Below are 72,089 nucleotides of genomic sequence, written 5' to 3'. Positions count from 1 at the left end.
GCCGCACAATCAGTGGCTGACGGTAGCTAGGTTGCTCAAGCCATGCCTACCCACGGTCCTGGACTAGGTCGCTCAGGTCATGCTTGCCCATGGTCTATTGATCCTCTCCTCGTACATCCTTACTTCCATCTAGAGTCCTCACTTTGACAGAGCGGGGCCTGGCCTGAGTTGAGCTACTCGGCTTCATAGTCAGAACGAGTTATCTAGCTAGCTAAGTGATAGGTATGCGTTCAATCTTGTCAAAAGTGCCAACAATGGTATGATCCTTAATCGACACAGATGGGGATAGATCCACACCCAAGGCCTCCATGTCTTGTTGCTTCTCTATCGACATCCCATCCGGTCTCCATTTACATTACCCCATGGTTCTTTTCCACGATAGCAAATATAGCCAACTGTGTTTCGGTATCCACCTATATCTCACAGGTGATAGGAAATCACCTGACTTCTACCAGTCTAAGCATTGCTAAGCATACATTCGATCTTGGACCTACATAGGGTTCAAGGTATATTTCTGGACAAGGTAGTTCTATGCATCAAGTGTTTCCAATCAACTCTTATAACCTAATGCATCAAACATAAAGAACTCAAGTGATATTTGTAAATACATAGGAGGCTTAGAATGCTCCGAGGCTTGCCTAGGATCCAACACTAGGTTAGTGTTTGTTAGAGGACACTCGCTTGGTGAGTATCTCCCATCTCGACACTTGCTTAGTCCTTCCATCTTTAGGATAGGTCCACCACACACCGTCTTCGGGGTTGGCTCCAATATCACGTCCTTCACGTGGTTCATCTAGCGTACCTAGATGGGATGCAAGATGCAAGTGCATGAATATGAAGAATGGTAATATGAGATGCTTCACATAATAGCATTCAAGGCAAACATAAGATCATGCAAGACATAGGCACCTAGAGTTATTTAACTAAACATCACACAAACTATTATAGAGGGATAGAAAGCACATTAGGCATGGCACACAAGTGAACTTAAGTTCAGATATTGCACACATGCATCGATCAAGAACTAACCAACATGTTTAGCCAAAACAAGAGCAAGCTAAAGCAATCACCTAGCACCTGTATAGAAATCTAGGCAGCAACACAGTAGTCACTTGTTTTATCCATAACTAGAGATCCAGATATCCAAAGAAGGTGATCCTAGACTTTATGGAAAGCTTATTAAATTATCTAAAACATTTTTATTGTCATCACAAGGCGATTCCACAATTAACAAGGCCAATCAATCACAATTGAGCACCTCTAACCAGACTGGGACAGATTCTGCCATGCAACTTCACAAACTTATAACTGGAGGTTTAGACCACCAAAAGGTGTGATCTTTAACAATTTGGAAATCTCATGAAAAGAACTACACTTATTCTATTAACTCCAAGACATGATTCAAAGCTTAGTTAGGTCAAACAACACAATTATTCAGATCTATACAGAGAGCATGCAAAAATCTAACAATGAACTTGTAAAATCTATAGCTCCTAAATTATCAGGCCTATGGTCATGAACATTTATCAAAAGCTAGATTATGAAATTAGCTACAACTTTTGTATTCACTACAACCACAGAAAACATCATTTACACCACGAAAATAATTGCACAAGCAAAACTGCACATGCAGCCCAAACAGCAGTGGTACAGAAAACTGATAGAAACTTCAGAGAAGCATAACTGGAGTTCTAGACCTCCAACAAATAAGAATCATAACTTTTTGAAAATCTTATAGAGTTACCTACAACTTTCTTATTATCATCTTAAGATGATTCTACAGCTAACAAGGTCAATTAATCCAATGAATACATCTCTATCTAAAACATGGACAGAATCTGACATGTCACTTTAAACAGCTATAACTAGAGTTCTACATGTCCAATAAATGTGGCTCTAGACTTTTTAGAAATCTTAGAAAATTATAAACAACTTTTTTATAAACACCTAAAGCTAATTCCACTATTAAAAAGGCCCCATAATACCAACAAGACAACCCTATCTGGGTTTGGGCAGAAACAACCACAGAAATATAAGCAACTATAACTAAAAATCTACTTAACTAAAATTTATGCTATTTAGCTTTTTGGAAATCTTAAGAAAAGTACTACAACTCATGTATTGTCATAAAGTCATGATTCATAACTTAACTAAGTCAATTAATTCAAACATGCAGACCTATTTAGAATAGGAGCAAAGCAACACAGGGCATTTGTTATTTTTATAACTCTTAAACCATCAAATCTAAACTCCTAAAATTTTTACCAGACATCAAACATAACCTTAGTAGCACTCCATAAACATTTCACATTTATTTGAGTACCACAACTGTAGTTATGAAAAAGACAAGACATAACTAGTATTAAAAACCTAACTTCATAAATTGATTTTTATAGCAAAAACTTTAAACTAAAGCATGCCATATTATAGATCTAGTGCATAGATAATCTCACAAGTATTCCAAAAAGTCCTAGTTTGCTATTTTTGGATTTGTCTACAATTTGTTATGATTTTTCAAAGTTTTAGTCATAAAAGAAAAGCAAACTTGCACCGAGGGTCCTAGACTTTCCTTTAATACCGATTCATCAAACCAGTCCTTCTAGGCACTATTCATATGAGTCTATAGTTCATAGTTAGACACTTCCCTTTTGTCGAATTGCTATGCGTGGTCCTTGACGTGATTTCAACAGGGAAGGTCATCGGGAGCTCGCTGTTCCGACCGGAGGAGGTCACGCCGATGGCCGGGGAGTGGTGACGCAGCCTCCCTATGACCAGGCGCATCCGCCACGAGGCGCAGCCCGGCCCTAGGATGATTGTGGCCCCCTAGCCACGTGCATGCGCCGGCGACGACGGCTATGGCTGGTGCTCCGGCGACTATGGTGATGGATTGGGACGGCGAGCAAGAGCACGGCATGCAGGAGATGGCGGCGAAGCTTATGGTGGTGCTCATAGGGAACAAGGAGGCTAGGAGCGGTGGGAATGGCTGCGGCTCCGGTGAGCTCGGAGCTTAGCCATGGAGGCCATGGAGGAGCACCAAGAGAGGGCAAGGAAGAGAGCTGGGAGGGCGGAAAGTGAGGGAGGGAGGCCAAGAAAGGCTCGGGCGCTCCACATGAGGTAGGGAGAGGGTAGGGGTGCATGGTGTGGCAGAACCTCCTAAGGAATCGGGCCCATGTGCACCTATTGTTGTCTTAACAGACCTCGGATAGCGTTCATGAGTTCCCAACAACTCAACAGGTCTATCGGGTGTCCTCGGGAAACTCGAATCATCCACGACTCTCTTTTCAAACAGGATCCTAATCACAAACATTGCAGATTACAATAGTTTATTCAAATATATACATCAAAGTAAAAGATAGCAGAAGTCTTAAGATAACATAGTTTACAAACCAGTTGTTTTCAAACTTACAATACCATAAGTGTCATACAACCATAGTAGCGGGATAATATTACATTAACTTTATTTATCATACAAACTAGTGCCTTGTCCAAAGGCCATTCATCACTCCTCATCGTCATTGACTTCAAACACAAACATGCAGCAGGGACCAAAACAAGCTTGCGCATGCGACTCACCTGCAACAAGGGTTAACAAACCCTGAGTACAAAGATACTCAACAAGACTAACTCGACGTAACGGGGTGTAAGACTTTAGAGATGCAGGGGTTTGGGGCAAGGTAAGGATGTAGCAAGATTCAAAAGTTCTTTGCCAAAAGCTTACTATTCTTCATTCTATTTTCAAGTTTTACCCCTAAGTTCTTTTAGTTCATTACCTCAACTAAATGTACATTTCCCATATTCCAATCCTTCTCATTCCATTCTTTTCTCATATTTTAGTAATTCACCAGTCCTGCATTGCTTCTATAATGAATTGAGTCTCCATATCCACGGAGCACCGGCAATTCAAATTGATTCAAGTCCCAGCTAGGGATTCCTTATCACACGACATATGTAGAACTTAATCTTGCATATATCAACCTCGCTACTGGATCCACCTATACTAAGCCATCTCCACGTCACCCGAGAGCACAGCACACCTCAAATCTGTCCACATTCTAGCCATGAGGGTACACGCTACTCCTGCCATCTCTCCACTCCCAGTGCATGGGCATTCGTCTTAGTACCGGATTAGCCGAAGTAGGCTTATCGGAGTATGTGACCAGTACTACAAAGTGTCTCGTTCAGAAGATCCACAATGAGTGGCCTTTAAGCGACATAGCCGGCAACATTACCCAACATTCAAGATAAGTCACCCGACTAGTCTCTAGTTCATTCTACCTTGTTTCTTTCTTTGGCCAGTATGCCATCTTTGATTGTATCGAAACTTTTACTTTGAAAGCCTATCATAAAGCATACTAAGCATTCTACGCCTTTATAAATAAAAACATCTTCAAGGATGGTAAACAATTATCAAGGTAGGCAATGCATCAAATAGGTAACATTTGAATTAATCAACTTAATGCAATAAGTAACATAGGTGATAAACTTTTCAAAGTAACAAGGTAATGGTTTTATGCATAAACCGGGGCTTGCCTTCGTTGACGATCTCAGGTTCCGGATCAGTATCACGATTACCGAATCCCATGGCAACCGGTGATTCTTCCAGAACTTGTTCAACTAGAATCGTTTCACTCTCGGATTCTACACGAAATGATAACATATGCTTTAACATGATGATAATGTAAACATGATGCTTTCACGGTACATGAAATGTAAAAACACCCCGAATACGATTTTCCTTCACGGTACAGTTGCAAGCCAACAAAACCAACTTGTAATCCTACCGTCAAGAACCACACATGTGACTTGACCAAATGAATCTTGAAACTCTACTAGTCACAAAACATGACCAAAACAAGATTCAACACTAATCAAACACTTAGGGTTTGCTTTTATTTATTTTTGAATTAATTTGGAAATAAGCCCAAAAATGAACTTGTTCCAAATGACCTGAAAATTTTATGTAAGCTTCCTCATGACAAATTAGTGTACCAAAACAAATTTCATAATTTTTGGAATTATACAGTGGCCTACAAAAATCATGGAAATAGCATTTATTAATTAATGGACTGAATATTTGAACATTAAACATATATCCAAATTTCAAGTTTCAAATTTTTAAACCATACTAGAGCATGTACAGAGGCTACACACAAAATTTCAGAATTTTTGGAGCTATGATTATTTTTCTACAAATTTCCAAAGATCTAGCACTATTCAAAATCAGAAAATAAACAAAGCTCACTATTCTCTCTCTTGCTCTCACTGACAGTCGGCCCCCACCTGTCATCCCCAACCTCGGGCATTGACTGTGGCTGTGACGGCGCTGACCAGCGCTAATTTGCCATTGGTGAGTCTAACAGCGACAGCCAAAGCACTAACATGCTCACAAGAGCTAGGCGCATCGATCAGTGACACTTTGGAGGTCGATTACGACATGGATCAAAGCTAACGCCGACCATGGCGGACACGGTGGCACAGCAGTGTTACACTGGTGAAACAAGGCTAGTAACAGTGAAACAGAGAGTACAGGAAGCATCAGTGGCTCACCCCGATCGTGTTGAAGCAACAGGCGAGACCGGAGAAGCTATGGTGACGCGTTTCGACGGTGACCGGGATCACGGCGGAGCAAACCTCGTCGACGACAGCATTCCAGCGACTGTAGTGGGCAAAACAAGTAGGCAAGAGTGGAATGAGCACTACAGCATCGAGACAAATCCATAGAGCCAACCAGCAAGGACAACGGCTCACCGGACGAGGCTAGCCACGGTGAATCGGAGCTTCCGTCGATGTCGCCGGCCGCGAGGAAGATGAACGTGTACTGCGAGCTCTTGGTGAAATTAGGTGGTAGCAATAGCTCGGTCGAATGCACAAGGAGCAGGCAGAACTGGAACATGGCTTTGACGGGGCTTGCTTGTGCTAAGGAGACAAGAGCAGCTCGCTGGAGTTGAGACGGTGGCGTCGGGAAAACAGAGAGAAGGAAGAAAAATGAACGGCGACTTCTGGGCTATATAGCGCGGCAAGGAGCGCGCAGAATCGACACGCAGCGTGCTCCCTATGCCAGCACGAAGCCAAGGGCAGTCGCAGATGCGCCTAGAAGGCTAGAGAAGGACACCGGCGGTGAGGCGGTGACGGCCTGTAGTTATCTAGATTTTTGAAGTATTTACAGATTTGCCACTACGTCTATTTTTCAAATTACTCCCAAATTTTCTAAAGAAGTTGAAAATCTCCAAAAATGAAAGTTGCTCAATTTTTCAAACTCTACAACTTTGTTTCTAGGAACATTTTCAAATTCTGCCTCCATTTTGAAATTTGAATTTGGGGTGCATTTGAGTATTTGAATCATTTCAAAATTACTCCAAATTTTATATGTAAACTTGAAAAACTTTGAATACCAAAGTTGATCCTTATAAAATAATCTTCAACTTTGCTTTTTGCCCCAACCCCAAATTCCACATGGATTTTGAATTAGTCAAAAGGGGCAAAAAGGACTTTTATGATTTAAATTTGAATTCAAATTTGATTTGTTTACCTTTTGCTTTAACTTTGATTTTTGACCCGTAACATGGCCCATTAGGGTTATTTGAGTCAAATGACACATGGCCTCACATGATCACATAAAATTTGACCCTTGTGGTCATGATCTTTATTTAGGGTTTTGAATCACATCACATGAAATAACAACATTATGAAATAAACCTTATTTAGTGAATGCATTCAAAATTTTCTACTTTATGAATGCTTTGCAATGCATATGATAACATGTCAAATTTTAGTGTTAGGTCAAAACACCAGAGGTGTTACACATGGCGTCAAGGTAGGGCGCTGCTGCCTTGCATGGACGTCACGACGTCGATTCGACGAACACTTGGCGGGCGGCGAAGTGGCCACTGCGGGCACCGTTTTGGGCTGTTTATGGACCGAATTAGCGAACGGTCCTTAAACAAAGTTTGCTGTACTCCTCATGTTCTCCAACTTTGCTTAAGGGGCCATGATTACTGGAGCTTTGGATCAGTGGATAATTAGTGTCCAATTAGCAAGTGTCAAAGCATTGACAGTGATTAACAAACTCCAAAAATTGATGGTCAAGACAAGGTCAAACGAGTGCCCTCCTTTTGCATGCTTTTCTCCACAATATATACTCCAACTTTTATTTTGGGACTCGATCACGTTTCTTAACAAAATCACGAGAACACGAAATGCCAATGTCGATGACGATGAATTCCAGACTTAGAAAAATTCTAAGTATTGAAAATAGCTGATGATTCAAAGTTTGAGCCTCGGTTTGACTTTCTTGCAAGCTGATCTAGCTCTTGGTCCAAAAACAAAGTTTGTTCTACTCCACTCAAACTTCAACTTTTATTAAAGGTCAAACTTCATATCTAGTACATGAACCAATTCTTCATCTTGGTCAAAGCAGTATCTCGTTAACCCTGGAATTAGGGTTTTCGACCAATTGAGGCCTTTCTTGACATGTGCTCAACATGAACCCTTCATGACTTTTGTTGTAGAGTTCAATTAGAGTCGTTTGGGTAAGGTAGCAAGGTTTGGTTGATGACCTATAATTCCATTCACTTAATAAAGTAATCCAAGAAAGATTATAACTTATCATTTCATGTGACTTCTTGATTCCAAACTCCATAAAACTTTTCCACTGGTCTAGATAGATGCATGTTGATGTAATGTACATGGAATGAGCATGTTTAACCTTACTCTTGCATAATCTTAACAAGGGTCCACATGTAAGCAAAGGTGCGTTGTCCAAGTTTAAGTTGGAGCTCACTCTTATAGATTTGATCTTGACACCTTCATCACCACTTAACATGTCATGTTTGAGCTCAAACCCATTGCTTAACTAGTGATAAACACCTAGGGTGTTACAAGACCTATGAGGGCCCACTGACGATGAAGAGTGCCAAGCTATACATCCTCAAGGACAAGTTGACAAGCTTCAAGATGAAGGATGATGAGAGCATTCCAAAGATGTTCCATAGATTGCAACTAATTGTCAATGACTTGAAGGCTTTAGGAGAGAAGATCAATGATGATGATGCCTCTCATCGGTTCTTGATGTGCTTACCTTCTAGATTTTGAGACATTGAGACTGATCATCATTAGAGGAGGATTGAAGCAACTCACCCCTAACCAAGTACTAGGTGATGCCATGACACAAGAGACATACCATATAAAAAGGGAAGGGGTTGACAAGGATGAGAAGAAGGGAGATGAAGACAAGAAGAACAGTGAACTATTCAAGGCTAGCTCATCATCCAAGAACAAGGGCAAGTCCAAGAAAGAAGAATCAAGTGATGATGAAGATGCTAGTGACATTGATGATGAAGCCATGGCTCTCTTTGTGCGCAAGTTTGGAAGATTCATGAAGAAGAAGGTCTATGGTTCAAGAAAGAGAAGAGACAACAACAAGAGCAAATATTATGTGAGAAGATGCTACAATTGCAAGAGCCCTGATCATGTTGTAGCGGATTGTCCCTATAATAGTGACAATGATGAGGATGAGAAGAAGAAGCAGAAGAAGGAGAAGAAAGAAAAGAAAGAAAAGAAGGAAAAGAAAATGACCTTCCAAAAGAAGAAGAAGGATGGAGGATATGTGGTCACTTGGGACAGTGATGGCTCTTCAGATAGTAATGACTCTAGTGATGATGGCAAGAAATCTATCAAGAAAGCACTAGCAAGCATCGTCATCAACATCAAGCCTTCCATCTTTGACACTCCATCGACTTGCCTCATGGTAAAGCCTACCAAGGTAAAATATGATGTGAGTAATGATAATACTTGTGAAAGTAATGGTTGTAGGAGTAATGATGAGGAGGAGGAGTACACCAAGGAGGAGCTCATGGACATGTGTGAGCAAGTGCACACTTGCTTTGAGATGAAGAGAAAAGAGTGCAAAGAATTGCGCAAGAAGATCAAATCTCTTAAGCAATCCTTTGATAAGCTTAATGCCTCTCATAGAGTATAAGGGAAGACCATGAGAAGCTTGGCGAAGGTCACTCTAAGCTTGAAAAGGCTCACTCCTCTCTCATCGAGCAAGTCAAGAAGGAGGAAGCCAAGAAGGAGCAAGTGATTGTGTCATGTGATGTGAGACTAATATGTGATATTATTGATGAATCTTTTTATAAGCCCATTGTTGTTGCTCCCACTAACCCTTCTTGTAGCACTACCACTTCTACTTCACCTTTGAGTGATGGTTTCACTTGTGATGCCTCACTAATGGTAGAAAATGAGACCCTTAAGAAGGAGGTGAATGAGCTCACTCGTGCCTTAGGCAATGCCTATGGTGGAGATGCCCGTTTGCTAAAGTCCTTGGGTAGCCAAAGGTTTTATCTCAACAAAGCAGGATTAGGCTATACCCCTAAGAAAGGCAAGGCGGCCTTTGTCACTCCCAAAGCTAGCTTTGTGAAGGGCAATGGTCGGTTTTACAATAGATGCAAGCAAGTTGGGCTTACAGAGCAATATTGCAAGATTAACAAAAACAAGCAACCTAATGTATCCTCAATTAGATTTGATTCTTGTTATATGCTTATCAAGGGTGCCAATGGTGTGAAGGCTAAGTTTATTGGTACACCAATTGTGGGCCCAAATAAAAAGGCCATTTGGGTACCAAAGACCTTGGTAACTAACCTTAAAGGACTCAAGCAAGTTTGGGTACCTAAAAAGAATTGATCTTCTTTTCTAGGTCAATTATAAAGTCAGAGAAGGCATTGGGTGCTTGATAGTGGGTGCACACAACACATGATCGGTGATTCAAGAATGTTCAATTCAATCAATGAGAATGAGAGCAATAGGATTCATAGTATCACATTTGGCGACAATGGCAAAGGCAAGGTCAAAGGTCTTGGTAAGATTGCAATATCCAATGACTTGAGCATTCCCAATATGATACTAGTAGAGAGGTTAAACTTCAACCTATTGTTGGTATCTCAACTTTGTGATCTTGGGTTCAAGTGCATATTTGGTGTGGATGATGTAGAGATCATAAGTGTAGATGGCTCTAACTTGATATTCAAAGGATTTAGATATGAGAATCTATACTTGGTTGATTTCAATGCTAGATAAGCTCAATTATCAACATGTTTGCTCACTGAGTCTAGCATGGGTTGGTTATGGCATGGAAGGCTTGGTCATGTTGAAATGAAACAATTAAACAAGTTGATCAAGTATGACTTAGTTACAGGCTTGAAAGATGTCACATTTGAGAAGGATAAGCTATGTAGTGCATGTCAAGCCGGGAAGCAAGTTGGTAACATACATCCTAAGAAGAGCATGATGAGCACATCTAAAACATTTGAGTTGTTGCACATGGATTTATTTGGACCAACCACATATACTAGCATTGGTGGAAAAAAATATGGATTTGTGATTGTGGATGATTTCACTAGATATATATGGGTGTTCTTTCTTATTGACAAGAGTTGTGTGTTTTCAACCTTCAAGACATTCATCAAGAGAATTCACAATGAGTTTAAGACCACCATCAAGAAAGTGAGAAGTAACAATGGAAGTGAATTCAAGAACACAAGAGTTGATGATTGGTGTGATAAATTTAGGATTAGGCATCAATTTTCGGTGAAGTACACTTCTCAATCAAATGGCCTAGTTGAGAGGAAGAATAGAACTTTGATTGACATGGTAAGATCAATGTTGAGTGAGTATAATGTGAGTCATTCATTTTAGGCTGAAGCAATCAACATGGCTTACTACTATAGCAATCGACTCTATTGTCATCCATTGAAGGAGAAGACACCTTATGAGCTCTTGAATGATAGAAAGCCCAATATTGCATACTTTTAGGTTTTTGGTTGCAAATGCTACGTATTGAAGAAAGGCACTAGATTGAGCAAGTTTGAGAAAAATATGATGAAGGTTTCTTGCTTGGTTACTCTACTACTAGCAAGGCTTATAGAGTTTGGAATTTGGCTAGTGGTACTCTTGAGGAGGTTCATGATGTGGAATTTAATAAAACCAATGGTTCTCAAGAAGAAGATGAGAATCTAGATGATGTGAGAGGCACTTAATTGGTCAATGCAATGAAGAACATGGACATTGGTGACATAAGGCCTAGAGAGGTGATCAATATTGAAGATGACAAAGATCAAGTGCTCTCTAACTCAAATCTACAAGCTAATGGTTCTCATGATCAAGTTCAAGCAAGTGCTAGTGATGAAAAAGTGCAAGATCAACAACAAGTGGCTAGTTCATCATCTCAACCAAGTGATCAATCAAATGCAACCAATCAAGTGCAAGTGTTCCAACCAACCAATGTTGCAAGAGATCATCCATTGGAATCTATAATTGGTGATATCTCTAGAGGTGTGCAAACAAGATCAAGATTGGTATCATTTTGTGAACACTTCTCATTTGTCTCATCCATTGAACCAAAGAAGATAGATGAAGTTTTGAAGGATGTTGATTGGGTAAATGCTATGCATGAAGAGCTAAACAACTTCACAAGAAATCAAGTATGGGAGTTAGTTGAGAGGCCTAAGGATCATAATGTGATTGGAACAAAATGGGTCTTTTGGAACAAGAATGATCAAGATAGGATAGTTGTAAGGAACAAAGCAAGATTAGTAGCTCAAGGTTACACTCAAGTTGAAGGTCTTGACATTAGAGAAACATATGCCCATGACATCAAGTTGTACCAAATGGATGTGAAGAGTGCATTTCTCAATGGGTACATCAATGACCTTATGTATGTTGAGCAACCTCCCAGTTTTGAAGATGAGAAGAAGCCCAACCATGTCTACAAGTTGAAAAAGGCTTTGTATGGATTGAAATAAGCACCTAGAGCATGGTATGAGAGATTGAGGGATTTCCTACTCTCTAAGGGGTTCAAGATGGGAAAGGTTGACACCACTCTCTTCACTAAGAAGCTTGGCAATGACTTGTTTGTATTGCAATTCTATGTTAATGATATCATATTTGGATCAACCAATCAAGATTTTTGTGAGGAGTTTGGAAAGATGATGGCAAGTGAGTTTGAGATGTCCATGATTGGAGAGCTTAGTTACTTCCTTGGTCTTCAAATCAAGCAAATGAAGAATTACACATTTGTGAGTAAAGGCAAGTACATCAAAGACATGCTCAAGAAGTTTGGAATGGATGATGCTAAAGCAATTAGTACACCAATGGGGACAAATAGAAACTTGGATAGTGATGCTAGTGGCAACATGGTGGATCAAAAGATGTATCGGTCTATGATTGGAAGCCTACTCTATGTGACCGCATCAAGACCGGATGTAATGTTTAGTGTATGTATGTGTGCTAGATTTCAAGCCTCACCAAGAGAGAGTCATTTGAAGGCAACAAAGAGAATATTGAGGTACTTGAAGCATACACAAAATGTTAGATTGTGGTATCCCAAAGGAGCAAGATTTGAGTTGATTGGATATTCGGACTCTGATTATGCGGGATGCAAAGTTGAGAGAAAGAGAACATCGGGCACATGTCAACTATTGGGAAAATCACTTGTGTCTTGGTCATCAAAGAAGCAAAATAGTATAGCACTTTCAACCGCCAAAGCAGAGTATATTTTGGCCGATAGTTGTTGTGCATAATTACTATGGATGAAGGCTACTTTGAGTGATTTTAGAATCAAGTTCAAGCAAGTGCCATTGCTATATGACAATGAGAGTGCAATCAAGCTCACCAACAATCTGGTTCAACATGCAAGAACAAAGCACATTGATGTCCACCAACATTTCATAAGAGATCACCAACAAAAAGGGGATATTTGCATTAAGAGTGTGGAAACTGATGATCAACTTGTCGGTATCTTTACCAAGCCACTTGATGAGAAGAGGTTTTGCAAGCTAAAGAATGAATTGAACATACTTGACTTCTCAAATATGTGTTGATGCACCCCATTATATGACATGCCTCTCCTTTGAGAAAAAGCAAGATAAAGTTGATTAACATGTCATTCATCTAATGCTAAGGACTTGTTTAGTACATCTAATCATTCCTCACATGTCTTAGGCTCATTCATGAAAATCAAATGAATTTGATGCTTGTATGCTTAAAATGATCTAGTGGTAGCATATGACATGTTTGTGGGCTTGTTGTAACACCTCTGGTGTTTTGACCTAACACTAAAATTTGACATGTCATCATATGCATTGCAAAGCATTCATAAAGTAGAAAATTTTGAATGCATTCACTAAATAAGGTTTATTTCATAATGTTATTATTTCATGTGATGTGATTCAAAACCCTAAATAAAGATCATGACCACAAGGGTCAAATTCCATGTGATCATGTGAGACCATGTGTCATTTGACTCAAATAACCCTAATGGGTCATGTTACTGGTCAAAAATCAAAGTTAAAGCAAAAGGTAAACAAATCAAATTTGAATTCAAATTTAAATCATAAAAGTCATTTTTGCCCCTTTTGCCTAATTCAAAATCCATGTGGAATTTGGGGTTGAGGTAAAAAGCAAAGTTGAAGATTATTTTATAAGGATCAACTTTGGTATTCAAAGTTTTTCAAGTTTACATATAAAATTTGGAGTAATTTTGAAATGATTCCAATACTCAAATGCACCCCAAATTCAAATTTCAAAATGGAGGCAGAATTTGAAAATGTTCCTAGAAGCAAAGTTGTAGAGTTTGAAAATTTGAGCAACTTTTGTTTTTGGAGATTTTCAACTTCTTTAGAAAATTTGGGAGTAATTTAAAAAATAGACGCAGTGGCAAATCTGTAAATACTTCAAAAATCCAGATAACTACAGGCTGTCACCGCCTCACCGCCGGCGTCCTTCTCCGGCCTTCTAGGCGCGCCTACGACCACCCTTAGCTTTGCGCTGGCACGGGGAGCACGCTGTGTGTCGATTCCGCGCGCTCCTTGCCGCGCTATATAGCTCAGAAGTCGCTGTTCGTTTTTCTTCCTTCTCTCTGTTTTCCCGACACCGCCGTCTCAACTCCGGCGAGCTTCTCTCGTCTCCTCAGCGCAAGCAAGCCCCGTCAAAGCCATGTTCTAGTTCCACCTGCTCCTTGCGCATTCGACCAAGCTATTGCTACCACCTAATTTCACCGAGAGCTCGCAGTACACGTTCATCTTCCTCGTGGTCGGCGACATCGATGGAAGCTCCGATTCACCATGGCCAGCCTTGTCCGGTGAGCTGTTGCCCTTGCTGGTTGGCTCTATGGATTTGTCTCGATGCTGTAGTGCTCATTCCACTCTTGCCTGCTCATTTTGCCCACTGTAGTCACCAAAACACTGTCGTCGACGAGGTCCGCTCCGCCGTGATCCCGGTCACCGTCGAAACGCGTCACCGTAGCTTCTCCGGTCTCGCATGTTGCTTCAACACGATCAAGGTGAGCCACTGATGCTTCCTGTACTCTCTGTTTCACCGTTACTGGCCTTGTTTCGCTGGTGTAACACTGCCGTGCCACCGCGTCCACCATGGTCGGTGTTAGCTTCATTCCATGTCGTAATCGACCTCCAAAGTGCCACTGATCGATGTGCCTAGCTCTTGTGAGCATGTTAGTGCTTTGGCCATCGCTGTTAGACTCACTGATATCACCGGCGAATTAGCGCCGGTCAGCGCCGTCGCAGCCAAGTCAATGCCCGAGGTTGGGGATGACAGGTGGGGGGCCGGCTGTCAGTGAGAGCAAGAGAGAGAATAGTGAGCTTTGTTTATTTTCTGTTTTGAATAGTGCTAAATCTTTGGAAATTTGTAGAAAAATAATCATAGCTCCAAAAATTATGAAATTTTGTGTGTAGCTTCTATACATGTTTCTAGTATGATTTAAAATTTGAAATTGAATAAATGTTTAATGCTCAAATATTCAGTCTATTAATTGAAAAATGCAATTTCCATGATTTTTGTAGGTCACTGTATAATTCCAAAAATTATGAAATTTGTTTTGGTACACTAATTTGTCATGAGGAAGCTTACATAAAATTTTCAGGTCATTTGGAACAAGTTCACTCTTGGGATTAATTCCAGATTAATTCAAAAATAAATAAAGACAAACCCTAAGTGTTTGATTAGTGTTGGATCTTGTTTTGGTCATGTTTTGTGACTAGTTGGGTTTCAAGATCCATTTGGTTAAGACACATGTGTGGTTCTTGATGGTAGGATTGCAAGTTGGTTTTGTTGGCTTGCAACTGTACAGGGAAATAAAATCATTTGCCGGGTGTTTTTACATTTCATGTACCATGAAAGCATCATGTTTACATTATCATCATGTTAAGGCATATGTTATATCGTTTCAGGTAGAACCCGAGAGTGAAATGATTCTAGTTGAGCAAGTTCTGGAAGAATCCCCGGTTGTCACGGGATTCGATAATTGTGGTACGGATCCGAGAACCTGAGATCGTCAACGAAGGCAAGCCCCGGTTTATGCATTAAGCCATTACCTTGTTTACTTTGAAAAGTTTATCACCTATGTTACTTATTGCATTAAGTTGTTTAATTCAAATGTTACCTACTTGATGCATTACCTACCTTGATAATTGTTTACCATCCTTGAAGATGTTTTCATTTACAAAGGCGTAGAATGCTTAGTATGCTTTATGGTAGGCTTTCAAAGTAAAAGTTTCAATACAATCAAAGATGGCATACTGGCCAAAGAAAGAAAGAAGATAGAATGAACTAGAGACTAGTCAGGTGACTTATCTTGAATTTTGGGTAATGTTGCCAGACTATGTCGCTTAAAGGCCACTCATTGTGGATCTTCTAAACGAGACACTTTATAGTACTGGTCACATACTCCGGTAAGCCTACTTCGGCTAATCTGATACTAAGACGAATGCCCACGCACTAGGGAGTGGAGAGATGGCGGGAGTAGCGTGTACCCTCAGTGGCTAGAATGTGGCCTAGATTTGAGGTGTGCTAGTGCTCTCGGGTGGCAGTGGAGACGGCTTAGTATAGGAGGATCCGGTAGCGAGGTTGATGTACTGCAAGATTAAGTTCTACATATGTCGTGTGATAAGGAATCCCCAGCTGGGAATTGAATCAATTCGAATTGCCGGTGCTCCGCGGATATGAAGACTCGATTCATTACAGAAGCAATGTAGGACTGGTGAATTACTAAAATATGAGAAGAGAATGGAATGAGAAGGAATGGAATATGGGAAATGTACATTTAGTTGAGATAATGAACTAAAAGAACTTAGGGGTAAAACTTGAAAATAGAATGAAGAATAGTAAGCTTTTGGCAAAGAACTTTTGAATCTTGCTACATCCTTACCTTGCCCCAAACCCCTGCATCTCTAAAGTCTTACATCCCGTTATGTCGGGTTAGTCTTGTTGAGTACCTTTGTACTCAGGGTTTGTTAACCCTTGTTGCAGGTGAGTCGCATGCGCAGGCTTGTTTTGGTCCCTGCTGCATGTCTGTGTTTGAAGTCAATGACGATGAGGAGTGATGAATGGCCTTTGGACAAGGCACTAGTTTGTATGATAAATAAAGTTAATGTAATATTATCCCGCTACTATGGTTGTATGACACTTATGGTATTGTAAGTTTGAAAACAACTGGTTTGTAACTATGTTATCTTAAGACTTCCGCTATCTTTTACTCTGGTATATATTTGAATAAACTGTTGTAATCTGCAATGATCTGTGATTGGGATCCTGTTTGAAAAGAGAATCGTGGATGATTCAGGTTTCCCGAGGACACCCGACAGACCTGTTGAGTTGTTGGGAACTCGTGTACGCTATCCGAGGTCTGTTAAGACAACTGATAGGTGCACGTGGGCCCGATTCCTTAGGAGGTTCTGCCACAGCTGGTATCAGAGCAGTTCCCATCTATGATCATTGTAGGTTACTTTGGAAAACCTTCAAATTGATTTGGATCAAAGAAAGTAAACTTGATATTTTGAAAGTTCAATTTCTTTCTTCTTACCTTTGATCTAGACTCAATCCTGATCTTATTTGAAAGTTTGTGGCGGATAATATGATTAGGTTTGTCCTATGTATTAAAAATCTAGTACTTATGATTATATAAATCTTTTGTACTTAGATTCGTAAGATCGATTCATGCATCATGCTTGAGCACATTGCATAATAATTCCCCTTAATAGTGGTTGGGTAAGTAATGTCAATCCCATTCTTGCTAACCTCCATTATCCTCAAGCTATTCTTATAGTCCTACCTTAAATCCTACAGGCTATGGCAAAGACCAAGAAAACCGCACGCAAGTCCACCGGACCTCATGGAGTCCCTCGTCACCAATTGGCACCAAGAAATCACGAGCTTGGTGAAGGAAGTTCCAAGAACCTAGGAGAGGAAGGATCTTCAAGCAACCCCGCCAACATCGAGAACCTTAACAAGGAGCTCAACACTCTTCATCGAGCTCATGCCAAAGATCAAGAAGAGCTGGCGGAAATGCAAAGGGGTATCACCATGACCATGGAGTTGCGGAATGAAGCCTGGACATGAGAGGATGCGGCCAATGAACGCGTCCATGAGTTGGAGTTCTACGTAGAAGACCTAGGAGATGGACAATGCCATTCTTCATGAGAATGTCCACCTGTTGTACGCTCAACTTCATCCTCCTCATGGGGATGGTGAAGTTACCGATGAAGAAATGATTGTAGCTCTAGGAGAAGTCGAGAATGAAGAAGAGGAGGAGGATCCTGAGGAGTTGGTGTACTTCTCAGATGAAGATGAGGTTTTCGTCCGATATGGGCACGGATGCCGAAGACTGAGAGCTTGGAGTAGAAGTAGTTCCTTTACTGCTTTCCTAGAAAACCAGGGTTGTCTTGTGGGATACAAGACATGTAATATAAATAAGGACCCTTTGTAGCATGAAACCTTTTAAATGCTTTCAATAAAGAATAATGTAAGTAAATGTGTTTCTCTAACAGATGCCTCGTCCTATCACCCGAACTGGTGCTAGTGGCTCGCATGATGATGATGAGTGCCCAAATCCTCCACCAATGCCTTCGACTATGGCAGATGCCATAGCCGCACTCGTCAACGCAACGGACAGAGAATGCTAGGCTATTAAGGGAGTTGGCGTAGAACCAGCAGGCACCATACCCTAATCGTGGCCATCGTAATAATGGAAATGACGAGTCAACCTTATGTGGATTTTACTGACACACGTCCACCAGTGTTCTCTAAGGCAGAAGAACCTTTAGAAGCAGACGATTGGCTTAGGACAATAGAGCAAAAGTTCGAGCTAATTCACTGTACCGAGGTTCAGAAACCTAGGTTTGCGGCACAGCAACTCCGAGGAGCTGCTGGTGCCTGGTGGGCAAATTTGGTGGCAGTATAGCCCGCTGGTCACCAAATCAACTGGAGGGAGTTCAAGGATGCCTTTAGGGCACACTATATTCCAGACGGTGTGATGACCATGAAGTTAGAAGAGTTCTTGGCTCTTAAGCAAGGGGAGCACCCAGTGATGCATTATGTTGGGCGTTTTAACCACCTATCGCAGTATGCTATTGAGTATGTGAATACTGACAGGAAGAAAAAGAATCATTTTCTTAGAGGCCTGAACACTAAACTTCAGACCATGATGGCAACTTGTGGTAACGCAACTTACCACGAGACAATCAACATTGCTATCGCTTCAGAGGAGAATTACCGCCGACACAAGGAGGCGAAGAAGAAGAAAATATTTGCTTCCGGATCGTCGAGTGGAAAGCGTCAGAAGATCGTATACCATCCTCAGAATCATGGCCGTGCACCATTCCGCCCACAACAAGGCCAAAGCAGGCAGTAGATCTTTATTCGCCCTGCAACTAATACGCCTTATACTCATCAAGCACCAGCAGCAGCAGAACAATACAAATAATGCAAACCGCAATGCTACTCCCCAGAATCACAATTTTCCATGTTATAATTGTGGTAAACCTAGACATTTTTCCCTGAGAATGTCCGTATCCTAGGAAGAACAATCCTGATGCACCCAAAGCCCCTGTTACTCAAGCTCAGAATCAGTACAAGGGTAATGCTCAGATCAATCAGAAGGGTCAGGCTGACAAGAAAACTAGAAGGGTATTCTATACTCAAGTGGAATCTATTCCAGAAGGAGAACCAGTTATGATGGGTATGTTTCCCATTGCTAAGCATCCTGCAATTACCTTATTTGATTCTGGTGCATCCCATACATTCATCAATCGTACATTTGTTGTGAAGCATGGGATAGCTATTGGGGAAACAAAAGAACCCTATCATATACAGTCGCCTAGGGGACGAATCTATACAAGGGAGGTAGTTCAGCATGTACCTATTGATTTGGGAGGTTATGAGTTCCCTACCAATATGCTGATATTAAAGGATCAAGATATAGATGTGATCCTTGGTATGAACTGGTTAACTCAGCACGGGGCTATCATAGATGTCCTGCGTAGAACCATAAGGGTAAATGCACCTGACAGCAAAACCCAACTTCTCATCCAACTTCCCTTTCCTAAGAGTACAGTGGAAACAGTCTGTGCAACTATTGTTGAAGGAGTCGAGAAAATTTCAGTGGTATGTGAGTTTATGGATGTCTTTCCCGATGATCTGCCTGGTCTGCCACCAGACCGAGACGTAGAGTTCAGAATTGATCTGAAACCTAGGGACAGCACCAGTGTCCAGAAGAGCATATAGGATGCCACCCAAGGAACTAGCAGAATTAAAAATGCAACTACAAGAGTTGTTAGACAAGGGTTTCATTCAACCCAGTTCATCACCTTGGGGATGCCCTGCTATCTTCGTGAAGAAGAAGGACCAAACCTTGAGGTTATGTGTTGACTATCGGCCATTAAATGAAGTCACCATCAAGAACAAATACCCCTTACCCCGAATTGATTTGCTTTTTGATCAACTTGCGGGAGCTAAGGTATTTTCGAAGATAGACCTAAGATCAGGCTACCACCTAGATTAAGATCAGACGTGAAGATGTGCCAAAGACAGCATTTACTACCCGATATGGTCTATATGAGTATCTAGTCATGTCTTTTGGGCTAACCAATGCCCCGGCTCATTTCATGTACCTGATGAACTCAGTTTTCATGCCTGAGTTAGATAAGTTTGTCATGGTGTTCATAGACGACATTCTTATCTATTCTAAGAGCAAAGAGGAACATGCGGAACATCTCCGTATTGTTCTACAAAGGTTAAGAGACCACCAACTATATGCCAAATTCAGCAAATGTGCATTTTGGTTAGAGGAAGTACAATTTCTAGGTCATGTACTATCTACTGAAGGTATAGCTGTTGATCCGAGCAAGGTAGAAGAAGTCCTTAACTTGGAAAGCACCTACAACTGTTCATCAAGTTCGTAGTTTCCTGGGGTTGGCAGGGTATTACCGTCGGTTTATCCCTGACTTCTCTAGAATTGCGAAGCCAATTACTAGACTATTGAAAAATCAAACTAAGTTTGTATGGTCAACAGAATGTGAAGAGGCCTTTCAGACATTGAAGAAGTTGCTGACAACTGCACCAGTATTAGCACAACCGGATATCGAGAGGCCATTTGATATCTATTGTGATGCATCTGGAATTGGTATTGGCTGTGTTCTTATGCAAGAAGGCAGAGTCATAGCATACGCTTCCAGACAACTCAAGAAGCATGAGGAACATTATCCCACCCATGATCTTGAATTAGCTGTTGTTGTTCCATTCACTCAAGATTTGGCGACATTATTTATTGGGCAATATATGTCATATCTATACGGATCACAAAAGTTTGAAATACATCTTCACTCAGTCAGAGTTGAATATGAGGCAAAGAAGATGGTTAGAACTTATCAAAGATTATGATTTAGAAGTGCATTATCATCCGGGCAAGGCTAATGTGGTTGCCGATGCCCTGAGTCGCAAGAGTCATTGTCATTGCCTAATTGTAGAACCGATGCAGCGAACATTGTGTCAAGAGATGGAGCATCTAGAATTTACAAATCATAGAACAAGGTTCCCTATCCAATATTGTAGTTGAGTCCACTATCAAAGATCAGATCATTGCTGCTCAACAGAAAAGTAAGGGCATAGCCCATATTAAGGATAAAGTCAGATCTGGAAAACCAACATGTTTCAAGATTGATGAATCAGATGTCGTATGGTTCAAGGATAGGTTGGTAGTACCCAAAAATCCAGAGCTACGAAAGCAGATTCTTGATGAAGCTCATTCTACAAGATACTCCATTCATCCGGGTAGCAACAAAATGTATCATGATTTGAGAAAGAGATATTGGTGGACCAAAATGAAAATAGAAATAGCTCAATATGTGGCCAAGTGTGATATTTGCCAGAGAGTCAAAGCAGTTCATATGAAGACTGCAGGTCCATTACATTCGTTGCTAGTTCCATCTTGGAAGTGGGAAGATATCTGTATGGACTTCATAGTAGGGTTGCCTAGGACATCTGCAGGCTACAATTCAATATGGGTTATTGTTGATCGTCTAACCAAGATAGCTCATTTCCTACCAGTCAGAGATAAATATCGAGCGGAGCAGTATGCAAAGATTTATCTTGATAGAATCTTCAGTCTGCATGGGGCACCCAAGACCATTGTCTCTGACAGAGGGTCATTGTTCATATCCAAGTTTTGGAAAAGTCTACATGAGTCTTTAGGAACTAAACTTATCCGTAGTTCTAGCTTATCATCCACAAACAGATGGACAGACTGAAAGGGTAAATCAAATTCTTGAAGATATGTTAAGAGCATGTGTCCTTTCCTTTGGTGCTAAATGGGATGAATGCCTTCCCTTAGCTGAATTCTCGTATAACAATAGCCATCAAGAGAGCATTAAAATGGCACCATTCGAAGCACTGTATGGCCGTAGGTGCCAAACACCTTTAAATTGGTCAGAAGCTGGAGAACGTTGGTTCTTTGGACCGGATGTGGTCAAGGAAGCTGAAGAGAAAGTTAAACTCATACAAGCTAATATGAAGATAGCTCAATCCCGATAGAAAAGCTATGCTGATAAGAGGAGACGACCGCTAGAATTCAAAGTGGGAGATTATGTCTACCTCAAGGTATCACCGATGAAAGGAGTTCATCGTTTTGGGATTCAGGGAAAGTTGGCACCCCGTTATGTAGGTCCTTTTCAAATCCAACAACGATGTGGACCAGTCGCCTATCGCGTCAAGCTACCAGATCACATGTCAGCGGTGCATGATATCTTTCATGTATCTCAGTTAAAGAAGTGTCTTCAAGTACCTGACCAGGAGATCGACTTTGGTGATGTAGAACTAGAACCTGATTTGACTTATGCCGAGTACCCCATTAGAGTCTTAGATCAGAAAGATCGAGTCACTCGCAGACGTACAATCAAGTTCTACAAAGTACAATGGAATCAACACACGGAAGATGAAGCTACTTGGGAGTCCGAGGATTACTTAGAAGAGAACTTTCCTGACTTCTTCGCTTCTATCTAGTTGCAATACCTTGTCTATATTGTAACTTGTCTTGTTGTTAACCGAATGGAAAACCCCCTCACTAGCCTTTTGAATAAAGTTATGATGTGTTAGCTTGACACATTTCCTTTTCCATTACTTAGCCTTAAGTTTTAAATCTTGGGACGAGATTTCTTTAAGGGGGAAGGGCTTGTAACACCTCTGGTGTTTTGACCTAACACTAAAATTTGACATGTCATCATATGCATTGCAAAGCATTCATAAAGTAGAAAATTTTGAATGCATTCACTAAATAAGGTTTATTTCATAATGTTATTATTTCATGTGATGTGATTCAAAACCCTAAATAAAGATCATGACCACAAGGGTCAAATTTCATGTGATCATGTGAGACCATGTGTCATTTGACTCAAATAACCCTAATGGGTCATGTTACTGGTCAAAAATCAAAGTTAAAGCAAAAGGTAAACAAATCAAATTTGAATTCAAATTCAAATCATAAAAGTCATTTTTGCCCCTTTTGTCTAATTCAAAATCCATGTGGAATTTGGGGTTGAGGTAAAAAGCAAAGTTGAAGATTATTTTATAAGGATCAACTTTGGTATTCAAAGTTTTTCAAGTTTACATATAAAATTTGGAGTAATTTTGAAATGATTCAAATACTCAAATGCATCCCCAAATTCAAATTTCAAAATGGAGGCAGAATTTGAAAATGTTCCTAGAAGCAAAGTTGTAGAGTTTGAAAATTTGAGCAACTTTCATTTTTGGAGATTTTCAACTTCTTTAGAAAATTTGGGAGTAATTTGAAAAATAGACGCAGTGGCAAATCTGTAAATACTTCAAAAATCCAGATAACTACAGGCCGTCACCGCCTCACCGCCGGCGTCCTTCTCCGGCCTTCCAGGCATGCCTACGACCGCCCTTAGCTTCGCGCTGGCGCTGGGGAGCACGCTGCGTGTCGATTCCGCGCGCTCCTTGCCGCGCTATAAGCCCAGAAGTCGCCGTTCGTTTTTCTTCCTTCTCTCTGTTTTCCCGACGCCGCCGTCTCAACTCCGGCGAGCTTCTCTCGTCTCCTCAGCGCAAGCAAGCCCGTCTAAAGCCAGTGTTCTAGTTCTGCCTGCTCCTTGCGCATTCGACCGAGCTATTGCTACCACCTAATTTCGTCGAGAGCTCGCAGTACACGTTCATCTTCCTCGTGGCCGGCGACATCGACGGAAGCTCCGATTCACCGTGGCCAGCCTCGTCCGGTGAGCCGTTGCCCTTGCTGGTTGGCTCTATGGATTTCGTCTCGATGCTGTAGTGCTCATTCCACTCTTGCCTGCTCGTTTTGCCCACTGCAGTCGCTGGAACGCTGTCGTCGACGAGGTCCGCTCCGCCGTGATCCCGGTCACCGTCGAAACGCGTCACCGTAGCTTCTCCGGTCTCGCCTGTTGCTTCAACACGATTGGGGTGAGCCACTGATGCTTCCTGTACTCTCTGTTTCACCATTACTGGCCTTGTTTCGCCGGCATAATACTGTTGTGCCACCGCATCCGCCATGGTCGGCGTTAGCTTCGTTCCATGTCGTAATCGACCTCCAAAGTGCCACTAATCGATGCGCCTAGCTCTTGTGAGCATGTTAGTGCTTTGGCCGTCGCTGTTAGACTCACCGACGGCGAATTAGCACCGGTCAGCGCCGTCGCAGCCACAGTCAATGCCCGAGGTTGGGGATGATAGGTGGGGGCCGGCTGTCAGTGAGAGCAAGAGAGAGAATAGTGAGCTTTGTTTATTTTCTGTTTTTGAATAGTGCTAAATCTTTGGAAATTTGTAGAAAAATAATCATCGCTCCAAAAATTCTTAAATTTTGTGTGTAGCTTCTATACATGTTATAGTATGATTTAAAAATTTGAAACTTGAAATTTGAATAAATTTTTAATGCTCAAATATTCAGTCCATTAATTGAAAAATGCAATTTCCATGATTTTTGTAGGTCACTGTATAATTCCAAAAATTATGAAATTTGTTTTGGTACACTAATTTATCATGAGGAAGCTTACATAAAATTTTCAGGTCATTTGGAACAAGTTCATTCTTGGGCTTAATTCCAGATTAATTCAAAAATAAATAAAGACAAACCCTAAGTGTTTGATTAGTGTTGGATCTTGTTTTGGTCATGTTTTGTGACTAGTAGAGGTTTCAAGATCCATTTGGTCAAGACACATGTGTGGTTCTTGATGGTAGGATTGCAAGTTGGTTTTGTTGGCTTGCAACTGTACCGGGAAATAAAATTATTTGCGGGGTGTTTTTACATTTCATGTACCATGAAAGCATCATGTTTACATTATCATCATGTTAAGGCATATGTTATCGTTTCGTGTAGAACCCGAGAGTGAAATGATTCTAGTTGAGCAAGTTCTGGAAGAATCCCCGGTTGTCATGGGATTCGATAATTGTGGTACGGATTCCGGAACCTGAGATCGTCAACGAAGGCAAGCCCCGGTTTATGCATTAAAGCCATTACCTTGTTTACTTTGAAAAGTTTATCACCTATGTTACTTATTGCATTAAGTTGATTAATTCAAATGTTACCTACTTGATGCATTACCTACCTTGATAATTGTTTACCATCCTTGAAGATGTTTTCATTTACAAAGGCGTAGAATGCTTAGTATGCATTATGGTAGGCTTTCAAAGTAAAAGTTTCGATACAATCAAAGATGGCATACTGGCCAAAGAAAGAAAGAAGATAGAATGAACTAGAGACTAGTCGGGTGACTTATCTTGAATTTTGGGTAATGTTGCCGACTATGTCGCTTAAAGGCCACTCATTATGGATCTTCTGAACGAGACACTTTGTAGTACTGGTCACATACTCCGGTAAGCCTACTTTGGCTAATTCGATACTAAGACGAATGCCCACGCACTGGGAGTGGAGAGATGGCGGGAGTAGCGTGTACCCTCGTGGCTGGAATGTGGCTAGATTTGAGGTGTGTTGTGCTCTCGGGTGGCATGGAGACGGCTTAGTATAGGAGGATCCGGTAGCGAGGTTGATGTATGCAAGATTAAGTTCTACATATGTCGTGTGATAAGGAATCCCCAGCTAGGGAATTGAATCAATTCGAATTGCCGGTGCTCCGCGGATATGGAGACTCGATTCATTACAGAAGCAATGCAGGACTGGTGAATTACTAAAATATGAGAAGAGAATGGAATGAGAAAGGAATGGAATATGGGAAATGTACTATTTAGTTGAGGATAATGAACTAAAAGAACTTAGGGGTAAAACTTGAAAATAGAATGAAGAATAGTAAGCTTTTGGCAAAGAACTTTTGAATCTTGCTACATCCTTACCTTGCCCCAAACCCCTGCATCTCTAAAGTCTTACATCCCGTTATGTCGGGTTAGTCTTGTTGAGTACCTTTGTACTCAGGGTTTGTTAACCCTTGTTGCAGGTGAGTCATATGCGCAGGCTTGTTTTGGTCCCTGCTGCATGTCTGTGTTTGAAGTCAATGACGATGAGGAGTGATGAATGGCCTTTGGACAAGGCACTAGTTTGTATGATAAATAAAGTTAATGTAATATTATCCCGCTACTATAGTTGTATGACACTTATGGTATTGTAAGTTTGAAAACAACTGGTTTGTAACTATGTTATCTTAAGACTTCCGCTATCTTTTACTCTGGTATACTATGTTTGAATAAAACTGTTGTAATCTGCAATGATTGTGATTGGGATCCTATTTGAAAAGAGAATCATGGATGATTCGGGTTTCCCGAGGACACCCGATAGACCTATTGAGTTGTTCGGAACTCGTGTACGCTATCCGAGGTCTATTAAGACAACGATAGGTGCACGTGGGCCCGATTCCTTAGGAGGTTCTGCCACACTTGTAAACCTAGTGTTTAATCTAGAAAAGGAGCTATAAGTGTTTAACTCAACATGGTGCATGATAACCCTTATTTGGAGGTGTGAAGAAGCTTGCCCTTGGATCAAACCGAGTTAAATATCTTTTGCAAGTGATCTAGATTGAACCAAATTAGGAAAATGATCCTCACTTCACATGGTTTCACCTCAACCTATCTAAAATTTGAGCTCACCTTTTACGCTGATTGTTGACAAAGGGGGAGAGAAATTCACAAAGATAGTAAAGATAGGGGGAGCAAACAAATAAAATGACAAATGAAATGACATTGTAAGGGGATCAATTAAAATTTGAAGCACACAAGTAGGGGGAGCATGCTCATAAACTTGTATGTTGCATTTGTATGTGCATTTACATATGTTGTGCTTGCATGGCACAAGTTTTAAATTCTATATCCCTGCTTGTGTGGTGTATACTAGATCATAGAAAATGATTGATGAAATGAAAACTAGCATGCATAGGAAGAGTAACTAGACTTGTGCTTATCATGTAAAAACTAGACCTTTTCATATAATGTTGATCTCACGGGGTTTTCTAGTTTTTGTGAATGACTAGTTACTAATGGTACTAAGGATGGTGTATATTAGCAACTCCGATTGGTATCACGCTTTAAAGGTCCATTCTTTACAAATTAGCAACATTTGATAGCTATTACTCTCCCAAACCTCTAATCCATGCATATGTGCAAGCTTTGAAATCCAAACTCTTAGCACATATGTAGGGGGAGCTAATACTACCAATTTTGGGTTTATAAAACTTGTCCATAATCTTTACACATGGTAATATGCTTGGGCAAGCAACATGAATCCAAAAAGATTTCATTAAATATCATTGTAAATAGGTTGTCATCAATTATCAAAAAGTGAGAGATTGAAAGCCCTAGTTTGGTTTTGGATAATTGATCAAACCTAAGCACTAACCTTTGTCATGAGTGATGATATGAGCTAGGTTGGTGCAATCCAAGTGAGGAGCATGGTGGCACTCAAAGGGTGATGTTGATCACATGAAATGATAAGATGGCCACATGTGATGATGATCAATTGCTCAACTTAGAAAAGAAGAAAGAGAAAAACAAAACCCTATGGAGGCCAAGGCAACGGTATAATTAGGGATTTTGTTTTAGTGATCAAGACACTATAGAGATTGTGATCATATTTAGGATAGATGGTCGTACTATTAAGAGGGGTTCTTAACTAGACAATTCAGCCATCTAGTGCCACTAGGTGTTGGACTTCATGCACTGCATTTAGGCCTAGTGCACATCAGAGAGCAAGCAAAAATATTTATGGAAAATGTTTTGAGAAATGCTAACTTGGCTCTAACATGTTTTTGAGAAAACACTTTGAGAGTTAGCATCGCTTGCAAAGTAGTGTTAGACTACTTGTGGATCGAATCGAGAATCAAAAACGTAGCAAATGAAGGTTTTTTCCTCGGGGTGGTCACCGCCATCGGTGCGGCAGTACACCGCCCTGGCCTATCCGGTGACCAACTAGCCGAGGCCAAAAGAAGCTGGTTCAGGGTGGTCACCGCCTTGGGTGCGGCGGTGCACCGCCCTAGCCTATCCGGTGATGGCTGGCTGAGGCCGAGAGTAGCTAGTTCGGGGTGGTCACCGCCCTAGGTGTGGTGGTACACCACCCTAGCCTATCTGGTGATAGGCTAGACATGGCAGAGAGCAGCAGCACTAGGGTGGTCACCAGATGTGTCTATGTGCACCGCCCCTAGCACGGTGGTGCACTGTCACTAGCTGTCCAGTGCCATAGCCGCTTTTTTATCGAGCCTAGGACTTCCTAGAGTTAGGGCCAAGAGGGCACCGCCCTAGTCACCGCCATGGGGTGTTTTGGGGCTTTGGCCAGGGTGGCACCGCCACCCCTTGTCCGATGCCACCGTCGCCCCTATATGTTGACCAACTAGCCATTGGTTGACCGTTGTAATTCAAATGTTGGGGCACCATCACCCCCTGTTCGATGACCGCACCATCCTATCTAGTGCCCTCGCAGAAAGAAGCTCCAAGGGGTGTAATGGCTCTATTTTCTTGTGTGGCTATAAATAGGGGGTGTGGCCGGCCTTGGCCACTCTCTTGGCACCTCATACACTTGTACACACCCTTTGGAAGCTGTGCAACACACTCCACTCACTTGTTCACTTGATTTCATCATCTTGAGCGAGATCAGAGAGCCTCTAGTGCATTGCATTGAGTTGCATCATCTTGTAGCATTAGTTGGGTGATTTGGGCTGGTTGTGAGCTTGTTACTCTTGGTGTTTGTCGACATCTAGATGGCCCAGTGATTGGAGGATCGTTTAGTGGAGTTGGTGATTGTCTCCGGCCTCGATCGATTGCTTGTGAGGGGTCTTGTGCCTTCCCCGATGGAGCGCCAAAGGCAACTCTAGTACATTGCTCGTGTCATTGAGCTACCTCACTTGTGGGTAGGTTCTTGTGGTGTCCAATTTTGTTGATGAGGTTTGTGCAACACCTCTTAGCCGCCGAACCACCAAGTGTTGGTTTACACAACGGGGACTAGCGTGCCAGCAAGCATGTAAACCTCAGGAGAAAAATCTTGTGTCTCTTGTGTGATTGGATTTCTCACGGTGAATGGTTGTCTCTACATTGTGATTGGTTCATTCCTCTATGCAATGGTATAATCACCCTACTCACTCATTTACTTTCCTACAAACTAGTTATAGCAAGCTCTTTAGTGTAGTTAGAATTGAGAGCTTGCTTTGTTGCTTAAGTTCATCTAGTGGAGCTCTTTAGTGTAGCAAGCGTGAGAGCTCTTAGTGAGTAGTGACTTAGCCAATTGTGTGCCTAGTGATTGTAGTTGCTAGAATTGTTGGATAGGTGGCTTGCAACCCTTGTAGAGCTAGAGCAAGTTTGCATTTTGCTATTTATCATACTAATCAAATTGCTCTAGTGATCTTGTAGATTTTTAAATAGGCTATTCACCCCTCTAGCCATATTAGGACCTTTTAGAGACTCATGTGACATGATCCTTATCTTATAATATAATCTATCCTAGTGGTTTATGGACTTGAGAAAATGTGTAATGAGTGCTATGTGTGACATACATGTGTTGTATTTATTTTCATTAGGACCGTGCATGCTAGAATGAAAATGTTTGATGTGTTCTTGTGTGATATATCTTGTCATATGCATCACGGTTTTACTTTGTCACACACACTTGCATCCCATGGATGCATTGATTTAGGGGGAGTCTCCTATATGTTTTAGTATGTGCAATTAACATTTGAGGTCATTTTGTGAATTCTATTCATAAGCACATATTAAGGGGGAGCCTCTCATAAATCATTGAACCCAAAAGCTTAAATGTTTATATCCTTTTGTAAGCTTTAATCAAGTTATCATCAATCACCAAAAAGGGGGAGATTGAAAGTGCATCTAGCCCTTTAGTGGGTTTTGGATGATTGAATGACAACGTGATTAAAGGTCTAACCCATTTGCTAAGTGTGGATAGGTATTAGGTTGTCTCATAGGTATTTAATGAAAGCCAAAATGATGTATTATTGGAAACAATCTAGTTCAAACACAAGACAACAATGCAAATGTAATTCATGCAAGGCTTATTCATTATGGGATTTTGATGACTCACATGAAAGCAAGCACATTGAAAAATAATTAATGAGACATGAGGGATTGCATATGGAATGGTCTCACCTTTTGAAGCTTGCTAGATCAAAGACAAGTATACAAATGAATTTAATGAATGATTCGACACCAAGTGTGACTAGATGGATTGAGATGGTGAAGATAGCAAGGAAAGGCTTTGAGGTACTATGCAAGGGTGAAGGGCAATCAACGGCTTGGTGACCAAGGAACCTAGCTATGGTGAAGAAGGAAGTACTTGCATTTAGTCAAGGCACCAATCAAACCATGTTGGTCATATTGAAGTGGAGGATCAAATCTAAGATGACTTTATAAAAGGATGACTTGATACCTTTGAAGCCAACTCTCATTTATTGGAAGGAATCAAGTCAAATGCTCAAGATGGCTATGCTCAAGAAGAAAATCAAATTGACATGATTGTCACCCGCACTTGTCGAAGATTGAAAGCTATGGCATTCGGTTCCAAAGATTTCAACTCAAGCGCTTCCAACTCCGCTTTCTTTTAATCTTGAGTTGATAGGTATGCCATACTATTAAGAGGAATGCTTCATGTTGATAGATGACTATTCATAAGTGCTTAAGCCAACCCATGTGAGGTTTGAGTGTTTGAGAGACAAAGGAGCTAACTTGTTTTTGTTGGTCTGGCAATACCGGGTATTGATACCGGACGTGTCCGGTATTTGCCCTATCACGGTAAATTCCTGTTGTTCTCGATTTGGCTCGTTAGGCGTTCTGACATGAGTTAGAAGTTCTGAGGGTTGGGAGTTCCAACATCTCATGTGACACTGACATAGTGACCGTTAGGGCTGTATGGCCAATACGGTATTGATACCGGATGTGTCCGGTATTCGCCAATGGCTACATAACGGCTAGTTTTTCAAAGGGGCTATAAATACCCCTTAGCCTCCACCTTTCAAGGCTATAGATTCTGCTAACACTCTCACATGTTTTTGAGCCTTGAGAACACTCTCCAACCCTCTCTTAGTGTGTGATTAATTCAAACTTGCAAAATCCATCTTGTGGGTTGAGTGAGATTCAAACTTGAGAGCAAGCCACCCTTGAGCACTTGTGCATATTTGTCGATCTCATGATTTGTATTTGTTACTCTTGGACTCTTTAGTCCTAGAAAACTAGGCATCACCGGAGAGCACCCAAGAGATGTGGTGTGCCTCGGAAAGTTTGTAACGGTTTGATTCCACCATCGCAAGGGAAGGAATCAACTTGTGGAAGGAGGAAAAGGAGTTGGAAAAGACTCTGGCTAGAGTGGCCTTCGTGGTTCTCTAGAGATGACCTTTGTTGGGTCACTCGTAGCCCCTCAATGGAGAGTAGGTCTCGATGGAGGCCGGACTTTGGTAAAACATATCGCGCATCTCGATCTCCCTCTTTACATTTGATATTTGTGATCTTGTGTGTTGCTTGAGCTTGTAAACAGGTTACCTAAAGGCATCAGCAACTAAGTGAAAAGGAGAGATCGAAAGGGAAGAAGAGGGGAGTTACTTTGCACAGCCCGTGTATACCAGACGCGTCCAGTATTAATACCGGACACCTCCGGTATTTCCCACCTGCGCTGAATTTATTTATTCTTCATTCTAATCTTTGTGTTGTAGGATTGTAGCTCCTAGATATACTTTATATACCTTGTTTACTTTGTTGGCTAACTCGTGAGGGGTTTATTTCTTTTATTAGAAGTTTCTGCATTTTGAAGGGTTGAATTTTTAGAAACACCTATTCACCCCCCTCTAGGCGGCATCCTCGGTCCTTTCACAACTATATATATGGGTCGATGAAAATACGCTCTCGCATGCCTTATGCAGTTTGTACAAGGTTCTCACTAGTGTGAAGCAGTGGATAGTACATCTAGTAGCTGGCCGTGATACCTGTGAGGGTGTGTCACAAATATTGCAAGGGTCTTTTTCTGTCTAAAGTATGTGTGGAGTTTGGAATTGAAGGCACACAAAGAGAAATATATTTGTATTTGGCACACAAGTCAATAACAGATAGTACTCCCTCCGTTTCAAATTATAAGTCGCTTTGACTTTCTTGGTACATCAATTTTACTTTGTATCTAGATATAACGTATGTCTAGATACATAACAAAATCTATGTACCAAAAAAGTTATAGAGACTTATAATTTGGAACAAAGAGAGTAGTATCAAATAAATGTCTAGAGAACTTGTCCTAGATGCTGGCGTATACATGTTCCTAGCACCAATTGTGGCAAATAATGGAGTGAAACAAGTATGCAAGATAGCAACAAAAACACAAACAAGGCAAAAGGCACTACAAACAATAGAGCTATTGGGTATTTGCTTGTGTGATCCTCTTCTCTTTTCTTTTCTTTAACTATTTTTCCTTTCCCTTCTTTTGTCAAACTTTTTTCTCTTACTCTTATTTTTTATACTTTTTTCTCAACAAGGGGCATACAAGAACAAAACACAAAAAAATTAAGCTCAATTGGATAAAAGATGTGACCTATAGAAAATCTAAATTGTGATATGAAAAGCATGTCAAAACTTGTGGCTCGAAAACTCAATCTTGCTGACCGAAATTCACAAATATAATTTTTGCGGATCCAGCCTCACTAGGAGAAACAAATCTAAAAATTTTAGCGTTCTCCATAGATACAAAATTTGCCCTATGTTTGAGTAAGGATGCAAAAGTTATGACTGTTCTAAGAAAGACACTCAAATAACGGTTTTATGTGGACACAAGATGTAGATTTTTTTCTAACGGCTAGGGTTGATGATGAATCAACCATGTTCAGAAAGGGATCACACAAATGGGATTCAAACACAATCTAAACCAAAAACAAGACCTGGACCTAGGACACAAACTCAACATTATGGACTCTAAAACTAAATTATGCAAAGGCTATATATAGCATGAAACGTTCTAGGGCACGAAAATAAATATGGCGATGGACAATAGGACGAAGGCAAAAACAAGTGAACTAGAGTAAAATGTGAACCTCATGGTATGACATGAAGATCTGATTACCACTTGATAAGGACGATGTTCCCGATCTTCCATCAGGTGGAGGTAACTATCGATTTGGTGTGGATGCGACACAACGATCCAACTTTAGATCAAAAGATGCAAACACTACAACCTTAGCACCACGTCTTCTCTGGTCATTAACCATGTCATAATCCCATTGACCTCATTGAGAAGGCTAATCCCTGCCCGCAAATCAAAAAACACAAACAAGAACTCAAAATAACGTGACTCAATTGAAGTGACAATTGTAGATGAATGAATTAAGCTCTTGAAAGTGGGGGTTTTACAACCAATGATGGCAACTGCTTGAAGACAAATTGAAATCATAACTTAGACAATGACTAATGAATATATAGTCTAAGGGGCAAAGAAGGACCCCCTATTCGTGCCCCTAGGGAGCCTCAACATGTTACAAGGCCCAAGGGCCAAAAAGACGATGGCGTAGCACCCTGATAGATTTTGGGTGTCCACTTGTTTTGACAATTCCCTTTGATTTCAAAGGAATTTTAATGTCGTATTAGTGCTATTGGTTAGCTTATGAAATTATCCTTCTATGCATAGGTAGAATGTTGAAAATGGAGTCCTTATGTGACCTAGGCTTCCATTTTAGTGCGGACTCCTGAAGTGCCGTGTGGACTCAAACTTGATATGGATTGGGCCTCCAACTTGACTTGGACTCCAATGCTAGGCTCCTAAGGTGGTGGCCAAGGAGGAGGATGTCCCTGGACATCCTTTAGGTACTCTCCACATGGTTGGTGTGTGCTCCCACTAGGGCCTTTATCCCAAGGGTGGGTAATAGGTCCATGATAACATTGTAGTACCCTATAGAAACAACAACATGTCTTGATAATTTGGAGGCCTTTCTGACATGATTTGGAGGCCTTTTAGATCTATTTGAAAGCTTATGAAACAAGCTTTCCACCTAGTACTCATTGACCTCAATCGCACTTTGGATGAAGGAGTTATAGCCTTCTTCCCAAAGAAGTACTGTCGGGCTACCAATGAACCGAATGTTGTGCTTTGATGGTCGTGTATCCCAAGATGGGTCTTGAGCATGGTGCATCCACACCCCATGAGTTATAGAGGCCATGTAAGAAGTCTCTCCAAGGTTCATAGCATCCTCAAATTGTTTCCTAAACGAGAGTATCAACATTAGGTAGCAATAAATTCTTATGTCATCGTACAAACATAGGAATGAGCTCATCTTGTTTTTAACTTTCATGGGTGTATACATAGGTGTCATGTCCTCATCAGGTTCTCTGTGGGGCAATGCTCACCGAAAAACTCTGGTGAGGCCATCTAAGATTTTTGGTGCTTGTCAAGTTAGATAGCCATTGGTGAATGTTGGAGCTCTTTTCTCCAGTGATCACCTATGGTGGATCCTAAACCTTCTGCTGAAATCCTAGGTAGGAGCATTTTATCTAATGTTCCCTCTTGACCATCACTAGAGGAATCCGGTGGCCTTTAAAACCTTCTATTGAATCCTATTGGACAGAGCCTAAGCTCCAATGCCCATGTACAACCTTTTATCCGAGTACAAACGTGTAACGCCCTAAAATTTGCAATATTTTAAAATAGGTGGATTGATTTAATTATGTATCTTGGTGAGCATTTAAACTTAGAAAAGTAATAATTTTTATTAAGTTAAAAACAAATATAAGGTGTACATACATGTTTGTGCATTCATGACGCTACACATTATTTTTGCATTGTATGGTTTGAACCAAACTTCCAAACTAATTCAAAAAGATTTGAAAATGAATTTGAAAATGCTAGAGAGAAAAAAGGAAAACAGATTCTTTCTCTCCCTCTCATCCTTTCTGGTTTTGGCCCACCTTCTATTGGCAGCCCGCTCTCTTCCCTTCTTCACTCATGGGCCGCTCAGGCTGAAGCCCAGCACGCGCCCGAAGGCTAGCTAGTCGTTGGCCTTTTCCTCTCCTCCCCGCTCGGGCCGAAGCCCCAGTCGGCCTGCTCCCACGCCCATGGCCTTTCCTCCATGCGGCCCAGCAACAGTGTTGGCCCAGCTTCATAGCCGGTCGAGCCACGTCCATGTTCGCCTTCCTCGCCCCCCCCCCACTAACAGCCCGGCTACATAGGTCAGGGTCGTTGTCATCCCATATCCACGTCGGAGTTCTTACCGCCGCCGCCACCATTTGAATCCACCTTCGCTACGTCACGTTTGCTGTGCTCCCCATGTTGTCGTCTCATAAATACTGATGTCATGCCTACGCCGCCTCCCTATCCTACCCTAGAGCAAGTTTTCGCCCCGCCTAAAGCTCGCTGAGCCACAGCTGTAGCTCTAAGCGCCGCCATCGGGATCGTGCAGCCACCTCACGCCGTCATCGGAACCCCGCTCGAGTTTTTGGGTTCGGTTAGTCCGCATTGAGCTCCTCTCTCTCCCTATGCTCTTGCTTCGCTCAATGATGCTCTGTAGGTCGAGAACCGATAGCGCCGCCCACACCGGCCATGGCGCTGCCGTGTTGGTACTGTTCTAGTTGCCCAGCGTCATCTCTCCCTCGCCCGATCCAATCTCGGCCGCCCGTGTCTAATCCAATGGTCAGAATCAGCCGATACCCCTTCACTGGTGATTTTACAAAAAGGCCATTATAATTATTTTAGCCTTAATCCGTAGTCCCAGGGTTATGTCAAAAGGACCCCTGCGCTTTTCTGTTATCGAACCCACGGTCCATCGCGCATTCCACAGATTATGCCTTCTTGTTTTAAAAGCGTATTTTATTTGGTTAACTTCAAAATATGTTTTCACCTATTTACAGTTTTGCCACTAGATTTGTTTTTGCCATAAAATCTCCGTTTTAACTCAGATTTGATCCGTTCAACTTGCGTTAGGTTCATAATTCCATAATCTACATATTCATACTACTGTTAAGTATGTTTTCAACTCTTAAAATCCAAGGTTAGATTTAATCTATTATTTTACTAAAGGAAATCTTGTTTAATTCGTAACTTCTTCGTTTTAGCTCTGAATTTTGTGATCTTCACGTCTGTGTGATCGTAGCGAGATGTAGATTCATTTTACAAACTTTTCATCTTGATTTTATATTGATTGGTGTATTGTTCTAATCCATAGATTTTGTTTGCTATGCATGATTGTATGGATGCATGTGTGGTGCTGTTTGATCTCGAGTTGACAGTGAGTTTTGTGTTGGTGATCTAGAGCAATGCTTTGAAGATCAAGACCAGTAGCGATACTTTGAATTAAGGTAAGTATAATATGAGGCTCCTTGTTACCTATTCACTTTAATGCAATCTCAATTCATATGCATATGTTAATGAACTGCTTGGAGTCTACCTACCTTGATATTGATTATCCTGTCCTTGATATACCTATGGGTTTTGCATATGGATAGTATGCTCAGTTTGCTCTAACTAATATTGATTAAAGAATGCACTTAAAGATATATACAACATGGTATTAAAAGATGTTTTTTAGCAACATGGAGCCAAGGGGGCTAGAGCATTGGGCCTTTTCTTATGGTGCTCTAGTTTCTCTCTATAAGGACTTATCTTTTAAGTGACAACCTAGGACTTATAGTACAACCATGAGGACTACATGGCTCTGGTCTTAGTCTAGTACCTTGCTCTTTCTAGTTTGTAGCAGTTTATCGAAAAGGGCAAGAGGGGCATACTGGGTTGGGTATGGGCCTCATCCCCAGGGTGTGTACTTTGTTACGTGTATCAGTGCCACTTTTGGATATGACTCCATAACACTTGGGAGATGGAATCCTTAGCGACTGCTCCTTATTAGAACGACTGGGGAAAAGTTTCATAGTGTACCCTGCCTGCTCACCTTGGAAGTGTTTTGGGAGTTGCAAACCTAGGCATATGGGTAACATGACTCGTGGTGAAAGTGTACAACCTCTGTAGAGTGTAAAACTGATATATCAGCCATGCTCATGGTCACAAACGGTCTGGACCCTTACCGAATAGTTGGTTACTCGGATGGTTTGGGTTATGATTAAAATTGTTGATACCTCTGATTATTCATATTTGGGAGCCTAAGCATAACTTAGCAACTTATGATTAATAATAAAATATGACCAATTAAAAGTGCTTACCGTAGTTCAGCCATGTCAAGCCTTTTGAGCATGCATCCCCTCATGTCATGCTTGCTAAGCGGTAGTAGCTTACGTTTGTTTTATTTCAATACTTTGGCAAAATCCTGGATGGGTACCAGATGGAGGTTCTTCAGTGAAATTTTCTAAGAGGAATTAGGCTTGTGATCAACCAGTCAGTTGTCCCTGTAGAATTAGAGTCTTCACCTAGAGATCGGAGTTGCCTTTTCACTGTTTGTTATCTAAGGTTATATTCTTTATACTAAGTATGTTATATATTGAGCATTGTCTTTCTATATTACCCTTTATTTGTAGCTATATGTGAGATTTGACTTCTTGGGCTCACATATGGTGTGTATCTGGTTTTGTTCTTAAAACCGGGTGTTACAAAATGACCTGACCTTTGGATTGTCTAACCCTAAGCTTTGGTGCCTACTCAGGGACACTACCAGAGATTTTTGGTGCTCTCTACGTAGCATTGTCTTGCTTCTCGTTTGGGTTTTTTCTACTTGATGTCTTGGATTCTTGCGTGTCTTCTAAGTCTTCTAGTGGCTCTAATGTCTTGCTTGAGGTGTTGATCACTTGATCTTCATGTTGCTTTTGTCCAAGTCCATCATTACGTCCAATACATTCAATACCTTGTATACTAACAAACAACATCAGTCCATTTCATCATGTTGTCATACAATCACCAAAATCAACTATGGCCCTAACTACGTACCATTTCCCTTATAGTTTTTTTATCGAATCGGTAAGGGAACCCCCTACCTAATATTTTTTGCCTTTTCAATTAAATGAAAGAAAGTTCTGTACAAAAGAAAAGAAATAATTATAGGCAGGTACAAGGCAGCAAGGCCCAAAAATAAAAAAGGGGAACAAACTAGCTATAACTATCTCTCCAAAGATTGAGTCCAGTATACTGCCTTGGCTTAGCCTTCGTACACACAAGGCCAAGTTCCTCTTTGAAATCTCTCTTCCAATTGGAAAGGTTAGCTTGTGCATTATCGAAGATGATTGCATTTCTTGTTGTCCAGATGATCCAACAGGCAGATATGAAGATTTCTCCAAAGAGAGTATTTCCAAAGACTGATCTGGCTTCTATGATCATATCTAGTGGCTATAGGTTTGTTTCCTAGGTAATGGGGATTGAGTTCCAATAGGCCTGACTGAAGGTGCATTCAAAAAACAAGTGAAAGCTGGTTTCCGCATAGCCAGTGTTGCACAAGACACAACTATAGTTATCAAGTACCATGTTCTTCCTTCTTAGGAGGTTTCTTGTGTTGAGTCTATCCCTGAGTAATAGCCAAAAAAAGAATTTATGTTTACCTAGGTTACTTGAGGTCTAGAGCCAAGTAAACAGTGGAGAGCAAGGTGTATGTCCAATGAGTAATTTGTACACTTTCTTGCTTTTCAAGGTGGAAGATCCCCAGGTGTAGCCCCATTTGTCATCAATACTTTCATTCCATGCTCTTTGTTGTAGGAGATCAAGCACTTCATCTAATTGAGCAACAACTTGTGTGGACAAGGGCAAGCTAAAAATTCTATTGAGTTCTTGATAAAAAAACCCTGATGGAGCATTTTTGTTTCCTAGTGAAGGAGAATAGATGTGGGTACTGATCTTTGAGAATGGCTCTTGACCAGTTATCTGACCAGAAAAGAATAGTGTTACCTTTGCTTGGAGAGCAGACAACAATGTCTTTGAATTTGTCAAAAAGTTGCATGATCTCTTTCCACCAAAAGGACCCAACTAGGCTTCTAGCTTGTGGGGGAGTATAAGTGTTTAAGCACACTTGGACTAGGTTAAAGCGACCTATGGGATGTCAACCTTGTTGTAAAATCTATCTAGAAATTTCATGAGCAAAGCATTGTTCTGACTCTTGATATCAATTATCCCTAGGCCACCTTGATCTTTAGGTTTGGTGGCTACTTCCCAAGCAACAAGACACTTGCCCTTTCTACTAATGTCCCCTTTGCTCCACATACAGTGTTTTCTATAAACATCAATTTGTTTAATCACTTGAGGAGGGATCTTGAGACTGCACATGTAAAAAGTAGGGAGTGCAGAGAAGACAGAGTTCACTAGAATGAGTCTACCATTATATGACAGGTGCTTCCTAATACCAGACAATCTCTTCTCAATCTTTGTCAACATAGGTGTGTATTCCTACAAGGATGGTTTTGTTGTACCTAGTGGTAACCCCAGATATGTAAAGGGCATAGTCCCAACTTTGTAGCCAAAAGTTCTGCCTAAGTGTGTGGCTCTGTCTAGAGTTGAATTGATGGGTACCAGAAAGGATTCCTCAAAATTAACATGTAATCTAGTAGATTCAAAGAAGGGTCTGAGTAATCCTTTGAGATAAAAAAAGAGTTCTGGCATCACTAGGAAGGATCAACAAAGTGTCATCAGTATATTGGATGATTGGAAAAATCCCCACCAAACTCTTCACTTAAAGGATGTTTGAGCACACCATTTTGCCAGGCTCTATTAACCACAGTTTGTAAAAAGTCAGCTACAAGCACAAAAAGGAAGGGGAGAGAGGATCACCTTGTCTTACTCCCCTTTATAGGTGAAAGATTTCCCTGGGACACCATTAAGAAGGACAAAAGAGGTACCAGTGCTCAGGATGTTATGAATCCAGTTAACCCATTTTCTAAGAATCCCTTGTGTTTGAGAACTTGGAGGATGACTTCATGCTCTAGCTTGTCAAAAGCTTTCTCAAAGTCAAGTTTAAGGATAATAATTTCCTTCTTTGAATGGTGAGATAAATGGAGGAATCAAAAGGCCCAAGCTAAACAATCTTGAATTGTTCTGCCTTTTATGAAGCCATATTAGTTTGCATGAACTAGCTGCAAGATAACACTCTGTAACTTATTTGAAAGGATCTTTGTGATACACTTGAGAGTGTAATTCAGGAGGGATATTGGTCTATAGTCATCAACAATTTTAGGATTGCCTTTCTTTGGAATGAGTGCAATGATAGAAGAGTTGATGCTGCTAAGATCAATATTCATGTGGAAGAAATCTCTGAATAACCTTAGGTAGTCATTTTAACAATACTCCAATGATGAACAGGCCATTGAAGCCATATGGCCTAGGTGCATGACTATTTGGTAGGGTTTTGATGATATTTTCTATCTCCTTAGGGCTAAATTCTATGTCCAAGTGATACAAAGTATGTTATGTCAACAGGTCACTGAGATTGTAGGATATGCATGAGAACTCACTGATTCCAAGTCTTTTCTTGTAGGCTGTCCAAAGCAAGCTTGCTTTTGGTCATGATCTATCACAGCACTGCCATCAGGTTTGGTGAGAGAGACTATGAAGTTTCTCTTATGTGAAATAGTTTCCATGGTGTAAAAGAAGCTAGTGTTTTCATCACCAAGTTTGATCCATCTGATTGTATTTCTCTATCTCTAGTAAATTCTTTTTGATTCCAAGAGTGAAGCATGATGACTTTTGACCAGTTTTTTAAAAGCCTTTTCAAGATTGGAGAGATGTCTTTGATCTTTCAGACCATCCAAGAGAAGGAGGACCCAATTGCAATTGTAAATCAACTTATTTAGCTTAGGAAGATTTTTGCTCCATTTTTTTTAGACCAGCTCTAACCTGTTTTTATTTGGAGGATAGATTTGTGGCTACATTGGCAAAGACATCTGAGTTGTTCCAATGAAGATCAACAATGTTCAAAAAGTCACCATGCTTAGTCCAATAATTCTCAAATCTGAACAAATTGGATCTTGGGATGGAGCTTCCCATGTGTAATACATAAGGAACATGGTTAGAGATAGTTCTTGACAAGGGCTGCACATAAGTAGCAGGATAGGAAAGCGTCCAGGTGGATGAGGTGAAAATCTAGTCCATCTTCACTAGCAATGGGTTAGTTTGTATGTTAGACCAAGTGTAGCTTCTACCGCTGAAAGGTATCTCTACTAAGTCTAAATCTAGGATCATATTCATCTTAGATAAATCCCCACCTAGCTTATTTTTGTTTTTAGGTTCACTAATCAAGTTGAGGTCCCCACCGAGGATCCAATCATCAAATCCACTAGTGTCAAAATTCATGAGCCATGTGATGAATCCCTGCTTTTGAGAAGGATGTGAAGGACCATAAATATTTGTGATATGAAAGTTTTTGTTATCCAGCCTGCAAGTTAGCTCAACAGTGATAGCATAAGAGTTAGTTTGAATCACTGTACCATCAAATATACTACTGTTCCAAGCAATTAGAAGGCCACCAGAGGCACCAATGGATGGTGAAAAAGCAAAATGATTAATGTTCCTGGGACATAATTTCTTGATGTAAAAGATATCAAAACTTTCTCTTTTAGTTTCTTGTAAACAAATAATCTGACATGCACTTTCTGAAATCTTGTTTCTAATGGCATCCCATTTCTCCTAGGAGTTAATCCCTCTTATGTTCTAGAACAAAATCTTTGTGTATCTTGTATTATTTATAGGAATAGTTCTAATAGTGAAACAAATGTTTAAACAAACACTTGTCAAACATAGTGTGAAGCCAAGCCCAGAGGTGTAACATCAGGAGCATTATGATCATAGGGAACTAATGATTGAAATATACAAAGCTAGGGAGAAAGTGCAAATACAGGAAAAACATAGGACCAACATTCTAATATATATTAACATAACTGTGTTTAGAAAGGCTTACTGAGGTGTCACAACATTAGTTTTGGCAGTACATCATTTTATTTGTTCAGTATGCAAACTGGAGCCTGAACCTAGCTAACCAACACACACATAGATAGAGCATGAGTTCAAAAGGCAAAAGCTGCACTCTTCCTAGTGCATAGGGTCGGACAACTACACTGAACTTATTCATCTATATTAACTTGATCAAGCAGAGCAATAGAAGCAGCCTCAAGTTGAATCTGATGGAACCCAATGGCTATGCCTTCCATGATCTCTTTGGATAGATGTGGTGCAGCACCATTCTTGGATGGGCCTAGGATGATAGCTAGTGGGATGGGCTCAACGGCTTCTTCTTCTTCCTCCTCTTCAAATGCCTCATGCTCTGTAGCTTGCTTGTTCTTCATAGTACTTTCAACATCTTTGAAGCCCTCATGCTTCTTAGCAATTCTCCTACTATGCCTCAGTAAGCTATCATCAAGCTTTTCCTTCACCTTCCTGGTCCTCCTGCGTGGAGTCTCAAAGACAATAGGAGCCTCATCAAGGATCTCTATGTCTACATCCTCATCTTCATCAGCACTGATATAGTAAAGGGCAATCTTCTCAAGGGAGGGACCACCAATCTGAGGATACAAAAGGAAGGATAGGTGGATGAGTAAGTGAGTATCATTGAAGTAACTTGGAATAAGAGTGACATGATCAATATTGAGGAGATTCAGAGATGAAAGGAAACTACTAGCAGGGTGGATGGCAGGGATGGGTTTTAGTACCATTTGTAGAATGAAGGAAACTATGGTGACCAGAGGATCAGAGGGAATGCTTGGGCTATAAATCATAGATTTGAGTCTTGGGCCTTGCCTCTACACAAGGGTGGTTTCAGCCATAGTCTGTGCACTGCCAATTTGAACCTGAGAAGCCTATCCAGTCTACTTCTGAATACCAAAAGGGTCAGTTTCACCTTGGCCTTCAAACACATTCATCATCTCTGAATCAAGGGGGCAACCTGTTCCTGCCAACGACTAGGACCTCCTACATCAATGTTCATAGCAGCATCTATAGGGGATGCAATGGGGGTGGCTTCTGTTGATGCAGGTGGAGCGATCCCCATCCAACAAGGAGGTTGAGGAGGGCATGGGTGCAGAGGCCTAATGGTAACAAACCCTTCTTTGTCTTGTGGCTCACTGATGTCCTTCTTTAGGACGAAGCAAGAAACAATCTAGGAATAGCCTTTCTTGGGGAGCCCTGGATTAACCTTGATAGAGTCTAGGATCTTTGCATCATCATTGAGGTAAACTTTGACAACAACTCTAGCCAGGTTATCAGTCTCATGCCAATCTACCATAATGCTAAAACTAGAGACTACCTTAGCTATGGTTGGGAAGCACCTCAGATCCTCTGGGAAACCTACAAGCATCACCCATGCCTCTCAATCCAGATCAAATGTATGTGTATTAGCAGCTTCATCATGTTTAGCGACTGACATGGAGTAATCACTGAAACTAAACACATGACCAAGAAAGTGTTCCCTCTCAAAGACAGAACTGAATCAAACAAAAGTAGTACCTAGAGGGTAGGGATGAACCTCAATGACATGGACCTGGTGGATGTCCTCGAAGAAGGAGCGAAGGGCTACAGCCAAGCTTACGAAGTCATCCATGTGAACTTGTGGCTCTAGCTTCACGATTGCAAGGTCCTCATTAGAGAGGGTGTAGCAGCCCGTCACGAACACTTCATAGCAGAGAGGAGGATGGGTACTGGGTCTTCCAGCTTGAAGCCTTTGGGGACAAAAGGCACCGGGTCGACCGCCTAGTTCGCCATGGCCATCGGTGAACTAGGGTTTTTACTGTTGGTGGGAGAACAGGGAGGATGGATTCACCGAGAGCGAGGGTGGGCGATTGATAAATAGGCGATGCAGAGCATGGTGTTTTGCCTTCTAGAACAGTCATGGGCCGAAATTGGCGTTGATTGCGGGCCTTGGAGAGGCAGGAGGAGGATATGCGTCCATAGTTGAAACATGATTTGCATCTTACCTACTGGTGCAGTCCTTCCTCAAGTGACCATGGCCCAAGCACCTGAGGCAGACATGGGCCTATGAGATTGGGTCCAAAACAACTGGCTTAACTAGGGAGGGGGGCCTTGGAGGCTTTAAATTTGAAAATAAGAGAGTTGGGTTAGGCGCAGATAGCGCCGCCTGATGGGCCACCCCCGAAATCACTTGAGATCTTGCATTGGGATGAGTTTTAGGGACCCAGCGAGATACTCGCCTACGATTCCTCATCTCGGGAGGATTCAAATTTGAATTTGGCTTTGAAGGCAGGGAAGAAAGAACAGGGGCTGAATTCGAGTAATTCAGGTGTTAATTAGTTGGGAAATTCAGACGAACAAAGACCGATTTTTTAGAGGCAGCAGAGGAATGAACAATATTAGCACAACTCTTTTTCTTGCCTTTCGATCCAACTAAAGTCCATTCGGCCTCTTGTTTGGCAGACCAAAGATCAAATTCTTTGCGCCAGTTTGGACCTCCTCCACTCCAAAGGAATAAGAAGATGGCAAAAGTTTTGCAAGAAAAGCTTTTCAACTTATGAACCATGAAACCCACGTTCTTGCAAGAGACAGTAAAGCTATACATCCATCCAAAAAGATGATAAATGTTGTAATCCTTAGCAATGCCACCAAAGCATGCTTGCAAGTTGAGCCCGACTAAATCTTCATTAAGGCAGAGAGAAGAACGACCGAAGCTTGCGACAAGATGAAAGCCTGAAGGGGAGAAGGGAGTGGCAGGACTCACCGAACATCCGAAACGTTGGTGGACTAGCTTGGCAAACTAGATCCCCGGATCATAGCAAAGGTCCGAGAGCCCAGCCATGGAGGGCGACGAGGATCACATGAGGCTACCATGGATGAAGAGAGTGGAGGGGGGGTGGAGCGCGGAGGTGGAGGGAGTAAGTAATGCTTTTCAGAAGCTCTATGCTTTAAAGAAATTAAGTGATATGGTTAGTCATCTAAAAAGTTCCTTTCAAATGATCTATTTCACCTCCATTCCTTCTTGAGGCCAATGTAATTTGAAGGTGGAACTGAAGCTTGTACTATTGCCACACGTTCAGATTATTTGTTTTTTTTCTGAAGTCCAAAGGAGATGTTTGTGATGACTATAATGTTTCTATAATGCGTATTAGTTAATATTTATTTATTTTTTTCAAGCATCCAGGTCTACAGTGCCCATCTAATCTTGCATGTTTTTTCCCACCTTGTACCTACATGAATCGAACCGATGCATTGCTCTAACATCTTGAATCTTATGGATTGAAAAACTATAAGCAACTATAAAATCAAATGTTTGAATGGAGCAAAGAAAAACACAGAAGTTTGATGAGAGAGATATTGACACGATGAACTTTCCATGAGGTTCAACATCTAGTAGATTACTCTAAAATTCCTATGAAACAAAATTTCATATAGGATTTATAATGACACAATTCTTTGTTCTAAATGACTTCATAGCAAATTTACGTATAAGATTCTGATCGCGTAGAATTCCGCCACTTCTCCTTCGTTGCAAAGGGGCTGAATCACTTTGGTCTTGTTTCTTTGACACAAGTTGTATTCCACACTTATATTGTATTGCCACAATTAATTAATTAACATGTTGAAAATTAGAGATGGCAGGACCGAGTGATGGCTAGAGCTAGCATGATAATATGATTCTATTACACACACTCCTGAATGAATAATAGCAGTCTGAATTCTTTCACATTCCCTGTGTAAGCACAAACACAAGCACAACAGGGTAGAGAGAGAGAGAGACGCACAGAGAGACAGAGGAGGGAGACCTCGGCCTCGGCCTCCCCCTCCCCCACATCACTTCGCCTCTCTCGTCGCATCCCACCCCACCCCTCCCCACTCTCCCTCCTCCGCTCGATCTCCCATTCTTCCTCGTCTCCGCCGCCGCCTGCCCCCACCTCCAATCAACGCCCAACGCCCAGTATTCCAGAACCTTCTCCTCCCCGGGAACCTTCGCCCCCCTCCCCGATCCGGGGCGCCCCTGATGCGGTGCCCGCGCGGCGCGATCGCGTGACGGACGGCCGCCATGGATCCCCCAGGCCCCGGCGACGAAGGCGAGGCGACGCAGCCGCAGCCGCTGGAGTGGCGGTTCGCCCAGGTCTTCGGCGAGCGTGCCGCGGGCGAGGACGTCCAGGAAGGTACACACGTGCGCATGAGCTCGAGATCCGCTTGATTTGTGGAGGCTCTGGGCTTGGCTGCCCCGATTGGATGCCCTGAAGTGGTGGGAATCAATAGGGCTAGTGTTGGGATTGCAGTTGTGCGGGTTTGAGAGATTTGGTCTTGTAGGAAATGCGCGGCAATGATGGCGCGACCCCCTTAATATTACCTGTCAGAAAAGGCATGGCTTTGGATTGTGTTGGTGTATGTAGGACTACCACGGTGCGTGTAGAATGGATTCGGTCATTCGGAGGGTTAGCTTGATGCTCTACTGGCAGAGTGCGCCTTGTGAGAAGCGTGAAGCTCAATTTCCTGCCCTTTGAGAGTTTGTTTGGCTGCAAATGGAATCCTTTTTAGCCTTAGGGTGGCTTAATCGCGCAGGTACCAGGCCGACTGGGGTTTGAGTAATGTGGTCACAGATAGTTGTCTTGGCTTTGTGTTTTAAAGAATGCAGAAAGGTGGTAAGAAGCTCTGGAACATGTGAACTCATCTGGCTTCAATTTAGTGGGACATGTTTTGCTTGAGGGGTTTGTTCGGCATACGATATCATAGTGCAAACTTGAACTGAACTTAAGAGGTTGGTTGATCTCATGAATTGAAAAACTGGACGAGTTTATAGGTGTCTATAAGAAGTAATGCTGTGTTTCTTGTCTGGTTGTGGTTCAGCATCTGCTTTTGGCTTGTGGCCTTGTAGGAAATTTGCAGTCTAAAGTTCTGCAAGGATGATTTTCCATTGGCACATGGTGCTTATTCTCTTTTAATTGTTTTAGATGTATGTTTATCTGGATGGACACACAAAATGAGGTCCATCTGTGAAATTCCTTTTATCACCGTGCCACATTGGTCCAGTTGTGTTCGTTTGATGATCTCTTTTAGAGAAAATAATAGCTTTCAATGGGTGAAACTGCTGACCGATGCTTCTTAGTATGGAAACTTTCGCTTCAGAATAGCCTGCTGGGAAGAGAGGTTATGATGACAGCAGTGAATGTCTTTGCCTTTTGTTTTATATTCCTTTGCTGTTTTATTTAGAGGTTAACAGAATGCTATATATGGCATTGGGGTTTTGTTGTATCCTGAGGATTTACGTCATGAATTGGGCTTATTGATCATTCAATAAATAACCTTTTTTTTATTCAGGACTTGAAGGATGTCTACTATATACCATACACTGATATTGTCATCTAAACCTAGTTTCCTTCCATACCTGCTCTGCTCTTTGATAAGCGAGGAATTTCACTTTAGTGTGAGTGAAGAATGTTGCCTTGCATGTTGATTTAACACTCTTCTTTGTTTTCAGTTGACATCATCTCTGCAATTGAATTTGATAAATCTGGTGATCATCTTGCCACTGGTGATAAAGGAGGACGCGTGGTTTTATTTGAAAGGACAGATGCACGGGATGTAAGCATGGCATGTTGAACTTATCTTGGTTTTGATTTCAATATTTTGCCCTAATAAGTTCTTATACCAGCAGAATGCCAGCCGGAGAGAACTGGAGAGACAAGATGTTCCAGTTACTAGACACCCAGAGTTCCGCTACAAAACAGAATTTCAGAGTCATGAACCTGAGGCATGTTATTAATAAGCAGTTTTTCTGTCATTTTCTTTAGAAGTTTCTCTATTGCCATATAGTTGTATTGACACAAGAAAGTTGAGAAGTTGGTGTTGGAAATAACAATTCCAAGGGAAAAATAACTTTTATTTTGCATAGGCCCTGGTACTATGTTTATGTTTCATAATTGCAGTATGCACTTCTGATCATAAAAATAAAGCATTGTTGTATGCCAGTACCATGTGCTATTCTTGTTTCCTTTCGGAAATTAATGGTAGTTTGAAGTTATATCAGGGTTCTTATTTTTATGTGATTCTTGTAGTTTGACTACCTGAAAAGTTTGGAAATAGAGGAAAAGATCAACAAGATTAAGTGGTGCCAGACAGCCAACAATGCTCTATCCCTTTTGTCTACAAATGATAAAACAATAAAATACTGGAAGGTATGGATGCAAGCTACTTCTAGAAGTGCTTTTCAATTTTTCTAACCGCTTCAATTCTTTTAATCCTAATTACGTTCTTAAATGTTTACTGTAAATCTAGCGCGGATGTAATGTAACTGCATGTAAGTTGTTGAGTATTAGCATCCCTATTTTTCTCATCGCTGGTAGTGCCGTAGAGGCTTGTGTTGAACTAAGTCTTTGCATTTCTGAAAAAGAATTATTGAAATCTATGCCAAAATTGGCTTGTTAAATACATAAATTTGATTGCGATGCCAATCATATCATTTATTATTACCTTTTAAATTTTGTGGACACAAAAAAGTGTACAATCTGTTATTTTGTTTTTATTATATGTAGCACCACTGCATTCCATTTTTTATAATTGTTTCTTCTATCAATTTCAATTGCAGTTTTTTTTTTTTTTTTGTTTTTGTTTTTTTTGCTTTGCTTACTCATTGCTTTCATTACTGTCCAGGTTCAAGAGAAGAAAGTAAAACGAGTTGCAGTAATGAATTTGGACAGTTCCCAAAATGTAGGAAGTAGTACCACTGCTATTGCAAGTACCAGTAGTTATAAGGCACCTCTTCCAAATGGTGGATGCTCTGATAAGTTTGATTGTGTGAATAATGATCTCTCCTTTCCACCTGGAGGCTACCCATCACTGCGTTTGCCAGTGGTAAGTTATACTCGACATCTTATACATTATCTGCTCTAGCATTTGAAATTGTAGTTATATAACTTATAAGTGGAAGGTATGCAAAACTGCAGCTATTTAGTCCAACTCACTTCGCTTTCAACCATATGCAGGTTACCAGTCTAGAAGCAAACCCTGTTGCTAGATGTCGACGTGTATTTGCTCACGCACACGATTACCATATAAATTCTATTTCAAATAATAGGTCAGTCATTTCAGACATTGAATTTTATCTTTTCACTGGGATCCCTTTTGCGCTCTTTCTTTTCCATGGGTTCATATGCATCTCTTCCAGTTTTCCTTATGTTTGGTTTTCCTTGCTCTCGAGCAGAAAATAGGCTAAACTAACATATATTGTTGAAGAGTTAGTATTTAGTGTCCGTCTCATTGTTTTTAAGGCGTCGCCTAGGCGACAAGGCGCTCACAGGGAGTAAGGCGTCCCCGACGCCTAGCCAAAGTAGCAAGATATCCATGGAGACTGGAGGCAAAACAGAGGAAAACGAAAAGGAAAGGCCATGCAGCTGCCTCCTTGCTCACCCCCACCAAATCCAGCATCGCCTGGGTCATCTGCGGCGGAGGCGGCGGCTGCTCAAGATGGGGATCTGAGGGAGCAGCAGCAAGGGGTAGGGAAGGAGCAGAGGGCAGGCTGAGCGTGCGCAGCCAAGAGCAGCGCGAGGGAGGGAGGGCGGTGCTGCACCTGCCTGAACCATGAGGGAGGAGATGTGGCGGTGCTGCGCCTGCGTGGAGGGAGAAGCAGAGAGCCCCCAGGCGGCGTGTGTGCATCCATGTCTCCGTGAGATGACCTGAGAAGGGATAAGTACAAGAGGGCACTCGTGGGCTGCCTAATGGGCTGGGCCAAGCACTTCTCTTTTCATTTGCCCTTTTCTGTTTTCTCTTTCCTTTTTTCTCTTTTTCTTGCCTATTCTCTGCTGCTATTTTCCTATTTCTTAGAATGGTAAGGCGTCGCCTCACCTCGCCTTATGAACGCCTAGGCGTCCCCTCTGCATTGTGAGGGGGGATAGGTTGCCATGCCTCGCCGTACCGCCTTAAAAACCATGGTCCGTCTTATCAGCTAAGCCTTGCACGTTGTTCTTGAATTAGTTTTCTTGGTATTATGTTTCATTAACTGAAACTTAATAATCAGTTTCAATACTTGTCTTGCTAGTACGTCAAATCTTTAGGTCTTTGCAGGTACTTGCATTCTTCACTGGTTGAAACCCTAGTGTTGTCAGTTTCAATACTTGTCTTGCTAGTACGTCAAATCTTTAGGTCTTTGCAGGTACTTGCATTCTTCACTGGTTGAAACCCTAGTGTTGCTAGTGCTTCAAATCTTTAGCTATTTGCTGGTACTTGCATTCTTTTCATCTTCTATGTACTGAACTCGATCTGCGTGGGGTAAGACAGCCCCTGGGCATTTTGCTAAGAATAAGACCTCACGCAGGTCGAGAAAACCTCTGAATCCCTACCCCACCCATACACAACAGCACTGTAGCCTATGTGAGAACGACCATGACCTGGTCCGGACCTTAGACCTGTGCCTTAGTGTGGGACAAACGAGGGGATCTTTTTAACTCGAGCCTGAAATTCGCTCCCATAGGGAGTCGAACCCAGGACCTGAGGAAGTGAGGAGTGCTACTAGAGCCACATAACCAACTCAGCTATAAGCCCATTCGCCTATGTACTGAACTTAGATAGGGCAAACTGAATCTATGCCGTGTTATAATGAAGCACTAGGATCATGCAAGAGTAGCTTGTCTGCCTTTTGTAATAGGGCATTGGTCACATGTCTACTCTTGATCGGTTTTGTTTGCTATGTAGAACCAGCATAGTTTTCTGGTGGTCATATTCCTGCAGGGTGCAGATTCCAAATACTTCATCAACGATAATATCTGTGGGCATTGTATTGATACATATTCTTGTATTGTTTGTTAATCCACAGTGATGGTGAGACATTCATATCAGCAGATGATCTCCGAATAAATTTATGGAACTTGGAAATAAACAGCCAGAGCTTTAACATTGTTGATGTGAAGCCTACAAACATGGAAGATCTAACAGGTAATTCCACTTAGTCATATTTTTTTTACTCCCTCCCCACCCCCCGAAATGTTGCAAATTTACCTGAGGAAGTTTTACCTTTCCATTTAGCAAAAAAAAAAAGCAATATTCCTGGTGTGACATGTTTCTTGGTAATGGCTGAAAAGAATTTTAGTGATTGTGACTTTGTTGTTCTTCTCAGATAATAAGTAAGTAATGTTTGTTTCTCTAGGGGATTTGAATAAGAATAGGATTTAATAGTTGTTTCATTGTTTTGGTTGCTAGCTTTTCCAAGATAGGAAGACTTTTTGTTGCTAGCTTTGGTTCATCACCATTTTGTAGTTTCCCGTTATTTAGCCCTGACCCCACTGTTGGGAACTTGTGATCTTTCCAAAACTTGAAGCAAGTGATGCTTTGTTGTGTTATAACTTTGCTCACTTGGCTTGCGTACATGGAGGCACATGGATGCATCTACTTATTTCTGCAAATTTCTATTAATTTGAGATATGAACAGAAACATCCTGATAGTCTTTTCTTGATTTGGCCTTCATTCTCTTAGGCTCCCTATTGATGGGGCATCTGTAGACTGTAGAATAGCATATTGTCAATTGGCAACATAATCATTTATGAATTTTGACAAGGATATTATCATGGTTTCGCTATCTTTAAGTCGTGGCATGGTATCTCTGTTCTGCTCTAGTGTGTTATTAGAAATAATGGTAAGATCACCTACCAAAAAGGAAGTTACAAATAGAGTTCCAGTTGTAGTTTGCATTGACTAATTAATGCAATGAAATGAGAAGTTCACATAAGCATTCTCTTCACCCCCATCCCCCTCGTTTTGGTATGTAAACAGTGTTCTCGTTTTCTTAAACAAGTGGGATGCATAGAACAGAAACTCCTTGTTCTATTCTGTTACCTTAACTTGGCATTGGCACATGACACATTCAATCTAGTAATAAGTGGCAATCTATAAATACAGAGCACATGGGCTTGGAAAAATGTTGTAACTTGATGTTGATGTAACTTGTGGCCTTGTGGGCTACTACTGTATTATGCTAGAGATACTAAGTAACGCCAATTTATGTTCAATCCTAGTAATAAGTGGCAATCTATAAATACAGAGCACGGCCTTGGAAAAATGTTGTAACTTGATGTTGATGTAACTTGTGGGCTACTGTATTGTGCTAGAGATACTAAGTAACGCCAATTTATGTTCAATCCTAGAATAAGTGGCAATCTATAAATGCAGAGCACATGGGCTTGGAAAAATGTTGTAACTTGATGTTGATGTAATGTAACTTGTGGGCTACTGTATTGTGCTAGAGATACTAAGTAACGCCAATTTATGTTCAATGCTAGTAATAAGTCGCAATCTATAAATACAGAGCACATGGGCTTGGAAAAATGTTGTAACTTAACGTTGATGTAACTTGTGGGCTACTGTATTGTGCTAGAGATACTAAGTAATGGCAATTTATGTTCTATTTGAATTTTGTGAATTTTTTTTATTTGGAATCTGATTTTGATGGAATTTTGCTAATTAAATCATAGAAGCATAGCACTACAGATGTAATTTGTGGATAAATTTTGACCATATTAAACATTGATATAGACGACATTCTTCATTTGTGAAATAGGTTGTAAATTAAGGGATTGTAGCTTTCATAAAGTAGCTACCCAACTGGGATGAAAAAACATTCAATCTGGGCATCTGGCACATGATATTTTATCTATTTATTGATATAAGCATGGTATTATCCCTTTGCCTTTTTGAGGATTATTAGAAATCTGGTAGGCTCATTTTCCTATAATTACTACAAGTCTTATTGCTATTCTTGCTTTGCATATACACTTCCTGATTTGTTCACATTCATATTTCAGAGGTGATTACATGTGCGGAGTTCCATCCATCCCATTGTAATACACTGGCCTATAGTAGTTCAAAGGGTTCTATCCGCCTTATTGATCTACGTCAATCAGCACTGTGTGACAACCATTCCAAAATGTTAGTTACTCACCCTGTACTTCTCTCCATAACATTGTATCCTTCTGTACTGGCAACGTTGGCGACTTGTATGAAGGATTGGGAACATGTACAGTTATTTATATTGCATAAGATATTATTTTTTTATGAGTTAACAAAAGGCCTCTAAACAGATTTGAGGAACATGAAGCACCTGGATCAAGATCCTTCTTTACGGAAATTATTGCATCAATTTCTGATTTAAAGTTTTCAAGGAATGGTAGATATATTCTTAGCCGTGATTATATGACTCTCAAGGTGTGTAGTAGCTTCTCATGTTTCTATCTCATTGCTTTTGGCTGTCATACACTCATTTTTTCAGGTCCAGAGTACTTAAATGAATTTTGTCACTCTTAGTACATACTCCCTCCATTCTTTTTTACATGTCATATTAGCTTGTCCTAAGTCAAACATTTCTATCTTTGACCATCAATTTCAAAAAATTTATATAGGTTAAGAACATAAAATTTATGTTTTTAGATTCACTATGAGAAATACTTTCATAATACATGATTCACATCTTGTGAAACTACATACATTTAAAAAAAATTGATGGTAATGTTTGACTTAGGACAAACTTAATACGTCATGTAAAAAAAAATGGAGTAACATTTTCATTGATTTACAACTTCTCAAAGTCAAAAGCTAGTTGGTGTCTTACTGTTTGAGGAAAGAAACAGCTGGTTTACCACTTCTTTGAAGCACTGAATGCCTGTATAAAAATGAATCTACTGTCAAGTATACTGCCCTAGACGTGGTCCAATGGAAACTTATCTGTTGACACTTGACACCAATATGCATGATTAGGAACTGTTCTATTGTTTGAGCTATGTTTAGTACTCCCTCCGTTCCAAAATATAAGACATTTTGGCTTTTCTAGATATATTGCCTTTACTATGTATCTGGACAGAGTGTATATCTAAATGCATAGCAAAAACTATGTATCTAGAAAAGCCAAAATGTCTTACAATTTGGAATGGAGGGAGTAACTAGCAGAAAGAGCCTAATGTTTTTGCTCCATACTCAGCTATGGGATCTAAACATGAATTCAGGCCCTGTTTCAACCTTCCAAGTCCATGAACATTTGAGACCTAAGGTGAAATTCTCTCAACTGAATGATTAAGAAAAGAAGCCATTTGATGAACAAAATTAATGTAATTTTATGCTATCACTACTTTCAGCTCTGCGATCTGTATGAGAATGACTCAATTTTCGACAAGTTTGAGTGTTGTCTTAGTGGGGATGGACTTCGTGTTGCAACTGGTTCTTATGGGTATTTCTTTCACCCATTATTGACTGCATGTGTCATTTTACAGAAATCTTGTCTATTAACACTTCCATTTCCTGTGTCTTCAACTGCAGTAATATATTTCGTGTTTTTGGTTGTACTCCTGGAAGCATGGAGGCAACAACTTTGGAAGCAAGTAGGAATCCAATGAGGTATATATTTTACATGTGCCTTTTAATTTTAGTCATAATTTCTTCACTGTTGTGCCATGGCCTTGGTTTGGTCTTGTGCCTTAACCTCTACCTATCCATTACTGGGGACAGGGACACAATTCCATTTATTTAATCAATTGTGTAAGATCTTTAATGTTCATTAGTTCATAATATTGAACGCATGTGACCCTAGTTTTAGGGGACAACCCTAGCCATCCTATTTGGGAACAGAGTGTCACTGTTGGGTGAGTGGTTTATGAAACAAAACACCAAACGGGAGCTAATGATTCTCTTCTGTCTTAAAGCTGTTGCATAAAGTCTCTTTCAGCAGTATTATCTGCACCAATGATCTCTTCTATAAACATAGGTGTCCACTGCTCCACTATATTGAATCTAGTTAGATGTTCAAACTTCAAAAGTTTGTAGAGTACCATTTTACTGTTGCTCTCTTTTTTTCACATTTTAATTGCCATGTTAATTAAGTTTCATAACTGCTCTTTATGCAATTATAATACTAAGCTTATTCTTGTTGGATTTGGGTGCGATTAGGCGTCAGATTGAAAATCCAGCAAGGCCCACACGGACACTAGCTTCTTTTACCTGTGGTGTCCGGAGAGGTGACTTGTTCTCGTCAACATTGACTTAAGTACTCCTGCAACAGTATCAATTATTTTGTCCACGCAGCCATCACCGACCTAATGTAATTTCAGGTGGAGAAAATCAAGGCGTTGATGCTAATGGGAATTCATTTGACTTCTCAACAAAGCTGCTCCACCTCGCATGGCACCCGACCGAGAATTCCATTGCATGTGCTGCTGCAAATAGCTTGTATATGTATTATGCGTAGAGAATGTCCTACAGATTTTTTTTTTTTTTTGGCTTGCTCTCGGTGAAGGCGCAGGGCCCTTCAACTGCAACCAGAGAGATGGTGCAGGACATTGTCGTCAGTTCCACCCGATGGGGCCAGAAGCTGCTGATGTCCACAAGATCACCCATTGCTGTGCTAACGGACTGCGGCCTGTTGATTCTTTAGTACATGTGTAAATTATAATTCTAAACATGGAAAGTTTTGATCCAAATATTCAATCGTGGCAATTGTATTGGGAGTCGATGGAAAGGACATATCGAAGGTAAAATTCTGCATTGGACTTGGAGGACCTGCATTGCAATGGCTGTAGCATGGTTGACAATCCTTAGCATGTAATGCCACCTAGACAGGGCTAATATTGTTTTGGGACTTGAATTTCAGAAAGATAGATATTATCTAGTTATTATTGTAGCTCTTCATCTTAGTTACCGTTCCATTCGTTGGACTGTTAAAATAAGGCGGCACCGGTATAATTGTACTCTTGTTTCTTTCTTCTGAATGGCCTTTGTACACTGAAGCATTTGCAAGAACGGAATTCACTGAATTAAAGCATGGCTAGGCTCAAGATATGATTACGTTTCAAGACTATCGGTTCATGTAAGGCTGGCCATGTGGCAGGTAGTCTTCTTTTTTATATAGTGGTGCGTCATTATGCTTTTTAATTGAATGTAACATTGGCATGTACTCCAACTAGTTTCAAAATTTCTGTATGGGAAATTCTATAAATTTTGCTGTATTTTTGTGGAGGTAGGGTAATTTTGTTGAATGCTTAGTAAAAAGATCACATTTCAATGCCTTACGTTGTCGGACTTAAATATGCCTATTTTTTTATACAAATGACTTACGTTAAAAGGGGTAGATTCAGTGTCGGAGGCTCTCACATGAATGGGATTTGGGGAAGGAAAACGTCTTTTTTCTCATAAAATCTACAGAGAGACTGCTTTGAACCCACGACCTGGTAACTCAGTGAGACACCTTCATACAAATCCCTTACGTTGTCAGACTAAAATTGTTTCTTCACTCAAATCTTCATCCAACTCCAGTGAGATTGCCAACAACTTAAGCCGAGCTTGTTGGCAGCACCTGGGCATCCAATGGAATTTTGCAAGTGATTTCTTTCAGATGTTGATACAAGCCAAGCAACAATTTACGAATCCCTACTTTACGGAGATATTCACCATTGCAGCTTGGCAGATTTGGAAACAAAGAAATAACTTTACCTTTGATAAGGGCCGTCCTTAGATTCTTGGAAGTTCAGCTTTAGTGAGGAAGCTCAACTTCAGGCCCATAGTCAGCCTGTTCGTTTGGCCGTGGCTTGTCGTAAACGATCATAAATTTTAAGCCGGAACAGTATTTTTCTTTCACACAAATCAACCAGCAGTACTTCTTCACGAACCAGCAACGATACGAACCAGCTAACCGAACAGGCTGAGTATCTGTGATGCTAAGCGTCCTACTTTCTTATCCTGTATGGATTCCCTAGCCTAGTTTCCTTGCCTCTCTTAGGCTTCTAGTTTCTGCTGATGGTTGTTTGCTTGTACAGCTTTGTGTAGCTTCTTCTTTTTTATAAATATAAAAGCTTATAGTGGGGGCTTCCCCTGCTGTATTATTTCCAAAAAAAATAAAGATTGGTATCATGCTCCATAATTATCAAGTTCAAGCCTCTCCATCACGACATGGGAAGGGGAGGGGTTGGGTGCATGCTCCTATGGGCTCCCCCTCCCCCCCCCCCCCTGCCTAGGTAGCATTTGGCTAGGTTATGGGATGGTCTTATCTTTGTTTTCTAGGATGTGATAGCTCTGTTTTCTATTTGACTGAGGAGGGATGTGACCTACTCGTTTCTTTTTAGTTTGGGGATATCAAAAATAAGATTAGCCACTTGATAGGCTAAGCCCACTTGTCATTCTCTCTCTTTTTTTCCTTTCTCCTTCCTCCTATGTTTCCTGTTTGTGCCTCGCAACGTGGCTACAAGAACCCACTCGCAGCCTGAGGGGTATATTCGCTAGTGAGACATCCTTGTCGCTAGCTATCCCATAACCAAACACCATTCTGAGGTAGGTATCCCACTTGGGATATCCCTGACTCTGAACCAAACACTACCTAATAATTGGTGGCTAGAGTGAAGTGACTCCAATAGAAGGCGACTCTACTTTGATATTGATTATACTTTGGGGTGGTTGTCCATCTTAAAAGGAAGATTATGGTGTTTACTTGGTTAAGTTGAATAGTTTCAAATTTCTACCCAGACACAAATATTCTAGAAAAGATTTGTGGTACTTATCTATACCTAATATTAAAAAGCCAAAATTTTATTCTATTTTATTCCGTCCACCTCCTCGTAACTAACCGAACAATGAAAAGTTTCTCCCATCCCACTTTTTTACTTGACTCGAACTTATGACCCATACCCATGTGCGAGTTAGAACATCTCGCGTCTATCGACAATGGATACAAGTCCGATTCTAAAAGTTAGAACAACCTCTGTGTAGCGATGATATAGAGTCTGATTCTTATATGTATTGGATTTTATCGCAACGTAGGGGATTGCTAGTAAGTACGGTTTGTCACACACTTCATGGTAGAGCTAGCTAGCCATATGTCAAGCTTTTTATTACTGGTGGCCTTTTATCACACGGACGAGGCATGAGTGCTTTAGAATGCATACTAGTAATAAATACTTCACCGTAATACTTCCTCCGTCCCTAAAATAATAGATTTCAAGAATAAAAATTGTTCTAAAATAAATCAATTTCTAGACCCTCATCATCAATTAGACCCATTTATTTTCTCGGAGTTCTCAATAACGTACCTGTAACTTAGGAATCAGGATGGATGTCGAAAAAGGAAGCGAAATGAAGTTGCGTGCTCGTGCCAGCCAAAAAGTCTGGCAATTCAACAGCTGCAGGGCAGGATTAAAGAAAAACAGAGATCACTTGTTAGAGGGACTTGGGATCGAAGTGTGGGGGTTTCGTTTTTCTGACAGCGTGATAATTTTATCGTCGGCGCGCGATCCAATCCGGCAAGTTGTGATTCGTGTCGTCCCGTTCCTTTTCGCCCAAACACTAGCGGCTACCGGAGCTGATAAAAACCGTTGCTGATCCGCGTGATTCCTTCGAGAGGAAACGGAGAAAAGCCATGGGTGAAGCGTGAACCTGAGACGATGTACCCTTGAAGGCTCAAAGGCTGCAAGTTGCAATCACCCGGGGAATATGATGGTGACAGATGAATAGACGATGGTGACCCTCGCCTCTGGTTGCTGCCATCCGAATATTATCTTGCCAAATGCCCAAATCGCATATTTGGTTGCTTGTTGAAACCGTGGACGGCATGCCTAATACATGTCCTGCTGGATAGATGCTCAAGACTTTCGGCGAAACAGATGTCATGGTTCATATATTAAGAAAAGTAAAGTTTGTGATATTCTAGTTCTAGTTCGAAAGTCTATGGCACCAGTTCTTTTCTCGTGTTTTTTTTTCTTGATGAAGAATATTTCTCGTGTATTTTCCCATTAAAATTAATATGCATATCAGTAAAGAATAGGATAATTCCACATGGAAACCTACAAAGGGAAACATTTTGTTAAGAATTACTACAGTACATATGCAAATGCTGATGTATATACACGCAGGCTCAAAATGTCACATTATTGACAGACACGTCTCTTATGCCTCTAAAAGAATAGCATTATTAAATTATAGAATAAATTTAGAAATATAAATACCTGTTTTTTTTAATGAAAAACTGTGGGGCGAGATCCTCACAACGCGATTTTTTTTAATCGAGGCCTTTTCATTACTCCTCTGTCACTGCCAATTCGCTGGACACCAAACCCTCGAGGTGATGAGGTACACAATCCCAGGCGGCTCAATCACCACTGGGCATTTTACAGCCTACTATAGAGGCAAGTTCATGAGCTAAATTAAACATAAGGCATAAGTCTAGAAAAAAACTTTTGAATACACAAAAGATTTGCGTATCATTGTATTAAGTAGAAGAGTTTAAACAAACATGTAACGCGCTTCTATCGAACGTCGAAGGAGGTCGACCTAACACAACCGAAGCTGGACCATCCTAGCAAAAAAAACCTCTTGATTCGATATTACATAGAAGGAAACAACCAATACCAATGCAGCTTTGCGACCTAGGAGGTGGTCTTGCGTCTTCGCGGCTGTCTGGACGAGCCCTTTCCAACGGCTGGGAAGAGCACGTCCAGCGCCTCGGCGTTGGACGCAGTCAGGTTGCTGTCGAAGAGCTTGTCAAACGCCTTTAGCTTCGATGCGGATGGCGCTGATGGACCCTTAGTGTAGCTCATACGCTGCATGATCAACACCTCACCTTGCTTGAAAGCTAGTACTTAGGAGAGGCTCTGAGCCGCCAACCGCCTGCTCCGCCATGGCAACACCGTCTTAGCAGGAGGTTGCTTGGGAGGCTCACGAATCAGCGGAGAATCCCTCTTACATGTCACTTCGTTGATGAAGTTGTCGAGGCGGCGTTTGGCGGAGTCGTTGTTCTTCGGCGAGTCTACTGTCCATTGAATGGGACACGGGGGTGGTGTCTATAGCTCACAGGAGACCACCGTTGGGTCCTCAACCTCTAGCGGAGGGGGGGGGCATCACCGCTGGGGCCTCATCCTGTAGCTAGGGGGAGAGCGTCGTAGGTGACGACAGGCGCTCAAGGGAAGGCCACACGACGATCTGACTGTCGACGAGCGAGGCTACGAACTCCTCTAACATCGGGTCCTCCGTGATGTCACGATCATGCGTGGCATCCGGATACAGCGTCAACGGGTCGGGCTCGACGATGCCCGTCTCGTTGGTCAGCTCACTGTGCCTCGCCTGAGCACCAGCAGCGACCAAGCTAAAAAGTCCGATGCCGTCTGGTCGGCCCCTGCCGACCGACCGTGACTGTCGGTGGCGACACTCGTTGCCACAGCGGTGTCGCCCCCTTCAATCGTCGCCGGCGTCTCTGACGTCTCCGACGTCTGTCGTCGTGCGTAGTTGCACCTGGCATAGCTGCAGCCACGCCTGGCACAGCACCAACCGAGCTCAGCGTGTCACCCTGAGTACGCGACTGGGTGCCCGAGGTACGCTCTCGGACAGGTCGTCGTGGGTGGCCTTCTGTGGCACCAGATAAGCCGGAGCTAGAAGGAGCTACCGTCCACCGCCCCCTTTACAGTCCCGTGCGAGGTGTCGGAACCCCCTGCATAGGAGGCAGCGTGGACACAGCTTGCAGGTTGTCACCCTATGCACGGTGGAGAGACAGTTGAAGCACTTCCTGTGTAGGTCCGCCGAAAAGCGGCTAGGAGGCCGCTGGTTCGCAAATGCAGTCTAGGCGGGGCGTGCCCCGCCGGTGCCACATGACGACCCCTGCGACAGGACCTCACGCCAACCGTCAGCGTCCGGAGCGGAGATGCGTTGGCGGGTGCCGCAGCGCGGACCCCCATCAGGGTTGGGAGCGGAGACCCGTCCGCAACGTCCGAGTCGTTAGCAGGCGGGGACGGGGATCTTCCGACCCTACGCGTGCAGACTTGGGTCACGACGAGGCTCAACCGAGGCGACCGCAGGTCCCGTCTCCTACCGAGGAAGGATCTCACGCCACCCATCGGTGTTGGGGGCAGAGACCCGTCCATGTCCATGGCGACCAAGGCGTTGGCGAGTAGGGACGCGGCCATCCATTGGCCGACGAGGCAGGCCGCACAGCAGTTGTGGGCGTGGCCGATTGTGCTTCCTCCGTCTCCGTCCAGGTCCCTTCCGGTTAGGATCAGCTCCACCATGGACCAAAGCAGCGACGAGGCGAACCTGGGTGCTTGCGATGGGCGCGGCGACCGCCTTCGCCGGGCAACAAGCGGCGTCCAAGTAGGTCGTGGGGTGGTCGTCGTCAGACTCATCAGCATCGTCGTCCGCCCACCAGCGGCTTTTGGTGCGCCCACCCGAGACTGGGTAGAAGGGAGCCGCATCCGGTGAAAGGAAGGCGCTAGGGGTGACCAGCGGTGACGCGGCGGTTGGCTGACGGGACGGCGTCTCTGGAGGTGGCTGCACCTTCCCAGCATCCGTCACCTCTGACGGGTCGCCGTCCGGCGCAGGTGGCGGCGTGGAGGGGCCGGATTGGACCCCCACGCACAGCCTCGTGGCGGCTGCGGGGGCGCACCAGTTCTGATGCCGCTGCTGCTGGATGTTGTCGCAGAGACAGTGGTGCCTGGCGCCTGTGGAGGCACACCAGCACCAGAACCCGCAGGGCGGCCTCGATGCTGCATCTGGTGGCGGGGGTGGTCCTCCAGCGCCAGATGAGTGCTGTTGTGGGCGGTGGCAGCGACGTCGGCAGCTCCCGGCGACATCTGGCTCTGTTGCTTTCCCAACTATGTAAGGGGGTGTTACAAAACTATATGTTTTGGGGAGAAAAAATAGGATACTCTTGGAGATGCTCGCTGTTCGGTTGAAGCAACATAAAATATACCCCTCTATATCTCCCTTAAACAATGGTAAAACTTTTCTCTGTTTCCACACATTTGAAAAAGCCGAAAGTTGAAAGTAGGATCTAAGGTGGTGTGAAAATTGTACTATGCAAAAGTAGCAACTTCTGTAAAAGCAGCTTCAAGTTTCACTAGTTTGATTGGTGTTCTGATTTTAGTAGCAGAAGCATTTTCAGAAACTAAATTAAACCAAACACATCCTAAGAGTAGAGTAGACTATAATTTATATTTTTTAAAAATAGAATGCAATTTAACTTTATTAATCAAAGTAGGTTTCCTTCCATAGAATATAGGTTTGTTTGGATCCCTTAAAACTAACAGTTAGTTGTTAAGAACATCTGAATCCTTATTTGGATTGTAACTAATAAGGACACCTTTAACAGTACCAACTCAGCTAGATCATAAAATGTATCATTTTTTTACATGGAGGAGAGAGGGAGAGAAGAGAGAGAAGAGCCTTGCGTACCTCTAGATGTTTAGAGGGCCAACATTTACATCTCATCCAAACATTTTTTTTCTTTTTTAGGGTCATATTAGCACTAAGCAACGTGTAAAAGTTACAATATTAAAGAATTAAACTTTTAAGTTATCTCTTATTGAGATATATGTGACATACATACATAAATTAAAAGTAGTAGATAGATCTAAGTGTTGAGTGCCTTATGACAGTAACCTTCCCGATCACTAGTTGTTAGCTAGTTTTCTATGGACAATATAGTGGATAGTTTTATGAAGTTATTTTCAACGCTGTCATATCATATAGAACGAAACGAAACTTGGATGAAACATCCAGTTTCAATGCAAAGTTTCGTTATATAGTTTCATAGACATTTAATTTTATGATTCATAGAGAGTTGGTAATCGTGCCGAGCGATGAAACTCATTTCTTCTCTCTTAAATACACAATTATGTCATCAAAAATACATATGTAGCTACATATTTAATGCAAATAAAACTCACATAAAACTCTAATTAAGACTGGCCTAAGCTAACACAACTAATAAATAGCTCTAAATGATTGTACCACACCTTTGATTGGAGCCAACGTTTGACAAAACTAGTGTATTTAACTCTAAAATTAAATTTATTATACAAAATAAGGATCGTTAGATTTACCATAAAACTATTTTAGTATAAATATTTGGAGTTATACAATACTAATAGTATTCTATAAACTTAGTTAAATTTAGAATAGTTTATTTTGAATTAGATAAAGAATTATATTTTTTGGATGAAAAGTAGTAGTCCGCTCCAGTTTAATCAGACCAGCTTCATGCGGCACGGTCCTACGGGAGTAGGTTAGTCGGCCATCATTGAAGCCAACAAGTAGAAAAGTAGGTGTGCGTGTGTTAGCTTATGTTTGGTTGAGAGACATATTAACGTATCATCATTACTTTATGGAATCAAGTTAGTGGGAATATTTATATATTATAAGAACTTTGTTTCTACGAAACCCTGGTCCAGTCACACTCTCATGGTCATATCTGACTACTATGGCGTCTTATTCTCTATCCCTATCTGATAAGATATTTTATACGCTACTGTACATATGATTTTTATTGTTAATGGGTTTTAGTCTCCTAGAAAACAAAAAATATGCGTCTCTGAGGATTCGAACTGCCATTTACATAGATGGGCGTGTTAAGATGCACATCTAGGTTATAGAAAACAAGAAAAAAAAAACCAAAAAATACAAGTCTTTGATGATTCAATGACAAGACCTTTCAACACATACGACACCTCTTTACCACTGAACCACATGCTCATTTGTAAGCACATATAAGACGCTATCTTTTTTTATCAATATTCGTAATCTTGTATTGAATATTTTTAATACTAAATGAACTAAAATGAGACAAGTTTCAACTACAAAATGTTAAATCTTGTAGAGAACTACAATGTTGGTACAGGAAGTGTCTACATATGAGATTGTTTGAAAATTTCAAAATTTTGAATCTTATAATGTGTAAGTTTAACATAAATAATTGAGACTGTAGATAACTTCAAATCAAAATATTATCAACAACAAACTTTTCGATCAGATCGGGCACTGCAGCTTTGTATTAACCATGTGATCATTAAATATCGTTTAGAAATTCTACAAGTTTGAATTTCAAAATCTAAGAACTTAAAACATATATTTAGTAGGATTGTAAACAACTTCAAATAAGAAACTTTTCAACTACAAAATTGTAGATTGTATTGAGAACTTTAACTTTGGTAAATACTTTATCAACATCCGAGATTGTTTGAAAATTTTAGATTTTAAGTTTCAAAATCTAAAATATTAAAATAATATTTTGGGACTCAAAATAGTTTCAAACAAAGAACTTCTTAATTAGAAAGTTATAGAGATACAATTTAAATATAAGTCCGTATGAAAAAGTTATTAGTTTCAAGAGATACAATGTGCATTGCACTCAATAGTTTCTCCTTGCTAGGCATAAAAATGAGAAACGTTTCTAGTGATTCTTGAATGAAACGTTTGTCATCGAACCCGCTTGATAGTGATTCAACTGATTCTTGCAAGAACTCAAAACGTTTCTAGTGGCCAAACTAGATCTTAGGCTGAGCTGCAATATTGGTAGCAATGCAAAAATATATTATGTCAAAATTCTATGTTTTTAACAAATATGTATAGTACTGGTGAGTCCAATGCAAAAATAAAATGGCAGAGGATACTCAAAAGACTATAGAATTAAGTATTTCGACGTACTAGCAAACTAGCAATACACATGCATTTGAGTGATTATTACACTATATAATAAAATAATAAATATAGGTGGTGCTTACCACTGTGGATTTTCCGGAACACACAAATCTCCATCGCCAAGTTCCAAGCGGGACGAGCGCGGCTCGAGCCGAGCGCTCGATGAAACGAGACCGACAAGGCTGCCTGCCGCCTGTTGCGTCGGCTCGCCCGCCCGGACCCTGCCAACCAAGACGGTGACGGAGGAGGACGCCTGGCGACCTCGCCCGTCCACGTGTCCCCTTTTCGAGGCCGCCATCTCCGCCCCGCGCTTTTGTGCGTCAGCCGCCGCGCGGCCCAACACCCGCATCAAAACCCGCACCTCGGCTCCTCCCCTCCCCACCAGGCACCACCAAGGTCACCACCGCCACCGCCACCGCCGCCCCCAACAAGTCTCGCGCACCCCCAAACCCCCCGCTCGCGGACCTTCTGGAACCTTCCTCGCATGGCCCCGCCCCCCTCCGTGGCCGCCGCCTCCGATCGCACCGGCCCCGGCGCCGACGCCGGCGAGCCGTCCTCCCTCCGCCTCCGCCGCGCCCCCTCAGCCGACGCCGGCGACCTTGCCGACGATTCCTCCGGAGGTCGGTGGGAGAACGGCGAGCCGCAACCGCCGCAGGAGCAGCAGCAGCAGCAGGAGATGCTATACTACCGCGCGTCGGCGCCCGCCCACCGCCGCGTCAAGGAGAGCCCCCTCAGCTCCGACGCCATCTTCCGGCAGGTGAGGAGGCGCCAATGCGTAGGCTCGTCGTTTGTAAGCGATTGCTTTGATCCCCCGCACTCGTGCTTCGATCCACGCCAGTTGCAAAGTCCTGCAATTTTTTTTTTTTTTGTTGCTTCCAGTCAACTCTGCCTCTGTTTTTCCTGTGTTCAAATCACACTTTGTGCTATCGGTAGCTTATTACTCGTCGGTTGCCATCTCGCGTGCACGGATGTTTATTGTGGGCCTGACCTTCGGAATCGTGGAATTGTGCGCGTGTACTCGGACTGGCGCAATTCGTTTCGTGGGGGGCATATGCTGCTGCGATTGAGGTCGGTGTTTGCTTGTTTTGGGATAAGGGGGACCAGTGCGCCGGTGCCAGATGCATGCCACGCAGAATTTGGCATCGGCCGGCTGAAGCAGCATACAACGAGCGTAACCGTTACCACTGGAAGAGCTTTTGCTTGTTGAAACGGATGACTGGATGAGCCAATGAGTCATTGAATTCATTGTTGGTGGTACTACTATACTGATGCGAGCAGTTGTTGGGACTAATAATAAAGCCAGATGCTTTAGATTCGGAGCTGCAGTGCTCCGCAGTATCAAATGCTGACTTTTCTAACTACAATGCGTGTTACATTGTTTGTACTTCTTGGCTTTCCTGCTTGGGGCATTGCTTCTTGTTGAGGACCATATAACTGTGCATCTGCATACTGCTGTATTGGACCACTTTTAAGTTTTAACTGGTTTGCCCTCCATTTTTTAATAGGCATATTATTGGACAATTTTTATTGTCATTGACTTATTATTTTTGTTTGCTACTCTAGGAGCCCTTTTCCCAGTGTAATCTTAATAGGGCTCAAATTATGGTACAGACACATGAGATGTAATTTTTTAGTGATACTTTTATTAGACTTTGTTGTTTCTGCACCTACTCTAAATCTGTTTTGAAGGTAGAGTTTTAGATGGATGCTTATTTGGATGATAAATAATCCTGTGAGTTGCGTGAATATTTATACATCACGCTCCTCCTACACTGTTCCTGGGATTACACAGTGGACAACACTTTCATAATTGAGTCCATGCAGCTTGATTATAATATCAGTATTCCATATGTCATTTTATCTTATAATTCCTTAACTGAGAGTGAATCCTTAATTTTGCAAGCCATATTTCTTGGTTGCCATGGAGAATTGAAGTCCTGAAACTAAGCAGTTCTCCTGATTGCAGAGCCATGCTGGTCTTCTGAATCTATGCATCGTTGTTCTGATTGCAGTGAACAGCAGACTCATTATTGAGAATTTAATGAAGGTTTATTACTTTTTTTTCATTTTCCTCACCTTAATTTACAGATCCCTCAATCCATCTCCTTCAGAAATACATCTGGTCTTCTTTTTGAGCATTTGTCTAGTGTAAATATGACACATTCCATGTTTTATTTAAATTTGCTGGTGCAGTATGGCCTATTGATAAGAGCTGGATTTTGGTTTAGTGCAAGATCGCTGGGTGACTGGCCCCTTCTAATGTGCTGGTAGATATTTTTATCATTTTTTTTATTCAGATGGGTTTGATATAAGAGCTGTAAGCCTTACAGAAGTAATCAATCTGTGAATTGCAGCCTCACTTTACCAGTTTTTCCACTTGTTGCCCTCGTGGCTGAGAAGCTGATTAGAAGAAAGCTCATTGGTGAACATGTAAGTTTGTCTCATAGGATTGTATAGTATTTTTAGAGAAGTTCTTTTGTTATTTCTTAGGTATAAGTGTTGAGGATTGAATTTGGTATAAAAGTAGACCGTCCTCTATTCTGCATCTTTCAAGTGCCATTTTACCGTTTATGACTTCTATACACCTCTTGCAGGTGGTTATTCTACTCCATATCATTATTACAACATCTGTCATTGTCTATCCAGTTGTTGTGACTCTTAAGTAAGCATTTCTTTTCTGCTTTGCAGTTTGTTTGGATGCATCTGCTTTTGACATTCGTTGAGCTCTAGTATTTCATGGTATGGAATACATTCAATTCATCTTATTCATAATTTGCTGTACGTTGTGGTCTGGTGGCCAACTACATTATTGTGTCTCAACCATTTAGTCTTTCCCTTTAATTACCTACTATACTGTGCGAATTGGATGGATAAAAAGGTGGTACATAACACTTTTATTTAATTGTATCTGGTGATTCCTCTCTATAATACAAAGATATGCAGTTCTCCTGCGTATTCGAGAAAAAAATATATCTGGTGATAAAATCTCTTGCAAATGTTCATTTATCTCTAGCAGAAGAAATCCTTACTGTCTTACTCTGTCTTGATCTGTTCACTAACTGCCATCTAATTGGGAAGATTTGTTAGTCCATCAATATTGATGCACATTTTATTATGCAGATATTTTGTTTTTTTCATGTAGCTTGAAACCCTTTTCCTAGCGTGAAGCTGATCCTTCCATTGTACAACAAAAAATGGACATATTCGTTCACATGCTTGGAAGTTGAATAAACAAACTGTAGTATTTCTGATGTTGATGTTCAAGTAGTAGAATTTGGCTGAGTCATTTTTATTTCTCAAAAAGAGGCATTAGGAGCAAGTTACCTTTTCATCGACTATATTGTCAGTGAGAGTGAAGAATGTTGTATGATTCATGCCTTATGCCGTTTAGCTTAAGTTTGTTATGATTGCCAAGAAATGTTACTTAAAAAGATAGTGTCTCATGAATGAATTCTGGATTATCAGTTCAGTCATATTACAAAAAAATTTCAGGTGCGACTCAGCAGTGCTATCTGGATTTGTGCTAATGTTTCTTGCGAGCATCATGTGGATGAAGCTTGTCTCTTATGCACATACAAATTATGATATAAGGGTATTGTCCAAAAGTACTGAAAAGGTAATGCATTGACATGTTAATCTGAATCAGTTCAAATATTTTGTTGCCAGGTTGCACATTTCTCAAAATTGATTTGTTGACGATCAAACTTTTCTTAAAACTCCTTTTGGTGGCCAAATCTTTCTGAAGCTAGAATATGCTCCACTTCCTGTTTAAACTTCTTTTCCAGTTTCATTTCCTGAATGTTTTATATCTAGTTTCAATTTTTGCATACGATGAAATGTGGTGCCAATCAATTTATGTTACCATCAGGAGGGTCAAACATTTTTCTTAGCTTCTCATACAGTGTTTTGTTACATAGGCTGACCATATATACTCTTAGGCAACGGTAGGCATATGATTATATCCCTATATTTTCATTTTTCATGGTAACTACTATTGCTTGTTGGCAAAGACACAGGTTTGGGAATTTTTTCAATATTACTTAGCCTCACTAACCATGGCTGCTTCTTGGTTCATATATAGAACCAGAGGTCTGCTTTTACAACTGGAAAGTAAAACAAACTTGCAACAACTAAAGTAGAGATGAGATTCTAAAGTGAAGATAAGGTGCCATGACATAGGCACTAACAACTACTACTTATCCTAGAGATGGAGCTCCAAAATATCAAGAACACAAGGCTTATTCCTTCATTGCAATTCTTATTTTTAGGGTGCTGCATATGGAAATTATGTTGATCCTGAGAGTATGAAAGATCCAACCTTTAAAAGTCTAGCGTACTTCATGTTGGCCCCAACACTTTGTTACCAGGTACTATTCTTGGACCAGTGCCCTGTCTTTGTTTTTAATGTCTACATTCTGCATTTCTTCATCACATAGTCACATCTATCTAGTTATGCCAGTGACAAAACATGAATTTCCTGATGTCACTTTGGCATGTTATGCAGCCAACTTATCCTCGAACTACATGTATTAGGAAGGGTTGGGTGACCCGACAACTTATAAAGTGCCTGGTTTTTACAGGCTTGATGGGCTTCATAATTGAGCAAGTGAGCCTTCTATATTCCTTAAGTAACTTCTATTTATACAGAACTTTGGATTAAATTATCAATTTCTTCTATTTTGCAGTATATAAACCCAATTGTGAAGAATTCCAAGCATCCATTGAAAGGGAATTTCTTGAATGCTATAGAAAGAGTCTTAAAACTCTCAGTGCCAACATTATATGTATGGCTTTGCATGTTCTATTGCTTTTTTCATTTATGGTTAGTATATCTTGCTTCAGTTCAACAGTACCTTAAATTTGTTAGATAGTGATTGGTTTATATAATAGGTCAATTGGGTTTTGACCTGCATTGGACCTTGATATTTTGTTTTCCATGGCTTTCTTGTTTGCTCTTTTGGTTTGGTTTCAGGCTGAACATTCTAGCTGAACTCCTCTGTTTCGGTGACCGTGAATTCTACAAGGACTGGTGGAATGCCAAAACTGTTGAAGAGGTGGGATGCCTGTTAAAAGCTGAGTTCGTTTCTTTCCAATTGAGAACTTTAAATAGGACTGACATTAATTATATTCTCGTGCACTTTAATGCGATGGTATTTTGGGGCTTTACCTCAGTACTGGAGGATGTGGAACATGGTAATCTTCTTCTTACTTCCATCTTCAGATTGTATACCCTTTCATTTAGTTGAGAATTCCTTACTTAAAGAAGGACAGTTGTGATGTTAGTGATACTCTTTTATTTAGTGGAGACTTCCTTACTTAAATAAGGACAGTTGTGATGGTAGTGACTGATAACCGCTGTCACTGTGCTCGGGATATTTTTCTAATTAATTGATATTTATATACTCTGAGTAACTGACAACTAGTCTACTTTTTGTCAGCCTGTTCATAAGTGGATCATCAGACACATATATTTTCCATGTATAAGGAAAGGCTTTTCCAGGGTAATTGCTTCTATATCTCTACAAAACTTTACATTTGTTCTTTTTTGCTTTTGAATTCTCCAAATGCAGTTTAGTTTGAAACAATTACTCAATCCGTCTATGCAAAACAGTCCCAAAGTAATATCTTTACTTTCCACATCGATGCTAATATATAGAATTCACAATATACAAATGTTGTTCTTTAGAAAATGGGGAAGGGTTGGACAGAGTATTAGCACTCAATCATCATAATAATGATGAAGACAACTGAACAAGTGGCTGAAACTGTTGTGAGAAAATCAGAATAGTACTGGTCAAGAGTTAATTTTCATTACTAAATTGATTTACTATGCAAATAATATTTACTGGAAACAAATAGGGAATAAGTTTAGAAGACTGCTTGGATAAAGATTTTAAATAAAAAACAAAGGATATCTGGTATTGACTTAGCAACAATTTCTTCATGCTGCCTTCTGCCGACTGACTGATGTTAATTAGACAATGTGAATACATGAACATACATAAAATTTTGTGGATATTTTTCATTTTTGCAGAACTGACATGATTTTCTCAGTGCCTACTTCTCAAATTCATATTGTATCTACACTGCAGGGTGTAGCTATTCTAATCTCGTTTCTGGTTTCAGCTGTATTTCATGAGGTACTGAAGTTCTTCAGAAGTCTTATTATGTAACAGTATATACTTAGTTTATGGTCATTTCAATTTCATTTTTTCCTAAGACATGCTCTTGTTCGGATTCCGCTCAGCACATTACCAACAATACATTTGACCTTTCGTATGCACGTGCCAATTTATTATCACCACATTCCTTTTTACATTGTGAATTCGCAGATATGTATTGCGGTGCCGTGCCACATTTTCAAATTCTGGGCATTTTCTGGGATCATGTTTCAGGTATAGAAGTAACACCAATATGAACTACTCCCTACATTCCAAATTATTAAGTCATTCTGGCTTTTCTAGATATATAGTAAGAGTTACGTATGTAGAAAAGCTAGAATGACTTTTAATTTATTTGGAATTTGGAATGGAGGGAGTACTACGTATAATCCTCATATCCCTGTTTTTTCTTTTGAGTTCCATTAGTGTCTATTCCCTTACGTTTTGATATCCATCATTGCATCCATAAGAACAAAACTACGTCTTGGATACAATATGCTTTCCACTGTTTTCACATAGGCTGACACCATTGATGTCTGGCTCAGATACCGTTGGTATTCGTGACAAGATATCTCCATGCCACGTTCAAGAATATAATGGTACGCTGTGTCAATTATGTCTTTTTCATTGCCTTTTCCCACTACCTAACCATCATCTTACTTGGCAGGTGGGCAACATGATATTTTGGTTCTTCTTCAGTATAGTTGGGCAGCCGATGTGTGTCCTTTTATACTACCATGATGTCATGAACAGGCAGGCCCAGGCAAGTAGATAGTTCGGCAGAAACATGTACTTTAACACAAATTATCAGAAGCAGACTGGAGCGATGCAGCAGGAAGCAGCAGCAGCAGCAGCAGCAGCCCCCCTTTGCCATTGTTACCATCAGCTTGATAGTCAGCTTGCAAATGCTCCCATTCCAGGCGGCCGTGCTGGGGATGCAGCGTGTACATTACCAGCGATGCAACGTCAACGGTTATCAAGCAGTGCTTATGACATGTGGACTCTGTACACTTCAGTCTATATGTCAGCAGTGCTGTGTGCATAATGTCGTGCTAGATGTATATGTCCAATGTATGTCACGACTTGAGGTCAAAATGAGCTCCCAAATGAAAGAAGGCTCACGTCTTGGGATACAGGGAGAACGACTTTCATAGAACAGACATGAAAACCTGATGAACTTGTTCTGAGCCCTGATACATGGCTTCATGTAACTTGTGATCTTGTCACGTCGTGTACTAACATTGCTGGAAGGAATAACGAATCAGCGTCCCTTTTAGATGTGTGTATTTTCTTTGCGGGAAAGCATAACGAGGATCATCTAACTGTTAATGTAACGCTCCTGTTTTATCCCGTGACGTGGCTGTTAATATTCTGTGGATCGACTAGGGTAGATCTAGGCGGATGAACACTTGGATCTGTAAAGCACATGCACATCTAGACCTAGAACACTACACCGAGAGGGAGATAGGGTAGAGAGGTGCTGGTGATGAACCTGAGCCTTCAGATGAAGTCGCGGTTGAGTTGGCCATCGCTGGTTTGTTGATGGAGGCAGCACACGGACAGCGACGGGTGGAGTAGAGGTTGCACGGACGTCGATGCAGTGCAGACGGAGCGTAGCAGTGACGACGGCGAGGATCAGCGGAGCTTCCCGTCACTGGCTGCGCGCCCTCTTAGATCGGTCTAGGGTTTGTCGGTGGGGTTTGCGGCTCACGGCGAACCTCGTGTCTTGAGCCGCCGGCCCCCACCTCTTTATATAGCGCAGTGCGACGGGGGCCCACCAACCATGTAGGGTTGGGCGTCCCCGATCAGGGCACGCGACCAAGGCCCAATAGGCCGTTGGGCTTATTGGTTGGGAGATCAATCTAACATTCTTTCCCTTGATCTTACTATTACTTTTATCTTTAAACTTTAAACT

The 72,089-nt window shown here is 41.4% G+C and overlaps 2 protein-coding genes across 5 annotated transcripts; both read left to right on the top strand.

Moving 5' to 3' along the window:
* Window positions 1-45,422: 45,422 nt before the first annotated feature.
* Window positions 45,423-55,570, top strand: LOC136527345 (serine/threonine protein phosphatase 2A 55 kDa regulatory subunit B alpha isoform-like). Of its 2 annotated transcripts, none has more exons than XM_066520040.1 (14): window positions 45,423-45,756; window positions 47,073-47,176; window positions 47,247-47,345; window positions 47,650-47,769; window positions 48,245-48,445; window positions 48,577-48,668; window positions 50,403-50,521; window positions 52,385-52,508; window positions 52,661-52,784; window positions 53,554-53,622; window positions 53,708-53,799; window positions 53,889-53,966; window positions 54,516-54,583; window positions 54,677-55,570. In XM_066520040.1, exons 1-14 carry the CDS (start codon window positions 45,645-45,647, stop codon window positions 54,811-54,813), a joined length of 1,539 nt encoding a protein of 512 aa, XP_066376137.1. In that variant the 5' UTR covers window positions 45,423-45,644; the 3' UTR covers window positions 54,814-55,570. The 2 variants fall into 2 exon arrangements, with proteins under 2 accessions (XP_066376137.1, XP_066376138.1); XM_066520041.1 differs by having other exon boundaries at window positions 45,424-45,756; window positions 47,250-47,345.
* Window positions 55,571-64,226: 8,656 nt separating this feature from the next.
* On the top strand, window positions 64,227-71,452 carry LOC136527157 (diacylglycerol O-acyltransferase 1-2-like). 3 transcript variants are annotated; one of them, XM_066519777.1, is made up of 16 exons: window positions 64,227-64,770; window positions 65,980-66,060; window positions 66,207-66,280; window positions 66,368-66,443; window positions 66,608-66,675; window positions 67,506-67,629; window positions 68,282-68,380; window positions 68,518-68,619; window positions 68,699-68,835; window positions 68,986-69,067; window positions 69,186-69,206; window positions 69,452-69,514; window positions 70,106-70,153; window positions 70,346-70,408; window positions 70,694-70,773; window positions 70,842-71,452. In XM_066519777.1, exons 1-15 carry the CDS (start codon window positions 64,498-64,500, stop codon window positions 70,736-70,738), a joined length of 1,356 nt encoding a protein of 451 aa, XP_066375874.1. In that variant the 5' UTR covers window positions 64,227-64,497; the 3' UTR covers window positions 70,739-70,773; window positions 70,842-71,452. The 3 variants fall into 3 exon arrangements, with proteins under 3 accessions (XP_066375874.1, XP_066375873.1, XP_066375875.1); XM_066519778.1 differs by having other exon boundaries at window positions 64,244-64,770; window positions 70,720-70,773; XM_066519776.1 differs by lacking the exon at window positions 69,186-69,206 and having other exon boundaries at window positions 64,234-64,770; window positions 70,720-70,773.
* Window positions 71,453-72,089: the final 637 nt, after the last annotated feature.

This window comes from Miscanthus floridulus, chromosome 19 (assembly GCF_019320115.1).
Source record: "Miscanthus floridulus cultivar M001 chromosome 19, ASM1932011v1, whole genome shotgun sequence".
NCBI lineage: Eukaryota > Viridiplantae > Streptophyta > Magnoliopsida > Poales > Poaceae > Miscanthus > Miscanthus floridulus.
The sequence above is the reverse complement of the archived record's forward strand: the minus strand, read 5'-3'. Positions and strand labels throughout refer to the sequence as shown.

Coding starts and splice junctions, on each gene's coding strand:
- LOC136527345 (XM_066520040.1), top strand. CDS start 45,645: ATGGATCCCCCAGGCCCCGGCGACGAAGGCGAGGCGACGCAGCCGCAG. Junction 47,177..47,246: donor AAAGGACAGATGCACGGGAT/GTAAGCATGGCA, acceptor TTCTTATACCAG/CAGAATGCCAGCCGGAGAGA. Junction 50,522..52,384: donor AAACATGGAAGATCTAACAG/GTAATTCCACTT, acceptor TTCATATTTCAG/AGGTGATTACATGTGCGGAG.
- LOC136527157 (XM_066519778.1), top strand. CDS start 64,498: ATGGCCCCGCCCCCCTCCGTGGCCGCCGCCTCCGATCGCACCGGCCCC. Junction 66,061..66,206: donor TTATTGAGAATTTAATGAAG/GTTTATTACTTT, acceptor TTGCTGGTGCAG/TATGGCCTATTGATAAGAGC. Junction 70,774..70,841: donor CCACGTTCAAGAATATAATG/GTACGCTGTGTC, acceptor CTTACTTGGCAG/GTGGGCAACATGATATTTTG.